General features: G+C 38.6%; 2 protein-coding genes and 2 pseudogenes across 2 annotated transcripts; 1 reads left to right on the top strand and 3 right to left on the bottom strand.

Annotated features, from left to right (window-relative positions):
* Window positions 1–30,084: 30,084 nt before the first annotated feature.
* On the top strand, window positions 30,085–31,113 carry LOC149194243 (uncharacterized). The gene is made up of 3 exons (XM_089407603.1): window positions 30,085–30,440; window positions 30,567–30,730; window positions 30,866–31,113. Exons 1-3 carry the CDS (start codon window positions 30,085–30,087, stop codon window positions 31,111–31,113), a joined length of 768 nt encoding a protein of 255 aa, XP_089263729.1.
* A 7,302-nt stretch (window positions 31,114–38,415) lies between these two features.
* On the bottom strand, window positions 38,416–39,465 carry LOC149194242 (fatty acid elongase 3-like). Its single transcript, XM_089407602.1, has one exon. The coding sequence runs from the start codon at window positions 39,463–39,465 to the stop codon at window positions 38,416–38,418; it is 1,050 nt and encodes a 349-aa protein (XP_089263728.1).
* Window positions 39,466–40,238: 773 nt separating this feature from the next.
* On the bottom strand, window positions 40,239–40,988 carry LOC149194241 (fatty acid elongase 3-like; annotated as a pseudogene).
* A 25-nt stretch (window positions 40,989–41,013) lies between these two features.
* On the bottom strand, window positions 41,014–41,873 carry LOC149194240 (fatty acid elongase 3-like pseudogene; annotated as a pseudogene).
* Between the last annotated feature and the right edge of the window lie 30,216 nt (window positions 41,874–72,089).

The raw sequence follows: 72,089 nt of genomic DNA, 5'->3' as shown, positions 1-72,089 counted from the left end.
CAACATATGCAACCTTGGAAGATTTGTAATGTTTTGAGGAATAGAGCCATGCAAATTATTATAACCAAGACTTAAAACAGGTAAGTCATGAAAAAATGTGAAGTATTGAGGAACTTTGTCTGTCAATCCATTTTTCCATAAATTCAAGTGTTGAAGTTGGGTACAATGGGCCAAAGATGTGGGTAGTGTCCCAGAAAGTTTATTGGAGTGAGCTGAGAAAATTCTCATAGAAGTACAGTTGCCAAAAACATTTGGAATTGGTCCATTCAAATTATTACATGATAAATCTAATAATTTAAGTGAAATTAAACCACTAAAACTATTGGGAATATTTCCAAAAAAACTATTATTATATATATCTAGTGTATTAAGAACCTTTAATTGACCTATATTATATGGGATATGACCACTAAATTTGTTTGAATACAAGTATAGATATGATAAAGAATAAAGGGTTCCTATGGCTTTTGGAATTGTACCCACCAAATTATTATTTGAAAGGTCAAGATATTCAAGTTTCTTTAAATTAGCCAGGGTTACATGAATGTTACCGGTAAGTTTATTATTATTCAAAGATAGGGAAATCAATTGACTCAAATGACCAAAGTCTATGGGGATGCGCCCTGTTAACATATTATTACTAATATCTAACGAAGTCAATTGACGCAAATTGAAAACGGCTTTAAATATGCTTCGAGTGAGTCCGTTTTGGACGAGACGTAGGCTGGTCAACTCGGTTAAATTGGCAATGTCTTCACCCCTCACTCCAATTCCCTCCAGGGTTAAGTCGGTCAATCTGGTCAAATTGGCAATGGTTTTAGGTAGGCGGGTTCCGGGGTTAGAATTTGAAAGCCACAGAGAGGCGAGGGGAAGCCGGAATATTTCAAAAGGAATACAAGCCGATATATTAGGAGGACAAGATAGGGATAGGTGTGTAAGATGGGTCAAATTACCCAACTGACCTGGTATACTGCCATTGAATTCGTTTCCATCTAGACTCAAGTGCTCTAGATTGAGCAGCAGGCCCAATTCTACTGGAATATAACCCGAGATGTCATTGGAGTTGAGGTGAAGTACTCGCAACGCTTTAAGTTGGCCAAACTGGACTGGAATTTTTCCAGCCAAGTTATTTGCAGAAAGATCCAAGGTGCGCAGCTTCTGCAGCAAGCCCAATTCGACGGGAATATAACCCGAGATGTCATTGGAGTTGAGGTCCAGTACTCGCAACGCTTTAAGCTGGCCAAACTGGGCTGGAATTTTTCCACTCAACCTATTTGCAGAAAGATCCAAGGTGCACAGCTTCTGCAGCAAGCCCATTTCGACAGGAATAGAACCGATGATATAATTGTCGCTCAGGTCAAGTACTTGCAATGATTTAAGGTGCCCAAACTGGGGTGGAATTGTTCCAGCTAAACCCTGACCAGAAATATTGAAACTGCGCAATAAAGACAGATTTCCAAAAGAAGGAGAAATAATACCTTCCAACAATTGGGTACCTTGCCATGCCTAACAAGAAAGGTCAATGTACACCACTCTTTTGGTGTTTTTCCTGCAGCCAACACCATACCATGAGGAGCATATGTTCTCAGAGTTCTCTACCGTCCAGTTGGAGAGGAGGCCAGATGGATCTGATGTGATAGAATTTTTAAACGATAAGAGAGCATCCAGGTCTCTTTTATCATGAGCGTTCATGGATGATAATTCACTTTCTTCGACCATGCGTTCAAAATGAGAACGGGGATGGGAATATGGGTTCAACGTTGAGCCATTGATAGACGTTGTTGCAGGTGGCAGAGAGACAGCCATGCACAGAAGCAAAAATAACAGAAGAAGACTCATTTTTCCCTTCTCCGATTAAACGATCTTTAGAGCCTCTGAGTTGTATGTTCTTGTATGCCTGCACCCCTATATATAGATAGGGCGGTGCCAGTAGAAGTGACGTGTAGAAGCCTCGTTGGAGATGCCCAGCGATCTTTGGACATTGAGTTAGTGAGGTAGAGAGATGAAAGGAAGGCGCGGTGAAATAGCTGAAAAGGTGTTTGAAAAGTAGTGGTGTGGTACCAGGACAGCGTTACCCTTGGGTGGGTTGTGGTTTTTTGTCGAGAAGGGAAATTTTACAACACTCTTTGTCGGTTGTTCACCTGAATAAAAAACAATGGGAAAAACTAGCGGGACCTTAAGAATTTTAAAAGCCGACGCAAATCTCAGTAATATCAGATTCAGCCGTCCCGTCAGGTGAGTTGTAACCTGTTGCTATGACTTGACTTTGTATTAACTCGAATAGCATACGGGAATCAGTACTATTTGATTCTGGCGAGTTGTCGGTATTGACTGACTTTAATGAAAAGCATAGGGATGTTAAGTGTATCGACTAGGGGAATAAGTGGGATCAAAATTTCTACGAAAATGTCATTAGTCAAAGTTGGCCGTCCCGTCTCGTGACTTGTCAGCATTGACTTAACTTTAAAGAAGGATAATGATGTATTGCCGTGAATTGACCGGCCCAATAACTTTAAAGAAGGATAATGATGTATTGCCGTGAATTGACCGGCCCAATAACTGACATCCCATCCATCAAATCGTGCGAGTTGTTGGTATTGACTTGACTTTACTGTTGCTCTTTAAAGAAGGATAATGATGTATTGCGGTGAATTGACCGGCCCAATAACTGACATCCCATCCATCAAATCGTGTGAGTTGTTGGTATTGACTTGACTTTACTGTTGCATATGTTAAGTACTAAGAAATTTAAATGTGGAGAAATTTCCGAGGTAAAGTTAGAAGAGCCATACACTTACAGCAATTGGAATTTGACAAACAAATTGTCCATCAGGAGGTAATCTGACTGTCTAATATCGCTAGCCCGTCATCAAACAGCGCTAAATGTATCAACGTTAATGTGGTTAAAAACAACAAATTTGAGGGGTGATATCAACTTGTAATTCCAAAGTCTTTTCAAAGGGAGTCATCCCTGGGAGCCCAGGGATTCCCTTAAAAGTGATTGGAATTTGGACAAAAAAATTTCAATTTTTTTTTGTAGAGGCAGTGTTTGAATCATATTTTTAATAATAAAAATAGATTCAGCATCATCAAAAACATTTAGAGTATCTAAAATTTTGAAATTTAATAATTGTAATTTGGATTTACAAAAATCTTTACCAAATTTTCTCAAAATATGATCAGAATTTCCATAACTTTCCTTACAAGGAAACAATCAAGCCGATTAGAAAAAAAGAATACGCAACTTTAATTAACTTTTTTTTAGTCTTTTTGTAACCAAGCACTTTGAGATCAATTGACTTCCAAAAGTAAATCATGAATGGATGTATAACGTAACAAATGTGATAGATTATATTTATGTTCCATGTTTAATATTAACATATATTTGATTTAATTAATAAATAAAAGGTTTTTTTAAGAATTTCGCGATATAATTTTGAATAAGATAATTTGATTTAATTAATAAATGAAATGGTTTTTTTAAGAATTTGACAATATAATTTTGAATAAGATTGTAATTTTTTGCTACTTAAAATACATTTTTGAATACAAGAACAAATTTAACATCCTAAAAAAACCTTTGTTGCACTTGAACTTTGTTGATTAATTATACAAAATTTTGAGCTAAATTGACTTTGGAAGAAAACTATTTCATCATTATATTCCAACATTTTAAAATATTTTATCACAATATTATTATAATAAAAATAAAAATGGTTTATGGAATGGTAAAACAAGTGTTTTGTTAAATATGATAAACTTAAAAATTATTTATGGAATGCTAAAAGATGGGTTAAAGCCAAGAAATCAAAATTTGTAATGTATCATAACAAAGTAAAATATTAGAGTAAAGGTTAGAATAAAGAATGATAGTATAAGATAACTAATTTGTTGAAAAAACCAAGTAGAATTTTATTAAAAAAAGTTTTTTTTGCTAAAGTAATTATATGTTATATTATTTCTAGACACTTATAAAGAACTTTGTTAGAGTGGTGAGGCTAAGGGATATAGGAATTTGGTCATATTCTTTTGGGACATTCTTCTTATCAATTGAAGTTAAAATGTATTTTGCTATGGCTATAAGGTTGAGGAAATTGCATTGCCTAAGTATGTCACTAATATTATTATGGGGTCTTTTTTTGCTTAGGCTTTATTCAAAGCACATTGAAGTAATATTTAGTGACAAGTCACTATAGAATATTTGTCTATAACAAGACGATGATGTAGGTTAAATATATCCCCAAAGAAGAGAGTTGGACATCTTTCATTCTTATATGCCACAAATCCTTGGAGTGAGTTAGGAGAACCCTTGAAAAAGGAAGAAGAACAACCTTTAAAGTGGTCCTTTATGTCCTTCTTTATGGATTAGGGATTACATGTGCATCTACCTAAGGAGTATGGTGATATGTCTAATTGTGGAGCTAATGGGAGTAAACTTTGATTTATGTAAGGGGAACTATCTAATTATAAGACAACTAGAGTTTTGTGTATTCAAGATATCTAATGAGCGAATCACTATAAATAAGATATATATTGTAATGAGAGTGGCACTATAGGTATAACCCATGTGCACAAAAGATAAAATTTAAAAATATCTTCTCGAATATTCCTATTTACCTCAATTTCGGAGAGCTCTAATGCATTCATCAAGAAGTTGGGTGGACGTAGCTTGTGAATATCAACATTTACTAGATGGAACAAAAAGGAGGATCTAACTTAAGTGGATCGTATTTTATGTAAATGCAAAAAAGGTCTAATTGCAAGGTATGGTACTTGAGATGACCATCTAAATGGTGCCTATTAACTTAAAACTAGAAATTATCATCACAAGCACGAAGATGACTAAAGAAATTAGTAGGCCCATGAGGAAATCTATAATAATAATGGTCTAAGAAACTAACATCTTTGTGGATGTGTTTGGGGAGCATTCAAACAAGGACTCTCTTTATCTAATGCCAATTTGCAACTTGAAGAGTCAGATTCCAAATATCATTAATAGACAAAGGTAATTGTGACCAATGAGTGAAAGAAACATACCTTTTCCTAAATATCTTGAAACTGATACTGAAAACATTATTTCTCAAGGGGAGTAATCATTGTATAACCTTAAATTAAATGAGACTCTATTGAGAATGCTACAAACAAAGTACTCCTAGATATTTATGAGATGATACCTTCTCCACCCATCTATCACTCTAAGTGAGAATAACATTAAATTTGCTTATGTCTTTAAGGTGTTGAGAGGCGTACCTTTTGTTTTTCCCAAGGTCCCTTTAAGGCCATGGGAGTCATAGGAATTTCCTAGGATGTTTATTTAATTATGGAGGGATTTCATCAAGTGTGACATCTAAATAATGCCAACTATAAAAATAAGGATAGAAATATACATTCCAAAAGGAAAGCAACGATATGTATTTCCTAATGTGTTTGTAATCAAATCCTCAAGTTCATTGAATGTAGATCCTAAAAAGTTTGAGAGAGAAAAACAACATTCTTGAACTTCTATATTGCTTTGCAATCCTTTTATATTGCTTAGATGTACTCCAACAATGATGGACTCGTAAAGTGTCATAGGTAGTGAAATTTCCAACTATTGAAAAACAAGAAGCTTTATCCTTTCATGAATACGTGTCAAATGCCTTGCTAAACTATACAAAATAGAAAAAAACTCTGCACTTGTTAGCCTTGTCTTTTTGGATGCTAGAAATTGAGGTGAAGAATCTCACGATAAATTTCAAGGATCCATACCTACATTAAATTGTAAAAACCTTGCAAACTCTTATTAATCCTTAAAATACAAACTATACTATATTTGGTGATATTTTTGTTAAAAAAAAATCAAATTGTTAATCATTCTATATAGTTTCATACAAGATTTTGGAAATTTTAGAGTAAAATACTTATTTTGTATAGAATTTGGCAAAAACAATTTAGCAAAAAATGTAATTTGAAAAATCATTTTTTTGGGGAAAAAGACGTGCAAATTTAACCTATTGCAAAATTTAACCCTTAAAATTTTCCTTGGTGAAAATGTGGTTAGTAATGTGGCATTTCTTTGGACATTTTCCTGTCTTTTAGCTCGTAATCCCTTGTTCTCTACTCATATTGAGATATAGATATGTAAATTTGTAGCAAGTATCTTCACCAAAGGTAACATAATCATAATTGTGAAAATCATTATTTTTTACACATTAGAGAAAGGTAATTGAAATATTGAGTTTAATAATAATAAGTTTGGTTATTTATTATATTTCTGTTATGAAACCAGCTCAAGAAAAGATAGAAAAGATAGATCAACGCCTTAGAATTCAGCCTCTTCGAGGGAGCAACCTCCTTTACATTACATAAATGAACAATTCTTGGATGATTCAAATGACAAAACCTCCTTTCTATATATAGGAGTCTAAGGAGTCACAATATAATCCAGCTGACCTAACAATAATAATATAAAGCCACAAAAATAACAATAGAGGGATTCTATGGGGCACAATAATAACAATATGGGGGAAATAGGGGCACAACAATATTAATAAGGGGTATAACTACAATAGTAATGGGGTAATCACTAGTATTATAGGGACCCAACATGCCCCTCTTCTTCAAAAAAGTGTTGTCCTCAACGCTTGAGTAGTTCTGGATACTTCTACATAAAATTCTCATCCTCCCATGTGGAATCTTCAGCGGATAAGTTCTTCCACTTGATAAGATACTCTGAAATTGATCGATTTCGTAGTTGTCGAGTTCTTGTTTCTGTGACTGCTTCCGGTTCCAATATAATTTTTCCTTCCTCGACAAGTTCTGGCAATATTGTTTGAACTGGGAGCTTGTCGCCTATAACCTTCTTCAAACATGAAACATGGAAAACTGGGTGCAATCGAGAAGCTGCAGGAAGCTCCAATTTGTATGCCATAGTACCAATCTTTTGCAACACCTTGTACGGACCATAATACTTTGGTGATAATTTATTATCCTTCTTAGCTTGCTTGAGGGACATTTGCTTATATGGTTGTAGCCGTAGGAATACCCAATCACCTACATCAAAACTTCTTTCACTGCGATGTTGATCTGCCTGTTGTTTCATTCTATTCTGTGCCAACATGAGGTTATCCTTTAAGAGTTGGAGGACTTGTTGTTGATGTTCGATGTGATGTTCCACTGCCTGAACCTTAAATTTTTCTCTTAAATATGATGTGATGGATGGTGGTTGATACCCATAAAGTGCCATAAATGGGGTCATTTTTATTGTTGTATGGAAGGAAGTGTTATACCACCATTCAGCCAGAGGAAACCATTTGACCCATTGTGTCTGTTTATGAGATACAAAGCAACGAAGATATCCTTCCAAACATTTGTTTACTATCTCAGTTTGCCCATCAAATTGAGGATGATAAGATGAGCTATGAGCTAACTGAGTACCAAGACAAGAAAATAATTCTGTCCAAAAATTTCCAGTGAAAATGGGATCTCTGTCACTTACAATAATCTTTGGGTTTCCATGTAGCTTTTGAATTGTTTCCATAAATGCAGTAGAAACTGTACTGGCTTTAAATGGATGTGATAATGCACAAAAGTGTGCATACTTGGTAAGTTTGTTAACTACCACCATGATGACACTCTTTCCCTTAGACTTGGGTAAACCTGTGATAAAATTCGTTGAAACCTCCTCCCAACATTGGCTTGGAATGGATAAAGGTTGTAATAGACCCGTGTCTTAATTGTTTCAACTTTATTTTGTTGGCAAACCAAACATTCCACCACAAAATTTTGAATATCTGATTTAAGGCCATCCCAAAAAAATTCCTTCTTAACCCTGTGGTAAGTTTTTAAAAATCCTGAGTGCCCTCCTAAGGGAGAAGTGTGCAATTCCATAAGAATCTTTTGTTTTAGCTGGGAATTCTTACAGAGGTATAAGCGATCTTTGTACCATAACGAATCATTTTGCCAGCTAAATGTATCAGACGTACTGGAATCTTGTTGTAACTTTCGAATAAGTGCCCACACTTCTTCGTCATTCTTCCATTCCTCCCTTGCTTCATTTATCCAATCTGGTTGGATAATAGAAATAGTGCACAACAATGCTTCCACATCCTCATCCTTTCTTGAGAGTGCATCTGCCACCACATTTTGCTTCCCTTTTTTGTAGATGATTTCAAAGTCATAACCCAACATCTTTGTGACCCACTTTTGTTGCTCTTCAGAGGATAATCTTTGTTCTAAAAAGTATTTAAGGCTATCATGATCCATTTTTACCTTGAAGTGTCTTCCCATTAGGTAGGGTCGCCATTTCTTAAGTGCATGGAGTATTGCCAACATTTCCTTCTCATAAATAGCTTTGCTTAAAAACTTTCCCTTGATTGGACGACTTTCAAAAGCAATGGGTCTTTCATCTTGCATTAGAACAGCACCAATTCCATTTCCTGAAGCATCACATTCCACAATAAAGGTTTTTGTGAAGTCCGGTGTAGCTAAGACCGGTGCTTGGCACATTGCCTCTTTAAGATGTTCAAAGGCCTTTGTTGCTTCCAGAGTCCATGAAAATGCATCTTTCTTCAATAATGTTGTTAGAGGTGCTGCTATTCTCCCATAATTCTTAACAAACTTGCGATAATACCCTGTCAACCCGAGAAATCCTTGCAGATGCTTTATGGATGTGGGGATTTTCCATTCCTTAATGGCTTTAATTTTGCTAGGGTCTACCTTAACTCCTTCATGAGATACAATATGACCCAGATATTCCACCTCTTGGACTCCAAAGAAACATTTGGATCTTTTTGCATATAATTGTTTCTCCTCCAATAGTTGTAGCACCCTGTCAACATGTTCAACATGATCCTTCCAAGACTTGTTGTAGATTAGTATATCATCAAAAAATACTAACACAAATTTTCTAAGGAATGGTTTGAAAATTGAATTCATCAAACCTTGAAATGTTGAAGGTGCATTGGTAAGGCCAAAAGGCATGACCAAAAATTCATAATGACCCTCATGAGTTCTAAATGCTATTTTCGGAATGTCTTCAGTCTTCATTCTGATTTGATGATATCCTAAACGAAGATCCAACTTGGTGAAGTAAATTGATCCATGCAATTCATCCAGTAATTCATCAATGACAGGAATGGGGAACTTATCTTTAATAGTGAGCTTGTTGAGCTCCCTATAATCCAGACACATGCGCCATGATCCATCCTTCTTGTGCACCAATACTACTGGAGCAGAGAAAGAACTTTGACTCGGTTGAATTATACCAGCCTCTAGCATTTCTGCAACCATATGTTCAATTTCACTCTTTTGGACATAGGGATATCTATACGGCCTGATGTTTGGAGGAACACTTCTTGGAATCAGATGAATATCATGATCATGATCACGCATAGGTGGGAGACCTTTGGGAGTCTCAAATACCTTGGAATGATTGTCCAGGACTTTTTGGAGATTTAGAGAAATAGATGATTCTGATGTGGAAACATCTAGCGAACATAATTGTGCAATTACACCTCTTTGCTCCTTTTTTAGAAGCTTTGTCATACCATTAGAGTTGATTATCTTTCCTGGTTTCCCTGCAATACCCCTTAATTCAACTTCCTTTCCTTCCATAGAAAATTTGATGAAAAGTTCTTGAAAATTAAAAGCTATTGTACCCAAGGATTGTAGCCATTGGACTCCTAGTACAACATCAGCACCTCCCATTGGAATGGAAATCATTGGGCTAGTCAATAAATATTCTCCCATGGATAGCTTGATATTATGGCACTTTCCAGAGTAATTTATTGTTCCTCCATTTGCAATCATCACTTGACACTCTGGTGCTGGATATAGGAAGCAATTCAATTCTTTTGCTACCTTACAATGAATAAAATTGTGGGTGCTTCCTGAATCAATCAACACTATTACCTTTTTCTTCTTGATTTGTCCTTCTATCTTGATGGTTTGAGGAGTGGTAATTCCCGCCAATGCATTACAATATATGGTCGGATTTATTTGTTCTTCATCTAGGCTTTGTTCCTGGAGTATATCCTCTTCTTTTGACCTTTCTTGCTCCTTTTCTTCTTCCTATTCACAATCTATGTAGAATAATTTCTTCTCAGCACACTTATGACCTTTAGTGTATTTTCTATCACAACTGTAACAAAGCCCTTTTGCTCTTTTTTCTTCCAATTGTTGTGGTGTCAACCTTATAGGTTGTGGAAGACTAGGGGCAACAACACTTCCGTCTTTATAGTTGTGAGTGTTATGCTTCCTGGTTGCCATAATTTTGCTTTCCATTTTTCTTGCTAACCTGAATGCCTTCTCTAATGAATCAGGTTCCCAAAGGCGAACATCATGTTGGATATTATCCTTTAAAGACCCTATGAACACATCAATCCTATGCTCCTCTGGAATATCTTTTACCTTTATGTTCAATTTTTGGAATTCCTCAATGTGCTCCATTATTGAACCCTTTTGTTTGAGACTTATCAATTGGCTAAAAAAAGTGTTGCTTTTTGTATCCTCATAATGTGCTATCAATTCTTCCGTAAAAATTGCCCAAGTGATAAATTGTTTACGAGAGCAAAGCCATTGATACCATACAAACTGATTTGGTTCCAAATATAAAGTTGCCATACGTACCTTTTGTGTGTTTTGCACATTATTGAGATCGAAGAATTGCTACATCTGTAATATCCATGTGGCGGGATCCTTGCCATCAAACTTCCTCATATCGATTTTTGGAATATGGTGGGTCTTCGATCCAATATTAGAGTCTATGGAATCATGATTAACATTTCTTTTGTTCACATCATGAGTTTCCTTTACAACCTTTTCACCATTAGTAAGTATTTCTTGTAGAAAATCTGCCATGTCTGTCTTCAAATCTGCCATGTCTCTCTTCAAATCTGTATTCGAATCATCCATCTTGGCTTCCATGCCCTTTATCTTAGATTCCATGCCATTTATCTTGGATTCCACGCCATTTATCTTAGCTTCTGATAGATTTTTTTAGCGTGACATTTGTTGCACTTCTTCTTGTAATTTTGATATATCATGTAGCATTTCTTCCTCTTCTTCATGAGTCATGCTAGAGCTTTCAGGTTCCTTACTAGGTGTTTGCATTTTCTTTCCTCGGGGCATCAGTTATTGATAATAATGCTTTACTATGCCCTTTGAATTCCTTCAAACCAAGCTTACGCAAAAATTTAAAAAAAAACTACACACCTTTTTTCACTTTGTAGAAGCCTGATATTGAATCTGATGTATCTCTGTAAATTCAGATCCTCCAGTTCTGAAATTGCGACCTGTAGTAGCCTTCTGCATCCTCTTTCCAATGCCACAAGTCTGACCCAAATTGGATTCTCCAAGGAAGAGTTATGCGAAATCTCCCACAGTGACTTGATTATAGACTAGTTCAGTAGAGCGAACTTGTACGACGTGCCACGAGTCACTGTTTCGACCTTTGGATTTGAAAAATGCATACAAGAAACTACAGTCCGTCCTCTTTCTGTACCTTCTGACAAAATTTCAATTCGATTCCCAGAGAGAAAGTTATGACAATTTTCCCCAGGTCACCTGTTTGGAATGTAATTCAGGAGTCTGTAAAAAGACCAACTTCCTCAGATCATATGTCCGCAAATATAGCGCGAAAAGCTCTAAAATTCGGACCCGAGGTTCAGCGCAATTTCTTCTCAAATGGGTCTTTTGTGCAACTTCTGAAACGTCGCAGAAAAAAGTTATAGCGAAAATTCCACGATGACCTGTTTGGAGCAGCGAAACCCTAGAATCCAAAGCTCTGATACCAAATGTTATGAAACTAGCTCAAGAAAAGATAGAAAAGATAGATCAACGCCTTAGAATTCAGCCTCTTCGAGGGGGCAACCTCCTTTACATTACATAAATGAACAATTATTGGATGATTCAAATGACAAAACCTCCTTTCTATATATAGGAGTCTAAGGAGTCACAATATAATCCATCCGACCTAACAATAATAATATAAAGCCACAAAAATAACAATAGAGGGATTCTATGGGGCACAGTAATAACAATATGGGGGCAATAGGGGCACAACAATATTAATAAGGGGTATAGCTACAATAGTAATGGGGTAATCACTAGTATTATAGGGACCCAACGATTTCTCTCAATTTAATTGCAATTGAATAAAGATAGTTTATTTTATTTTTATTTTTTATTTTTTAATACATGTTATTACAAAGTAAATGATGGAGTGTTTCAACATAAAAACATATATATATTTTTAATGTATTCTTATGTAGAAATTTCTTGTAGATTCAAACTGCTAATTGTAATTTACTAAAACAATAGACTTGAATCTACTCTACTCATCAGCAGAAACAATTAAATGATCACGAAATCAAGAAGAATAAAAGAGAAATACAACTGATGCTCTCTCAACATTCTTAACACTGTTTCTAGATGTTCTATATGCTCTTACTCATTCTTTGAATATATCACTATGTCATCAATTAGAATACTATCATAAACTTGTCCAGATAAAGACAAAAGAAACTATTCATCAAACACATGAAAGTAGATGGAGCATTAGTTAAACCAAAAGGAACCACAACAAAATCATAATTCCCATACCTGGTTAGGAAAGAAGTCTTGTATATGTCCTCTTCTTTGATGCATGCTTGATGATATCCTGATCTCAAATCAATCTTTAAGAACATTATTTCTCCCTTCAACTGATTAAACAAGTCATCAATCCGCAGTAAAGGGTGCCTGTTCTTAATCATCAACTTATTCAACTTCCTGTAATCAATGCATAACCTAAGAGTACCATCCTTCTTCTTCACAAGAAATACTAGTGCACTCCAAGGTGACACACTTGGCCTAATATATCACTTGTCAAGAATTTCCTTCATCTGCAACTTGAGTGCTCATCTTGTACGGTGCCTTCAATGCTAGTACTTCTCTCGGCATGAACTCAATAAAAAAGTCCACTTCCTTATGAGGCGGTAACTTTGAGATCTTTGCTGGAAACACATCCTGAAATTGTTGCAAAATTGGGTACCTCTTCAAGAATTCTACATCCTCAACATCCTTACCTTTATCACTGGAAATATGAACTATAAACAATACACATTCTTTCTTAATATTGCGCTTTACCGACATAGTTGTAACCATTCTCACTGATGTAGGATTCTTCTTACCCTGTAAGATTCTCTTCTCTTCATCATCATCTAAGCACTCAATAGCCTTATCATAGTAATCAACCTTAGCCCTGTGAATATACAACTAATCCATACCCAACAACATATTGTATGATCCCAATGGAAGCACTTTTAGATGCATTAATGTAGACATACTGTTCAACTCAAATGCATAATATCTTACCCAATGATGAACTATTTTCTTAGTACCTATAGCCAATTGCACCAACCAAGACTCTGCATGCACTTCTTTATTCAAACGACACTTATCCACCAGGTTAGGACTAATATAACTATAGTTAGATCCAGGGTCAACCAAATTAGGAACAACTTGATCACAAAGCTTACCTTTCGTCTCAATAATAGATGCCTTACGATCAACTTTCCTATTGTCCAATGTTGTATAAATCCGAGGAATACTTTTTCCAACATCCCCAAATATCTGTGCCTACTAAACACTATAAATTTGTGGTATGCCAACCTAATGTTGTGGAAAATATCTCCTATAATGATCCTTTCCACAAGTCTAACAATTCAAAGGCTTCCTTCCATCACCCTTGTTCTTCTCCTCAGACTGAAACCCTTGTCCTCTGTCAACAACATTGAACTACTTGTACAATGTCGCATTCTCCTTGTCATCTATATCCTATGGTTTGCCTATCTTATTAGCCCACTTTTCTTTATTCTTATCATTACCTTTCCAATCCTAGTTAGACTCACTCTTTCTCTTTGATTTCTCATAATGGTGCTTTAGCTTTCCGATGGCTTCCTCCAATGATTTAGGCTCATCAAACTCAATCCTGTCTTTGAATGACACGAGAAACCCATTGATAAATCTATAAATCTTGGTTTTCTCTTCCTTAAGATAAGGAACATATCTCAAAAAATCTAAGAATATTCTCATATACTCCTCATTAGTCATAGATGCCATCTTCAACTCATAGAACTCCTTTACCCTATCATCGTAGTATCTTTCAGATAGATACTTCTTCCTAAAAATTCTCTCGAACTCACTCCATGTCCTCTCGTCTTCTCGAATGCCTCTAACATTCTTCACACATTCCCAACAAATGTCTGCTTTTCCTTTAAGACTGAATGTAACTATGCTGGTTTTCATGTTTTCAGAACAATCCTGCAATCTGAAGAACTTATTCATCCCAAGCAACCAAGATTTTGCATCTTGTAACTTTTTGATTTCTCCATAAAATGTAGGAGGCTTTTCTTTCTTGAATTCCTCTGGAAAGTATTGTTTCTCACTCCTCCTATACGAATGGTGACTGTGATGATGATGGTTTCTTTTTTAACTAGGACTAGAATAGTCCACGATCATTACCCCTCCTATTAGGTGTATCCAAGAACCTTCCATCTCTGACTATATCATCCCTGTCAAACCTGTATCCCCACTGAGACATGTTTCCATATGCCCCATTAGTCCTTTCCTCCTGTCCATGACCGATCCTAAGCGGTCCCTGTCTCTACAAATATGGACTATAAAGGATGATTGCATTAACCTATGATTGCTTCTCTCGTACCTTGGCAAGTATTTCCTATGACTGAATGATATTGTCATTATCCACTGTACAAATTCTTATCTCTTCTTTCAAAATTCTCAATATATCTGCTATGTCAGGGGAGTACTAATCACCATGTTGTTCATATGATCTGTAGGGAGAATCACGTGAAATGTAGTCCACCATTTTTCTTGTTATCTCTGATCCTCTACTTCCTATAAACATACCATGTCAGATAACAAAATATAAACATGATCAACATACATCATTGAAGTTCCATGGAGGCTATCTCGCCTGTAAAATCATTCTGGATTAGCACAACATATATATATATATATATATATATATATATATATATATATCTATATATATATATATATATATATATATATATATATATATATATATCACAATGCATGCATGACAAACACATTCTGCCCATCTAGTCCAAGTGTTGAACTTGAGAGCTCTGATACCAATCCATAACCACCCCTCCCACATTTACCCAATTTCACCGAGTTTTCGAGGTAAATGTGAGAGGAAGATCTACTATGAGATGACCCGACCTCAAAGATCCAATTAGGGAAGTGCGACCGACTACTAGCGAACAACTGACAACTAAAAACATCCCATAGGGGTTACAGGTCACTCAAAGGCTGAAAAACCACCCCAAGTGGCCAAACCCTAAGATGGACCTATTTTTCTCAACCCTGGGCCCAAAACCACACCCAAACCAATTCCTCCATGTGGTTGGAAGCCTCCAACCACATGCACAACATTGCATCCGTGTGGTTGCAGACCAATTTCTCTAGTTTAGAGGGTGCAGTCCCGGATTCTGAGTGACCATTTCAGGCTAGCCTCCAGACCTCTGTCCATAACTCAATGAGACTTTTTGGAATGATAAATAACACCAGGAAAAATCCATTCATACAAAACTTGATCAAGTACTTGACTTGTCTAGGCCTAACCATTATAGTCTTTTCGTCAAACATATGGTGAACATGTAATCTATAGATCATGAATGAATATTTGAACATATGGGTTTGAAACTTATTTGAGATTCACCAAGAAGGTCTAATGCCCTCTCATAATAGCTGCAATAAAATTTGTGAGATCATGCATTCATTAACAATTCATCAACTAAAAAAAACATATCAAGAGACATAGCTAGAACCTATTATGGGACCATGCTTATAACCACCATTTAACTAGAATAATAACCATGATAGAACAACCATCAGAGCCACATAATAAAAAGTACAAGTACTCATAGAATACAATAGGAGAAATCTCTTATTATCATATGCACAAGCTAACCAAGTCAGGGGCTTCCACGTACCACCCGACCATAGATTGGATTGGACCAAATCTCTCTTTCAGCCAACTACCCCCACAACATATTCCAAGCAGGAATGTAAGATATCATGGAATAAACCAAAGAAAACCAAACCAGGGCTTCCAAAAGCAAAACCACCTCAACCCCTAACTAGTGATTCCACCTCACTTTCAAACATTGCTAACACCAACCATATTGATCTCTACCTAACTTGTCAAGGGCTCTAGGAACTAGTAAATAAACCATAGCCTTCCAGGTCACTAAAGCGTTTGTCCAACTTGGCTCCAGGGACTGGCAATTAAATCCACCAAGGGCTCTAAAGCCTTTGTCCCAACCTAGGCTCCAGGACTAGTAACTTAGCCCAAGTTGTTCCAGGGCTTCTAGAGCGTTTGTTCCAACCCATAACCATAATGAATTATGAGCACCAACAATAAAAAAATCAAGTGGAAAAACCCACAACACCATGGATATCTAAGAAATGGCAAGGAAAGGCTAAAATCATTCTCAATATAGGAAATCCTCCATGCCAATGATAACACATAACCAGAAAACCACATGCATCCACCATGCATCAAGGAAATCATACATGAAACCTGTTACCTGCAAAGAAATCTAGTTGTAGCTATTGATCCACCTGTTCCCTTGTGCTTTCCTTCTTTCCTTTGCCTTCTTGCTCCAAATCCAAGGTATGCCAAAGTGCTCCAAAAGTGCTCCAAGAAAGCTCTAAGCCTGCAAGAGTATGAGAGAATGAGAGAGTAGAGAGAGAGATCCAAACCTAAACTGACAAAAGTTGTGAACTGATCCTTAGAAGCCTTTTTATCATTGAGGCCTCTATTTTCTTCATTTTCCTTTGTTTTTCCTTCTATTTTCCTCACATGCAAATTTGTTACCCTTCATCTCCCTTTTCTCCTATTTTCCTTTATTTCATAAATAAAATGCCAATTATTTCCATTTTACCTTTGCCAATGTATTTTCCAATTTCCATAGCCATTAATTAATCACAAGTAATCCCCATCACTAAGTTTTTCCCAACATTCATCTTGGAATACGTTTCCCTTGACCTTCGTTATTATTATTTTTTATTTATATAGAAAATCTACTAGGGGTTATTACAGTCAAGATATACTCCATTGTCTTAATTATACTATCTAGTTGGTGATTCATTTTCTCCCGCCCTTTGACAAGGGGAGTCTGAGGATCAAGCTCCATTTTCCTACCTATTCTATGGATTGAAATTAAACCTGTTGTTCCATGCTTCCCTCCAAAGTCCTATGTCAAGTTGTGCAATTTTAAAATAGTTGTGGAAATTGTATATATCAATCTATGTTGAGTTTTCACTCCCCTCATTCGAGGCGACCATTCAATGGTGATAAGGAATTGTCTTACTGTATTCATGTTGTCATCCAGATATTCCCCATAAATTAGTTCCCTGATAGCACATATAGTTATCACCATTAAATCACCACAATACGAGTGCGCTATCCCAAGTTTAGCATTGAAGTTAATATCCTGCAATCTTCATTCACAATCACAATAGGGGTCGCATGTCCACCAGATGTATGGTTTGTTGGAGATGTGTAGAAACCATGACCAAGTGTTATTGTGATGTAAGTGATCCATTCTAAAATTGTCATTAATAAAGGGTCGTGGGTCTGGTATCTATTTGATAGAGTATTTCAATGCCACAAAAAAATTAGATCATAAGAATTCATATTTCCAAGCAACCTTCCAACAAAATATCATGACGTCATTTTCTCCATTGAGCTTTTTAGAGCTTGTGTAAAATGTGTTTTTCTTTTTCATGGTAGAGGTTTGAAATTTTCGTTATTGTGGTCTTGAACCATCATTCCTTGATCCATGCTAGCTCCTTTATTAGCCAACTACTTCTAAGTTCAACATGGTGGAACTCAATTATCTCAAAATTCCTCAATTGAATTGTTATCCTTTGCAATATTGGGGGGATGTGAGGGCTACAATTTTCTTTGAGTTTAATCACCTATTAAATAACTATCATGGAATGCCCAAAGACCATCAATTGATGAACTCTTCTTTCAATAACTAGTTCAGGCCCCTACCATAGGGCCAAGTATTTTGCTTGGTTATAGGTAGCGATACCCAAGCCCCATGCATATTGAGAGTCTATTTGCTTATCGGGGTGATATATAACCCCTGCTGCTTGTACTTCCCCCGAGTTACCTTTCAAATGAATCATTAAAAAAATAGAGAGAAGTGTTCCTTACTTATCTTCCATTTTAGAAATTCGTAAACTTCCATTCTTATACGAAAGGACATGTTAACAAGTGGTTTAGGATTGAAGTTGATAGCATGATACAAGACATTCCCTAATTTTATCTAACATCTTTCACCCAAATATAAGTCCTCTAGATTAGAGGATTTGTATCCTCGAGTCGCGATGGATTCAAAGAGTAGATTTAGAGCTTTGATAACATTCATGGATGAGTTAGAACTTTCACCTTTGAATACGACGTTATTGTTAGGTAACAACACTGACTAACATAGATATTTAGGGAGAGACATATAACATTGTATCGATAATGAAGAGGCTTTCCTCAACCATGGGATTTTATTTGTCCACAATTCAAACATCTCTATCTAGCTATCTAGGATGCTTACAATATCGTTAATTTTTTCTAGGTATTTTTTCCAAAATTCCAAAGTGAATGTGCACTTCATAAATACATGGGAGATTATCCTCTTGCTCCATTTGGTAATGGGAACACCTCGACACAACCATTGTATATTTCATTTCCTTAGATTTCTATTGTAAAAATTCTATGATGAACCATTAACCAACATAATATGTTTATTTTAGGTAGGTCATCCTGATGCCAATTCTACATCTTACATGAAGCTATATGCAGAAACCTTTTTACTATCAATGTGTAACTTGCTTTGACTGGCCAATTTTTCCTTGAGCTTCCCATCCAGGTTTTCTGGTTAGTTTTTGAAACTTCAATTAGAACTAAACCTTTCAATGAGTTTATTAAAGTCTCTCATTTAGGTTGGATATTGGGAGGTAGTCCTAGACATATATAACCTGACCATTTTGCTTGCTCATTCCATTGTGATGTATCTGTAAATCCTAGTATATCCTACTCTCCTCATCTATTTCACTATTTCCCTTATTCTGTGGTATTTTCCATTAACATAGCCGACGAGGTGCGATATTTCCATACATTTATGAGAGCATCATTTCCAATTTCCATCCTAAATTATTCAATAGTATGGGGTATGCAAGCTTACACAACTTTCATATTTTTGAACCTTACCCTATCCAATTCACATTCTCCACTATGAGAAGACTACTTTTATGGAAATATTTCTACAAAAAATCTTATTTCAACTATTACTTTGAATAAGAGAGGAGATGTCATACTATTTTTACTCCTAATGCAAGATTTATAAATTGGGGATCCTTTACTACTAGACAACTATAACTTTTAGGAAGACAAACTATATTCTAATTAACCAAATGAAACACTTTTTCATTATATTTACCTTCTTGCCAAAGAAAATTTTGTATGAGACTGTTGATCTAGTTGATCCTCCTTTTGGAGCAAGGAAACCAGAACCCATGTATATAGGAAGAGATGACAATATTGATTTTATCAATATAACGTTCCTGGATGCATTTAGCCATTGTACTCCCCATGACTATATTTTTTTTCTTGAGTTTTTGCGTAGCCTCATCATAGTCTTATGTGTTTAATGCTCCCATATAAATTACGCTCCTAAATCTTTAAATGTTTTCCATCCAATTCCCATTGGAACTTCTAGTGTTGTGGAAATCTCTCTTAAAACCATTTCTGAACATTTCCATCCATTTAGCTAACTTTTTCTTTTATTCACCAACCCACCTGAGAGAGAGATATATACATTAAGTGTAAAATTATAAAGATTCATAATAATTTTGAATGCCCTACCCAATAGAAGGTTGTCATTTCCAAATTTAGAGTGATTTACCCTCTTTAAATTCCGAGCAATACTTATACCTAATAACCTACCTTCTAGCGTTTCTCTCTCTAACTTATTGCTCAATATTTTGACAACAATGATATATATAAGGAGTGAGAGTGGGAAACCCTGTTTCAATCTCTTTGAAGCCACAAAGAAGTGTTGGCATTATGGTTCGGGAATTGTCCTTGATGGCAACTCACTTAGATGATAGATCACAGTGCAGAAGGTCAATAGCAAAGAATTAATGATCAGACTACAAAGAATGAAGAAAGAGAGGTATACGTAGGTTCAACTTGACAAAGAAGCATATACATGCGGGTTAACAGAACAAAAGGTACATATAACGTACACACGCACTTTCACAAGAGGGAAAGCATGTACATGTTGGAAAACTAAGTTTTGGTCCATGGTATTCTGATCCATGGTATTGGTCCAAGGTATCTGGTCCGAGGTATTGACCCTAGATATTTGGTCCAAGGTATTGGTCCTAAGTGGTTTGGTCCATGGTATTGAGAAAGGTCTAAGAGTATATAAGGAGGAGAAGATCATTAGGCCAGGGGTGCAAGTACTGAATATATGATGAAGTGTGAGATCTAGTATGAAGGTTATGGGTTTGTGATGCTTTGCTAAGGATGCACGTATGTGGCGAATGAAGGTTGATGGACCGAGATCATGAAGACTAAAATGCATTATCATTATATGGTATGAATAGTTTAGATCTGAAAACTGACATATGTTTTATCCTTTATATATGATGATCTGGGTATGTCTGAAGTAGAAAATTGCAGTGAAGGTATAAGTAATTATTTTCAGATATGTATGCTGGTTGGCTTTGGTAAAAGTGCATATACACGCTGGTTTGGTTCATCAGAGTAGTGTATACATTATGAGATTTGCTATTTGATGTCACAGCTGGTTCTGAATGATGATGCAGTATTTTGGGTTTAGATCTGTGTACTGGTTATAGTGATCTATCTGTTCTAGTAGATTTGTTGAAGTATGAATGAATGGTTGATTCAATTATGTCAGAGGTTCAGAGGTTGTCAATGATTGATTGAGTTTGGTTGATTCATAAAGTAATGATTAATTTTCAGTGATTGGTTGACACAAATATAGTTGATGCTTGTATTGTAGTAGTGATTGATTTTGAGCTTCAATGTTGTTGATGGGTCCAGTATGAAAATTAGATGAAATGTGGCCTTCAGATTATGGTGTTGTGTTTCAGGAGTATAAAGTATGAAAATTTATGAAACGTGGTCCCTGGAGGAAGAGAGAAGGTCGTAGCCTTCTGTAGGCCGGCGCCTACGTACTGGTAAACATATCGGCCAGTATAAGAGCTAGGGGGTTGGAGCTCCCTTCCAGTAGTAGCTGGAAAACGAGTGAAGGTTGGAGCCTTCAGTAGGTCGGTTCCTACGTACTAGTAAGCATATTGGCTAGTACAAGAGCTGGGGGGTTGTAGCTCCCTTCCAGTAGCAGCTGGAGAATGCGAGAAGGTTGTAGCCTTTTGCAGGGGGGTGCCTCCGTACTAGTATGAATCTGCACCAGTACAAGATTGTAAACATGTTTTTCTTATATTAAAGGAAGACAACAGCAGGTGGTTTTTGTCCGGCATTGGGTTTCCAACTTATATCTTGGTGTTTCTTATGTGTGATGGTTTGTTTGTTTTTACTGCACTTGGTTATTGTTTATGTGGTTAATGAAGTACTGATGCACTGATTAAAGATCAACATATGATGAATTAACTGAATCATAAGTTTGCAGATATACGTTAGTTGCCTTAAACACAGTTGCGTGTACACACAAGTTCCCTTAACTGAAGCAGCGTATATGAATTTGAGTGTGGAAATGAAAAGTTATTGACTTGCTAATACTGATTCACCCCCCTGTTCTCAGTATTATTTCCAACAAGAAGGGATTAGGATGACATTTATTAAGGGTGCGATCTAAGGGGATCCAATGAGGCTTTAATCCAATGAATGAATTCACAATTGAAACCCAATTTTTCAAGTATTAAATATAAGAAAGAGTGTCTTACCTGGTCAAAAGCGTTATACATATCCAGCTTCGTGACCAAACAAATTTCCCCCACTTCCTTGCTTGAGTGTATAGCTTCCCAAATAAGAATTATATTATTCAATATTTTTCTATGCTACATAAAGGCCCCTTGATTTTCAGATATAATCTCATGCAAGAGTTTCTTTATCCTAGTGGCTATGAATTTTGTGAGGATTTTATACACAACATTACAAAGGGAAATAGTTTTGATTTGAGAGAAGTTCAAAGGATTTTTTTCTTTAGAAATTGATGCAAGAAAATAAGAGTTTGTATTTCCCCTAATCTTGTCTTTCTTTCTCATCCTATTTAGCATTCTCAACAAATCCTTTTTATCAAAGGCCATAAGTATGATAAAAAATAATAGTGAAACCATCTAGTCCAGGGGGATTTTCTGGTTCCAAAGTCCAACTTTCTTCCACAACCTCCAATTCCTCTATCTCTTTGACTAATTGATGATTGGAAGATTTTGTGACAATTGATGTTATACATGCTAGAAACTCTTGAGCTTGCTCCAATTCTACATCTTTCTCTTTGATGTAACTAGCCTGAAAATGAAGAAATTCCTCTTTCTTTATATCAGCAAAGGTAGTCAGTCTTGGCTTATCTTTAGGCACGATTTCTCTTACTATGTTTCACATTTCCTTGGCCTTGGCCTACTTAAGGAAGAAGGAAGTGTTTTGGTCGCTCATTTGGAGCCAAAAGCTTTTTGATTTCAATCTCATGTACTCTTGTTCTTATCGACTTGTTGAGAAGATTTGCCTAGTAAGCTCCTTTTCTTTTCCTATATACCAATTTTTCACATAACAATTTTCAATCAAGCTTTGATGATTTTGAAGTTGTTTTACCACTGCAAGCCTCTTTTTGCTCGAGGTTTATAATGTTCTTTCACCATATTATTAGTTCTTGCTTCACCACTTTCAGTTTTGACTTTTGCATAAAAGAAGGAGATTCGATAACAAGAGTCATCTAGGCTTGTTTTGTTATATCTGTGACCTCGTCCTCCTTTAACTAGCCCAGATTAAATCTAAATGGGATTGGGCCTAAATTTTCTAAATGATCAATCGATAGAGAAATTTGATGATGATCAGATTCAACTTGCACCAAAATTGAAGTAGTACAATCCATCCCTTAAAGGAGCTAGTTGTTATGCATTAGAAAGTAGTCTAGTCATGTTGCTATATGACTTTCCCCACTTCTTTTGTTTTTCCATGTTTATTTACCTTTCTTTGGAGGTATATCTACCAATTCCCAATCACTCATTGGATCCTCCATTATTTCTCTGAAGGGGTGACAAATGAGGCTACCCCCATGCTTCTCATAGGAGTAGAGAATGGCATTAAAATCCCCTCCTACAATGATGCTATTATTATGCCACCGTCTTTCTTTTAAGGGGATACGTGATTCTGAGAAGTCCAATGTTTCTCCATATATTATTGGAACATAAACATTGATGATAGAGATATGTTCCCTCGTATCCTTTCTTTCCAATAACGATGCTATCTAGAATTTATATTTCATCAATCAAAGTGAAAAAGGAGTCTAGCAAAAAAGTACCTAATCCACAAGATCCTCGATGTTAGCTTTGTGCCATTTTGGTACTATCTCACTAGAAATATTTTCCTATATTAACTACTTCTATTTCTTCGAGCTTAGTTTCTTGAAGAATAAGAATCAAAGGTTGTTCCTTCTTTACTAAGTCTTTAATCGATAGGAATTTTCAGGGGCTTTGCAAACCCCTTATGTCCCATGATAGAATTTTCATCAGTTTTTTGGGGTGTTTTATGTTTTACCTCCTCCCTCTTCTATTTCTTCCTAATCTTTTGTGATTAATGGCTTGAGAATCTCAGTGATTACGGGTTGATTTCTCATCTTCTTGTTTTGTTTTGCTTCGAATTCTTGTGTCATCCTCTTTTGGGGTCTTCCTTTCTTTTTATTATTACTCTTTATTTCTTGACTATTGATCTCATCAACTGAATTAAGGGTTTGAGCCTTGTTTCTAGTCATTATTCTTAGTAAGGACTTTGGCGATGGATCCATCCTCCCACGTAAGATTTATTTATGAGGGAAACCCTTTCTTAAGATCTACTTCAATGCATATCTTTATGCATGCAAAGTGGAAGCCTTTGGGTTTGACCTTATCCAAATATTCCCCCAACCCATTGCCTATCGCACACAAACAATCATCAATCAAGCATGAGAGCAATAGCCTTGGAAGCTTCACCCACTAGGACTGCATTTCCTATGTCTTCATTTGGATCAAAATCTAGTGACCATTTGTTCAAATACATGCCTCTTGGCTCCAAATAAATTGGTCAATTTCCGAAGATTACATCTTTGTCTTCCTTGTATTTGAACAGAAAAGTAAAAATCTTGTTCCCACATGTGTACATTCCAATATTTCTTTTCATCTATGGCTTCTACGTCTTATCCAACCATAATTCTATGGATCTTGGGGACGACTACATTTTTATAATAATATTAATAATTAATATATAATTAAAGTAATAATTAGTATGTTTTTGATAAAGTAATATTAATAATTAATGTATTATTAACATTATTGATCTTAAGTAATATTAATAATTAATATATTATTAACATTATTGATCTTTCCCCTTAATGGAAGTGATTTTGTAATTAGAATTTGAAAGACAAGAGAGTTTCATAATAACGTATGAGTTTGAGAAAATCGGTGAAAATTTCTTTGATAAAGAGAAAATTGCATATTGGCTTGACTTGAGTGGGTATTCTAATGGGTGAAATTTTTTTAATGATGGGCGATTCTAATAAAAAATGATGATCAAGATGCAGAAGTGATTAGGAAAATGTCGTTATGGACTTGACTTGATGAGAGAATGTCCGTATTCACTTCACTTGAGTGTACACATAAATATGGATTAATAAATTGGATGAAAATTTCTTTAATAGAGATAAAATTGCAGTGTTATCAAAATTCTAATATTATTTTTTGGAAAAGTGGCAAAAGAAATGTCCATATTGACTTGAATTGAGTCTCAGACACCATAGTATTACCAGATTTTGCTGTAACGTGAGTTGTGGGTAACGACTTGACTTTAATGAAGCGTAAGGATAGAATCGAGTGGCGGACACCATAGTATTACCAGATTCTGCTGTAACGTGTGTTGTGGGTAGCGACTTGACTTTAATGAAGCGTAAGGATAGAATCGAGAGGCCGACAAACTCCGATGAACATTCAAAGAAACCTCAGTATTATAAGATTCATTGTGCGGGACTGTCCTGCAAATCTTGTGAGTTGTCGGTAATGACTTGGGAGTGGGGGCGAATACTGACATTTGCCTAGAAATGCTCATCCTCGCCAATCATTCGTCAACTCAAGTCAATACCGGCGGGACTTGGGAATGGAATTTGATTGCCCGATTTTCCATTAAAAAAAATACAAAATCGTCAATTTTTTTTTTTTGAAGTGGGAAGAAAGGCTGGGAGGTGTGAAAACCATCGAGTGAGTCTGTTCTGAAATTCTACCCATGCTTGGGACGGCAGACTTTCAGATTTTGTATGAATTTTCATTCCACATTTTCTAGAAATTCTAATGCGAGTTATTCGTCCACTCTCAAGTCAATACACAAATACAGTCAAGTCATTAGCGATAACTCGGAAAATCTCGGTATTATCAGATTCAGTTGTCAGTTGTCCCGTCCGTCTCGGCATTGACTGACTTTACTTTAATTAAAGTGGATAGACTACGGCATTGACTTGGCTTTAATGAAAAACATTAGAGTATTACGTGTATCTTCTTGAATTGAGAAGGCGAATAAGTGGGATCAAAATTTCTACTAAATTCTGAGTATTGTCAAATGGAGTGGAAGCCGGGGCGAATACTCACATTTTCCTAGAAATGTTCATCCCAATTATTCGTCAAATCAAAAGCCAATATCGACAACTCAAAAGTTTTGAAGGACGGGAGTCGGACGGCAGAATCTAGAAATTATAATCCGAATCATTCGCCCACTCAATTGGAGTCAATACACCATTAAAGCCAAAGAACTCGGATGAACAGTGAACATCTATAGGAAAATGTGAGTATTCTCCAATTGCGTGTCCCGCCCTCTGAATCTTGTGAGTTGTCGGCGTTGACACTTCACTTTAATGAAAAATATAGAGATGTTGCGTGTATGATCGTATCGACTTGAATTGAGTAGGCGAATCAGCGGATCAAAATTTCTACGAAAATCTCATAAGTGTTAAATTCGGCCATCTTGACCAGGGCTGGAATTCCGAAACAAATTCTAAAGTTAAATCTGACGGTTTTCACATTTCTGACCTGTTTTTATAGTTTCAAAAATGATTTTATAATTTTTTAAAATAACGAGTTAGGGGTAATTTGCACATCAACTTCCATCCCTAGTCTTAAGGGGTGATCAAATTTCAAGCACTAGTTTTAATTTCAATGAGAAAAACATATATTCAAATTTCAAGAGCTAGTTTTAATTTCATTTGAAAAACATATATTCATGCAACCATAATGTATTATTTCTACATTTTATTTTCAATCAAATTTATACCAACCTTTGTATACGATCAAACAAAAAGTTTTCCTTTTAATTGTATCTTAAAGCATAACCAAAATCTACATTAAATAATTGCATGCTTTGGAATTTCCACATAAGAAACTCCCCATGATATATGCTATGTGATCAAAACTTTTGCATACACGTTGGAAACTGAATGCTTATGCTTACAAGTAGGCATGCAGAAAAAACCAAAAACTAATGCTAAAATTCATATTATGATTAAAGCAAAAAAATGTATGCACACTAAAAATTAAACCATTTGAAGTTAAGTTGGGCATTTACAATGAGATGTATATACAATTGTGATAGTAGATTCCAATGTTCATGCATAATTTTTTTTTTTAAAAAGAAGAAAACTAATTGATATTTTTATTGAAAAATATAAAACCAGTTACATATATCTAGATATACCAAAATCACATTCCCAGTTATTTCACTGTTACCAAGAGTGTATAGCTATATTGGTTAATGAAATAAGGCACGCATGCCTATCGAAGCACCCTGAATAGCTATATTGGCTAATGAAATAGGGCATGCATGCCTATCAAAGCACCTTGAATAGCTATATTGGCTAATGAAATAGGGCACGCATACCCATCGAAGCACCAATTAAAACACAAATAACAGACAATGAATCTTTACAATGCGGGTCAACAAGCCCTGACATAACTCTACATAAATAGCCTAAGACAAACCTACATGCCAGTGAACCTAATTATTTCTACTCGAAGATACTCTGATAGGCAAGGATACGCTTGGAGATGCTCTAACCGGCCTCATTACATAAATATTGCCAGAAGATACTATGACCGATGAGGATGTGCATGGAGATGTTCTGACAAGGCTCATCACACGTTAGAGAAACATAATACCTAAATCTCGCAAACTTAAGCTACAAAACTGAGAAAACAACAAAAAAGAAGGCATACAAGCCCACCAAAAAAGACCAATGGATGCAAAACTATACAAGGGCTAGAAAACTCCAAAAAGGCTACGTCCTAAAAATCACAATTTTAGCACCTTTTCTGTATATTTTTCCATAACACCATTTTGTACTCTATTTTGTACCCTGGCAGATTTAGGGAAAATTGTCCTTAAGTGACAAAGTTATCATGTTGGATTCGTGAAAAAATGATTTATCCAATTGCATATGAGTTTGACACTTTTGAATTCATGTGATATTTTTCATCAAATTTCTTTTAAACATAATGTTTGAATTTTTTTTGGATAATTTTCGAAGGGGTTGAATAAGAAATCAATAACATAAAGTATATACAACAAAAAAGTTTCAAAAAATACCACTAACTTCGTTTACAAGTCCTCTTCAAAAGGATACTCTAGGTTTTTCAATTTATTTAAGTTGATTTTTTTATTTTTTTTATGTGAACATGTCTTGCAAAATGCAATTGAAATATTACTTCACCAACTTCGAAAAATAATAAAAAAATATAATATTTCATTAAAAAAATTAATATGCATAACTTGCATACTCAGCTCCTGTTGCAGCTGCTACTGTCGTTTTCTTGATCTACCCTATTGGTCAAGGAAGCTTCTCTGACGGTATGCCTCTAGGAATCTCTGGTACTTTCAATTTCATGATTGTATTCCAGGCTGAGCACAATATCCTTATGCATCCATTCCACATGTTGGGTGTAGCTGGCGTATCTCTCCATGTAGATCATGCTCACATATATATCTTTCAAAAGTTACACATTTTAGACTAAGTTACGCTAAGCGAAAATACACATACCTATTAACATGTGGGAAAATTTGCAAAGACAGGCATTTCATTTAATGTATATCACACTGATTTTTTTTGCAAGAAATATCACTAAGGCAACAACACAATTCTCCACAATTTGTCTTTTTACTAATCAAAATTTATAACACTTATATGAATTTTGAAAGCTTCAATTCTATTAAAGAATAAAATTTTAAAATTTCATCATCACATGACCCAAAAATATAACTCATCTTCATACATTCACCCAAAATATATTCCTCCACATTTTATAGTAAAAATAAAACCTTACTCTCACTTTTATGTTTACATTTACATTTTAAATTTGTCTTTACCTCTACTCTAAAGAAAAAATGATTGTAAACATATTCTCAAATTTACTAACTATATTTCACTGAAAAGATTACGGATTAGCAGAAAATGAGAAACTAGTTTGAAATAAAAAGACTTTCATTTAATTTTGTATATGAACTTTTTCTCTCCCACTTTATAGAATATAGAAAAAGGAAAAGAAGTGACATGTTTTTAGTGTTAACTTTTTTTTTGGTGTGTGGTGATGAACTTGCTTTATATTTAAAGTGACTCTATAACTAGCATTTGCATCACATGTTGCAAAGAAAACGCCGTAAGGCAATGATGAGAAACAATAGCATAGAAGAAAGAAGTCAAAAGTTTATGCAATTTTGTTTCTTTATTGATGTTTTTTTTATCATATGTTATGTTTTAGGGAGATTCCAACGGGGATATCTTCAAAGTGAAGGATTTATGAAATTTTTTGAAATTTTTTTGCCCGGATTCCGACCACTTTTGGCGGTCCAGGCAATTCCTCCACCTCGATAAACACCTCCGGAAATATCACGGGCGGCTCTGCTAGCTCCTGCTCATTCGGAAACAACCTTTGATTCTGGCAGTCACTTAAAGCGCCTTTTGACTATTTCACTTACTCTACAAATCTAGTCAACAGCTTTAAAACTTTTGACTATTTAATTGACTTTCGAAATTTAATCAACCCTGGCATGCTGGATCTACATAAACTCAAGGGTTTGAGGCAATTGGAGATCATTGAATGTCCTAGAGTAAGTTTGTTTCCAACAGAATTTGGTCACAAAGGAGAATTTCCTCTTCTGGAAACATTTTCTCTTGCTTGGCTACCTACATTAAAGGAGTTGCCTGTAATAGAGAAAGGTGCAATGGCTTCACTTAAAATATTTAATATAATGGCACGTACAACATTAAATATATTACCAGAGAGTTATATGGATCTGAAGACACTTCAGAAAGTAAGAATTTTTGGTTGTCCAATAAGAAATATAGGAACTAGAGAGAACACTAATGTAGAAGTGATGGCAATGTCTATGGTAGACATGGAAGAAATTACAAAGAGATATTCCCAATTGTGAGATAAAAGGGAAAGTTGGTTGTATGGTGAATTTTGGTGCAATGAGCTCTTCTTATTCAAGTACTTCCCATGGCCCTGTTGTTCCAATAGGCTCTGCAAAGATGAAATTGATCGAAGAGCCCCTTATAGTGGGACAGGATAAAGCATTTTCGATTCTCGAAAAGCTGGTGTTGTTGGCAAGGGTGGATCCAGAAAAACTCTTCTTTTGAAGACGCTCTTCAATAGCCAAAAGGTACGCAGTAATTCTAAGGATGGTTTATTACTTTGGCTCACTGTTTCCCAAAGCCCCTCTTTTACAAGTCTTAGAAATGCACTCCGTACCCAAATAGCCACACAAAAAATGTAAATTTGGGCGAAAATATGAACGAAGAAGAGGTAAAGCGATGGTTGAATCAGACAGTGCACCAGAGCACCGGGTTTATTCTGTTCTTAGATGATGTATGGGGATGCAATGCTGCAGAATTGTTAGAGGAATTAGGTGTACTGTGCCCTGTAAGGAACCACTCCACCTCCAAAGTCATTGTCAGTTCCAGGGTTTGCGCTGCACTCTTAAAAACAGGTGTCCAAAGGTTGCCAAACGTGGACAGTGTGTACAATTGTGTTAGGTTGAGTTATGATGCACTCGGCTATGAGGATGCTGACCTGCAATTGTGCTATTTATATGGAAATCTGCCAGCAAACATAGAAGATGGAAAAGCCAAGCTTGTGTGTAAAAGGTGCAGAGGGCTTCCCCTCGCTATGAAAGTGGTTGGCAGGGCAATGGCCGGGAGTACTCATCCACAACAGTGAGAATGGGCTGTCCAAAGGCTGCCAAACGTGGACAGTGTGTACAATTCTGTTAGGTTGAGTTATGATGCACTCGGCTATGAGGATGCTGACCTGCAATTGTGCTATTTATATGGAAATCTGCCAGCAAACATAGAAGAGGGAAAAGCCAAGCTTGTGTGTAAAAGGTGCAGAGGGCTTCCCCTCGCTATCAAAGTGGTTGGCAGGGCAATGGCCGGGAGTACTCATCCACAATAGTGAGAATGGGTTGTCCAAAGGCTGCCAAACGTGGACAGTGTGTACAATTCTGTTAGGTTGAGTTATGATGCACTCGGCTATGAGGATGCTGACCTGCAATTGTGCTTTTTATGTGTAGCTGCAAACATCTTGGAAGACGCAATTGTTCATGTCCAGTTGGCGATTCAGGTATGGATAGGGGAAGGCTTACTTGCCAAGAAGACGTTGGAACATGAGCATCGACCCGCTTATGATCCATTCGAGCTGGGAAGATATTATCTCAACATTTTAGCAGATCGTTGTTTGATCGAGCCAATGATGAGAGACTTTGATGGGCAAGTACTCTGTTTCAGGGTGCATGACTCCCTGCGTGATATGGCAATCTGAATCGCAGAGGAGGAAGAAAATTTCTACTGCCGTGTGGGTAATGGTTTGACAGCTGTGAATGAAAATGAGTGTTTGGGCCGCATTCGGCTTTCGTTGAGCGAGAACAGATTGACTTCTTTCCCCTAATCACATCGTCTACACAAATATGCTCATTGCTTCTCAGTGGAAATCCATATTTAACAAAGATCCCAACAAGGGTGATCAGGAGTATGATCTCCCTTAAGGCGTTCTCTTTAAGTGGGACGTCATTGAAATCATTGCCAAAGAGTATTGGGTGTTTGGAGCAGTTAATATATTTGGGTTTAAGACACATGCCCATCAATACGTTACCTGCATCTTTTACCAGTCTTGTAAATCTGGAGATCCTTGATCTTTCCTATTCTGCCATCCAAGAATTACCGTCCGCCATCCATATGCTGTGATCTTTAAGGAAATTAATCTTGGAGGGATGTAGAGATCTGCAATTTCTACCTCCCTGTATCTCAGGGCTTACCTCTTTGGAGCATTTGGAAACTTATGGTTGCAAGGCTTTTTTGGAAGAAAGATAAGGATACCAGATGGAAAAAAAAACAAATTCTATCAACAAATTGGCAAGTTTAACACAACTTAAAACATTACAACTACAAAATAATGAGGAAATTATTAGTGATGGCACACTGGGAAAGATGACTCAAATGAACTCCCTCACATTGTCACTCATAAAGCTGGAAATTCTACCCAACGATATAAGAAACATGTCAAAATTGAGAAGACTGGTATTATTAGAATACTTTCACTTGGTTAAAATGGATTATAATTTTTATGACTTTCAATATTTGGGCTATCTTAAATTTGCTGGTTTTCATTTCTTGGAAGAACTTCCACATCTACATAAACTCAAGGGTTTGAGGCAATTGGAGATCATTGAATGTCCTAGAATAAGTTTGTTTCCAACAAAATTTGGTCGCAAAGGAGCATTTCCTCTTATGGAAACATTTTCTCTTGCTTGGCTACCTACATTAAAGGAGTTGCCTGTAATAGAGAAAGGTGCAATGGTTTCACTTAAAATATTTACTATAATGGCATGTACAACATTAAATATATTACCAGAGAGTTATATGGATCTGAAGACACTTCAGAAGGTAAGAATTTTTGGTTGTCCAATAAGAAATATAGGAACTAGAGAGAACACTAATGTAGAAGTGATGGCAATGTCTATGGTAGACATGGCAGAAATTACAAAGAGATATTCCCAATTGTGGGATAAAAGGGAAAGTTGGTTGTATGGTGAATATTGGTGCAATGAGCTCTTCTTCTTCAAGTACTTCCCATGGCCCTGTTGTTCCAACAGGCTCTGCAAAGATGAAATTGATCGAAGAGCCCCTTATAGCGGGACAGGATAAAGCATTTTCGATTCTCGAAAAGTTCCGGAAAAACTCTTCTTTTGAAGACGCTCTTCAATAGCCAAAAGGTACGCAGTAATTCTAAGGATGGTTTATTACTTTGGCTCACTGTTTCCCAAAGTCCCTCTTTTAAAAGTCTTAGAAATGCACTCCGTACCCAAATAGTCACACAAAAAAATGTAAATTTGGGCGAAAATATGAACGAAGAAGAGGTAAAGCGATGGTTGAATCAGACAGTGCACTAGAGCACCGGGCTTATTCTGTTCTTAGATGATGTATGGGGATGGAATGCTGCAGAATTGTTAGAGGAATTAGGTGTTTAGTGCCCTGTAAGGAACCACTCCACCTCCAAAGTCATTGTCAGTTCCAGGGATCGCGTTGCACTCTTAAAAACAGGTGTCGCAGATAAATACACAATAACAATGGAGGATTTGTCGGAAGATGACAGTTGGATGTTGTTTGCTTGTCACACTTTTCCATATAATAATGGAAATCTGCCAGCAAACATAGAAGAGGGAAAAGCCAGGCTTGTGTGTAAAAGGTGCAGAGGGCTTCCCCTCGCTATCAAAGTGGTTGGCAGGGCAATGGCCGGAAATACTCATCCACAACAGTGGGAATGGGTTGTCCAAAGGCTGCCAAACGTGAACACTATGTACAATTGTGTTAGGTTGAGTTATGAGGCACTCGGCTATGAGGATGCTGACCTGCAATTGTGTTTTTTATATGGAAATCTGCCAGCAAACATAGAAGAGGGAAAATCCAAGCTTGTGTGTAAAAGGTGCAGAGGGCTTCCCCTCGCTATCAAAGTGGTTGGCAGGGCAATGGCCAGGAGTACTCATCCACAACAGTGGGAATGGGCTGTCCAAAGGCTGCCAAACGTGGACAGTGTGTACAATTGTGTTAGGTTGAGTTATGATGCACTCGGCTATGAGGATGCTGACTTGCAATTGTGCTTTTTATGTGTAGCTGCAAACATCTTGGAAGACGCAGTCGTTCATGTCCAGTTGGCGATTCAGGTATGGATAGGGGAAGGCTTACTTGCCAAGAAGACGTTGGAACATGAGCATCAACCCGCTTATGATCCATTCAAGCTGGGAAGATATTATCTCAACATTTTAGCAGATCATTGTTTGATCGAGCCAATGATGAGAGACTTTGATGGGCAAGTACTCTGTTTCAGGGTGCATGACTCCCTGCGTGATATGGCAATCCGAATCGCAGAGGAGGAAGAAAATTTCTACTGCCGTGTGGGTAAGGGTTTGACAGCTATGAATGAAAATGAGTGTTTGGGCCGCATTCGGCTTAATCACATCGTCTACACAAATATGCTCATTGCTTCTCAGTGGAAATCCATATTTAACAAAGATCCCAACAAGGGTGTCAGGAGTATGATATCCCTTAAGGCGTTCTCTTTAAGTGTAACGTCATTGAAATCATTGCCAAAGAGTTTTGGGTGTTTGGAGCAGCTAATATATTTGGGTTTAAGACACATACCCATCAATAGGTTACCTACATCTTTTACCAGTCTTGTAAATCTGGAGATCCTTGATCTTTCCTATTCTGCCATCCAAGAATTACCGTCCGCCATCCATATGCTGAGATCTTTAAGGAAATTAAGCTTGGAGGGATGTAGAGATCTGCAATTTCTACCTCCCTGTATCTCAGGGCTTACCTCTTTGGAGCATTTGGAAACTTATGGTTGCAAGGTTCTTTGGAAGAAAGATAAGGATACCAGATGGAAAAAAAACAGCTTCTATCAACAATTTGGCAAGTTTAACATAACTTAAAACATTACAACTACAAAATAATGGGGAAATTATTAGTGAGGGCACATTGGGAAAGATGACTCAAATGAACTCCCTCACATTGAAGCTGGAAATTCTACCCAACGATATAAGAAACATGTCAAAATTGAGAAGACTGGTATTATTAGAATACTTTCACTTGGTTAAAATGGATTATAATTTTTATGACTTTCAATATTTGGGCTATCTTAAATTTGTTGGTTGTCATTTCTTGGAAGAACTTCCACATCTACATAAACTCAAGGGTTTGAGGCAATTGGAGATCATTGAATGTCCTAGAGTAAGTAAGTTTCCAACAGAATTTGGTCACAAAGGAGCATTTCCTCTTCTGGAAACATTTTCTCTTGCTTGGCTACCTACATTAAAGGAGTTGCTTGTAATAGAGAAAGGTGCAATGGCTTCACTTAAAATATTTACTATAATGGCATGTACAACATTAAATATATTACCAGAGAGTTATATGGATCTGAAGACATTTCAGAAAGTAAGAATTTTTGGTTGTCCAATAAGAAATATAGGAACTAGAGAGAACACTAATGTAGAAGTGATGGCAATGTCTATGGTAGACATGGAAGAAATTACAAAGAGGTATTCCCAACTGTGGGATAAAAGGGAAAGTTGGTTGTATGGTGAATTTTGGTGCAATGAGCTCTTCTTATTCAGAAAGCTTAATACCATTATATGATTTATGATTTATGTTTTGGCCATTATCTTTATTTATTATCAAATTTTAGACAAAAATGTTTGACATTATAGAAATGAGCTTGATAAATAGTTCATAATTCTTTATAATCCTCTAGATTTTTATGACAATTTCATTTTTTTTTTATCTCGAACTTTAAAAAAAACAATTTCAATTTCTTAATCTCTAACTTTAAAAAAAAAAACAAGAAGACGGAAATTCACTTGTACATGGCTATGAAAAAGGATGAGAAATAGCGGAGAAAAAGAGTGAATGTAGGGAAAAAGAAAAAAAAAACAGAGGGGTCCATCTCAACAGCTTTTAAAATGACACTTCCTTGCAAGAAATAAATGTTTATTTGCAATGTCATAATGTATTAATCTTGTTATAGAAAAATATTCAATTGGATGACCAACCTCAAGGCCTTGGCCCAGTGAAATGGTATTCACGTCTCCATAGAGTAGAGCAGCTTCACATAGTTTTATCTCTTTGTGCAACTCTTTCAGATGCCCCCACTTCGGTTGCCTTATATTGCCTATAAGGATTACAGAGTACCACGATTATATAGAGGTATATATTTTATTTGTTTTTAGTTTGGAGAATGATTTTTATAGATTATTTTTAGCTAAGATACAAGGCTGTGAGGGGCACATCTACAGTAAAAGTCACTCAGAATTTACACTCAGCATCATCTAACTTAATAGAAGACCAATCACTTTACTACTTGGGCTAGACCACAATCCGGTAGGCACAGAGTACAACAAATTAAGCAAATATGGAACAAAGTACCAAAATTTCCAAATATGGACTCACAATGGTTCCTAGCTTTTCTCATTGTGAAAGGATAATTGAACCAGACTAAATTTTCAGTGCTATACAATCATGGTGCATATAATCCCCCTCCTTACCCCCGCCCCAAAAAAACAGCACTCACACAGTTTCAGTGCAGACATCCAAGCCTTTTTAAGTGAAAACTTATGCAAGAATCTCTCATCAAATTTACAATACTTTGGATGACTATTTGAATTTGAAATCTGCTATACTTCAGATTGTAGCAGAGGCTTCTCATAGAAAACTATACCGTCCACGCCCAATTGGATGCATCAACGAAAAACACACTCACTAATGTCCTCATAGATGAAATCACACATTCCTGTGGACGTTGCTGAGAAAGGAAACACATACATCAGAATTCTTTGTAGAATATACTGTTGCCTGCATATTCAACATAAGTTTGATGCCTACAGTCAGTGATTAGTTTCCATCTCAAAAACTTTTAAAACGACACTCCCTTGCAAGAAATAAACGTTTATTTGCAATGTAATGATATAACAAATATTTAGATTTCAATCACTTTCCTGAATATAATTGATTGGCAACTTGTGATAAGGAATCACCAACTTACTAATAACTACATGTGAATTATGTCATTGGAACTTACTTTTGAATGTAGGGAGATGCTAGTCATTACTTGAAGAAGAAGTAGTGTCCATGTGATGAAAAATATGTTCGGGACGCATGATGCTTTTGGAGCATACCAAATGTACATCAGTATGATTCCAGCCAGGGAAGCAGCATAGGCCATCGTTGACATTGTAATCACTAGGATCCGACTGTGTGAAATTAAATTTTCTTTGTTCATCAGTTTTATGCCATATACGAAAACTGAGCGATAAAATAAATGTCATGATAAGGAGAAAATGGATCTCAATTAAAGAACAAAAATCTCTTAGATTAATAGCTTTTAAACAGGGGAGGTGGAAATTTGAATATGTTTTTGGATGCATTATAATCGATGTTTCCATGACCCATCCCCAGTGAAATGTAGCCACAGAAACACAATGGAAACCAAGAAACTGAACAAGAACTGCACAATCTGGCAATTCGTGACAAGTTTCTTCCATGGAGGCTGGAACCCAATGCTACACAGAAGATAGTATGCATACATTAGAGTATGCACTGATGCATTCGTAATCAATGCAATCACCTGTAGGGACTGTGAATACTCCAACCACAGAAAGCACATTACAACCACTACTGCGTGATGATAAACATGAAGAAAGGTCACGGGCCTCTTTTTGAGAACAAGGATAATGGTGTCCATGAATTCATAAAATTTGCTTAGATAAAACACATACGACCAGAAGAAGACTCTTCCCTTTGGGCGCGTACCTATTGGGAAACAGAATATCCACTGTTTAGAGGCATATGGCCTTCCCCACAACCACCGTGTTTCTTCCGTCTCAAGGCTTGTAGCTTCCCAGGAACCCACCACCATAAGAGCCGAAAGAGAGAGTATTATCATGTTGTGAATTGCGGGAATAGGACCAAGGCGAATTGGGTATGTTTTTTTCTTCATTATGTGCCATAAAGTTGCAGTTAGGAGCAAATAACTTACCATTGCACAGAGCATTAAAAATCCAAGCTCCCATTCATGCACACCCATCCCCAGTGAAATGTAGCCACAGAAACACAATGGAAACCAAGAAACTGAACAGGAACTGCACAATCTGGTAATTCGTGACAAGTTTCTTCCATGGAGGCTGGAACCCAATGCTACACAGAAGATAGTATGCATACATCAGAGTATGCACTGATGCATTCGTAATCAATGCAATCACCTGTAGGGACTGTGAATACTCCAACCACAGAAAGCACATTACAACCACTACTGCGTGATGATACACGTGAAGAAAGGTCAAGGGCCTCTTTTTGAGAACAAGGATAATGGTGTCCATGAATTCATAAAATTTGCTTAGATAAAACACATACGACCAGAAGAAGACTCTTCCCTTTGGGCGCGTACCTATTGGGAAACAAAATATCCACTGTTTAGAGGCATATGGCCCTCCCCACAACCACCGTGTTTCTTCCATCTCAAGGCTTGTAGCTTCCCAGGAACCCACCACCATAAGAACCGAAAGAGAGAGTATTATCATGTTGTGAATTGCGGGAATAGGACCAAGGCGAATTGGGTATGTTTTTTTCTTCATTATGTGCCATAAAGTTGCAGTTAGGAGCAAATAACTTACCATTGTACAGAGCATTAAAAATCCAAGCTCCCATTCCAGCACACCCATCCCCAGTGAAATGTAGCCACAGAAACACAATGGAAACCAAGAAACTGAACAAAAACTGCACAATCTGGCAATTCGTGACAAGTTTCTTCCATGGAGGCTGGAACCCAATGCTACACAGAAGATAGTATGCATACATCAGACTATGCACTGATGCATTCGTAATCAATGCAATCACCTGTAGGGACTGTGAATACTCCAACCACAGAAAGCACATTACAACCACTACTGCGTGATGATAAAATACATACGACCAGAAGAAGACTCTTCCCTTTGGGCGCGTACCTATTGGGAAACAGAATATCCACTGTTTAGAGGCATATGGCCTTCCCCACAACCATCGTGTTTCTTCCATCTCAAGGCTTGTAGCTTCCCAGGAACCCACCACCATAAGAGCCGAAAGAGAGAGTATTATCATGTTGTGAATTGCGGGAATAGGACCAAGGCGAATTGGGTATGTTTTTTTCTTCATTATGTGCCATAAAGTTGCAGTTAGGAGCAAATAACTTACCATTGCACAGAGCATTAAAAATCCAAGCTCCCATTCCAGCACACCCATCCCCAGTGAAATGTAGCCACAGAAACACAATGGAAACCAAGAAACTGGACAGGAACTGCACAATCTGGCAATTCGTGACAAGTTTCTTCCATGGAAGCTGGAACCCAATGCTACACAGAAGATAGTATGCATACATCAGAGTATGCACTGATGCATTCGTAATCAATGCAATCACCTGTAGGGAATGTGAATACTCCAACCACAGAAAGCACATTACAACCACTACTGCGTGATGATAAACATGAAGAAAGGTCAAGGGCCTATTTTTGAGAACAAGGATAATGGTGTCCATGAATTCATAAAATTTGCTTAGATAAAACACATACGACCAGAAGAAGACTCTTCCCTTTGGGCGCGTACCTATTGGGAAACAGAATATCCACTGTTTAGAGGCATATGGCCTTCCCCACAACCACCGTGTTTCTTCCATCTCAAGGCTTGTAGCTTCCCAGGAACCCACCACCATAAGAGCCGAAAGAGAGAGTATTATCATGTTGTGAATTGCGGGAATAGGACCAAGGCGAATTGGGTATGTATTTTTCTTCATTATGTGCCATAAAGTTGCAGTTAGGAGCAAATAACTTACCATTGCACAGAGCATTAAAAATCCAAGCTCCCATTCAGCACACCCATCCCCAGTGAAATGTAGCCACAGAAACACAATGGAAACCAAGAAACTGAACAAAAACTGCACAATCTGGCAATTCGTGACAAGTTTCTTCCATGGAGGCTGGAACCCAATGCTACACAGAAGATAGTATGCATACATCAGACTATGCACTGATGCATTCGTAATCAATGCAATCACCTGTAGGGACTGTGAATACTCCAACCACAGAAAGCACATTACAACCACTACTGCGTGATGATAAAATACATACGACCAGAAGAAGACTCTTCCCTTTGGGCGCGTACCTATTGGGAAACAGAATATCCACTGTTTAGAGGCATATGGCCTTCCCCACAACCATCGTGTTTCTTCCATCTCAAGGCTTGTAGCTTCCCAGGAACCCACCACCATAAGAGCCGAAAGAGAGAGTATTATCATGTTGTGAATTGCGGGAATAGGACCAAGGCGAATTGGGTATGTTTTTTTCTTCATTATGTGCCATAAAGTTGCAGTTAGGAGAAAATAACTTACCATTGCACAGAGCATTAAAAATCCAAGCTCCCATTCCAGCACACCCATCCCCAGTGAAATGTAGCCACAGAAACACAATGGAAACCAAGAAACTGGACAGGAACTGCACAATCTGGCAATTCGTGACAAGTTTCTTCCATGGAAGCTGGAACCCAATGCTACACAGAAGATAGTATGCATACATCAGAGTATGCACTGATGCATTCGTAATCAATGCAATCACCTGTAGGGAATGTGAATACTCCAACCACAGAAAGCACATTACAACCACTACTGCGTGATGATAAACATGAAGAAAGGTCAAGGGCCTATTTTTGAGAACAAGGATAATGGTGTCCATGAATTCATAAAATTTGCTTAGATAAAACACATACGACCAGAAGAAGACTCTTCCCTTTGGGCGCGTACCGATTGGGAAACAGAATATCCACTGTTTAGAGGCATATGGCCTTCCCCACAACCACCGTGTTTCTTCCATCTCAAGGCTTGTAGCTTCCCAGGAACCCACCACCATAAGAGCCGAAAGAGAGAGTATTATCATGTTGTGAATTGCGGGAATAGGACCAAGGCGAATTGGGTATGTTTTTTTCTTCATTATGTGCCATAAAGTTGCAGTTAGGAGCAAATAACTTACCATTGCACAGAGCATTAAAAATCCAAGCTCCCATTCATGCACACCCATCCCCAGTGAAATGTAGCCACAGAAACACAATGGAAACCAAGAAACTGAACAAGAACTGCACAATCTGGCAATTCGTGACAAGTTTCTTCCATGGAGGCTGGAACCCAATGCTACACAGAAGATAGTATGCATACATCAGAGTATGCACTGATGCATTCGTAATCAATGCAATCACCTGTAGGGACTGTGAATACTCCAACCACAGAAAGCACATTACAACCACTACTGCGTGATGATAAACATGAAGAAAGGTCAAGGGCCTCTTTTTGAGAACAAGGATAATGGTGTCCATGAATTCATAAAATTTGCTTAGATAAAACACATACGACCAGAAGAAGACTCTTCCCTTTGGGCACGTACCTATTGGGAAACAAAATATCCACTGTTTAGAGGCATATGGCCTTCCCCACAACCACCGTGTTTCTTCCATCTCAAGGCTTGTAGCTTCCCAGGAACCCACCACCATAAGAGCCGAAAGAGAGAGTATTATCATGTTGTGAATTGCGGGAATAGGACGAAGGCGAATTGGGTATGTTTTTTTCTTCATTATGTGCCATAAAGTTGCAGTTAGGAGCAAATAACTTACCATTGCACAGAGCATTAAAAATCCAAGCTCCCATTCCAGCACACCCATCCCCAGTGAAATGTAGCCACAGAAACACAATGGAAACCAAGAAACTGAACAGGAACTGCACAATCTGGCAATTCGTGACAAGTTTCTTCCATGGAGGCTGGAACCCAATGCTACACAGAAGATAGTATGCATACATCAGAGTATGCACTGATGCATTCGTAATCAATGCAATCACCTGTAGGGACTCTGAATACTCCAACCACAGAAAGCACATTACAACCACTACTGCGTGATGATAAACATGAAGAAAGGTCAAGGGCCTCTTTTTGAGAACAAGGATAATGGTGTCCATGAATTCATAAAATTTGCTTAGATAAAACACATACGACCAGAAGAAGACTCTTCCCTTTGGGCGCGTACCTATTGGGAATCAGAATATCCACTATTTAGAGGCATATGGCCTTCCCCACAACCACCGTGTTTCTTCCATCTCAAGGCTTGTAGCTTCCCAGGAACCCACCACCATAAGAGCCGAAAGAGAGTATTATCATGTTGTGAATTGCGGGAATAGGACCAAGGCGAATTGGGTATGTTTTTTTCTTCATTATGTGCCATAAAGTTGCAGTTAGGAGCAAATAACTTACCATTGCAGCGATCAAAAACTGCAGGAGGCCCCCCAGGTGCTTGTGCTGCTCCATTGAAAGTGGGTGATTGTGGGATATTGTGCTGTCCAGTACCTGATATCCCGAGCCAGGTTTGAGAATGAAACCATTCCGAAATCAGGCGCTGAGTCTATCAATCCTAAACTTTTGGTGGATAGATCAGGAAAACCAGGCGCTATACCCAAGGAATGGTGGCCACGGGCTCTGCAGGATACAGAGCAGAAGGAGCATCCATGTAACTATATCGATCTTCGCCGGAGTTAGTAACCACGTGGAGGTATGTATAATTGCTGGTTAATCTAATGGTAGAAGATGCTTCTATCGTCTAACATAGATAATCGATGGTCCATAATCGTCCACGGTAGCAGCTGGGGGTGTTGATTCCAGAGGGAACGCCTTACGGCGTAATAATATTGAAAATTATTATTTTTATTATTTTTAAAAATAATATTATAATTTTTATATTTAAAGTGATTCTATAATAACATTGAATTTTTTTTTTTTTTTTTTAAATAATATTAATATATAATTATAATTTGATTTTCAAAATAAATAATCTTGGTTAATTATGCACATTGTAATTATTCTTTTATTTTAATTATTCCTGAATAAGTTAAAAAATATCTAATCAATTTGTAATTTGAAATATTAAGTTTTTGTATAATTTTGTTTATAAATTATTTTCTCGGAAAATGTCATATTCCTAGACTATTGTAAATATTTTATTTACAATAAGATATTTTATTTTATTTACCTCAGTTAAAAAAAAAAAAAAAACAAACAAACTAAAGGATAATGATTATTACCTGTTGCATAAATTAATATTTTTTTTTTTTTTTTCTGTAAATGAAAATGAGAAACGATTTCCTAGTAATATGGATATCATGTAACTTCTGAGGAGAGAAGTTAATATATTTAAAAAAGAAAAAGTTGCAAAAACCCTAACTGCCCTTCCCCCTAACCGTGGAATGGTTTCCAGGAAAAGGAGGGGGGAGAGGGAAAAGACTGTGCTGTAGAGGACAGGCAGTAGGAAAAAGGAAAAGGGAGAGGGCTTACCACGTCTGGTGATGATCAGATGGTAAGGGCGCAGAGCGCGTGCAACTAGCAAAGACTGTAGTCTTTGAGCAAGCTAGGGGGGAGATTAGTCTCGAAAGACAATCTCATGGTTGGGTGGATGACTAGCTGTAGTGAGCAGAGGTGACCTTATCTCGAAAAAGAAAAAGAAAGTACACTTACAGGAAGCGACATAGGTATGAGGCACTGACTTGAAACTAGAAAATGCTTAATTTCTGTGGGTTGCAGGTTCTTTTAGAATTTATGTAAGTATATTAAAAAAAAATGGTGAGGTCAGGTAGTTCTCTTATAAATTGTTTTCCAGGTAATAGTAGCAGTAAGCTGCCAAGAAGATGGTGGAACTCAGTTAGAGAACTTTACAGTTAACCGTCTCTGTTAGACAATTTTTCCTCAGGCTGGAAACCAAAACTTGTATGGTAATTTGGGCATAACAGTATTTGGTAAGGGTTGCCAGAGTGAGTTTATCGAGAGGTACCATACCAAATGTAATAACCAGTTTCATGCATCAGCGGATGAAAGAAAATGAAACCCTTAGGAAGACATTGAAAATTATTTGAACCACTCTCGGAATTATTAATAAACCAATTGAGGAGTACTGTGCAATGCATAGTCAAACCCGAGTTTATGAAGTGTACATAACTGGTTAAATTCTAGAGATATTCTCTAGTTGGCTTGAGACGCTTGGACTGAGCCTTTTTCTAAAAAAGGAAATAAAGGTAGAAAATTCTATCGTTTGCTTTACTGCGAGAACGCAGCAACCATGAAACATCACAAATCAATTGTAGAGTTTAATGCAAGTTTGTAAGGTGTCGCAAGAATGTTTCCCCTGTAATAAGGTAGGGCGATTCACAGCATGGGCGCGGCAGGAGGTTCGCTCCACAAGTATTCTCTAAACGGTGAAAGAACCCCAAAAGAAAACTGGGTATTGAGCATTGATGGGTAAATAGGTTGGGTAGGGTCACTACCCTTCAACGTTTAACACTTCCACAATTGAACAAAGACAAGGACCTAGTAGCATGCAAAAGCTAGTGGGAAAGAAATTTAAGAATGTTGTTGGGGAGCAGGGTTCTGACCCTCTCAGCGGAGAGATGCACGCATATGGAACAAACCAACCCAAAGTCAAATACAGAAAACACCGTAAAACTATACATTTATTGTGCATACTGAACCAAAATGCTTGACATCATTTAACGCTGGCAAGACCAAGAATTATAGGAAAGAAACCACATCTCCTGTACAGACAAGCCGTGATGCGGTAATCCTTTTAACCAATATAAACAAGGAGATCACTCTGTCTATAAAGAAACAATACTTCTTCACACTAAATACAACCCAACATATAAGAGAATAAACATGCCACAAGCAAAATATGCACAGCTACGCATTAAAGTTTATACAATCACAATGTCCGAGCAGTGAAAACTGTAGTCGGTCACCCAACTCTCGAAATTAAATTACATATGTCATTTCAATGGAAACCTTGAGCCTTGAGAGGACATAAACACCCTCCGCTCCATCATTTATCAAAATATGAAAGAAACTAGAAGGGCCACCCTCCATTGGACACAAGAAAACCTCTGAGACAATCAGACAAGGCCACGACCGGAAGGCTTTTCCTTACATGGAACTCTGGACTTGCTAAAGGAGGGTTTCCCTTAGTCGAGTCTAGGCCACCGTATGAGGGACGAGCACCCAGCCTACATGAGAGCAACCCATGCAAAACAAAGTTAGATAATTGTGGAAGGAATGCGAACTGCTATAGAAATTCAAAGGAAATTGTCCTCGCTCTTTGTCAAAAACTTACCCACTAAAGGAAACTCCAACCAACGTATGATAGCTCTCGTCTCAGTGCTGTAGATCTCATCTCGGTGCTATAGAATGCCCTCCAATATCAACCAACCTGTAGTTTGTATGAACCGGGTGCAAAACAAGAAATCTTTCAGTAAATCGAAGGGCGCATAACCAAATGTAAGCAGAACAAAATGGGACTCTATTACATTAGATTACATGAAGGGTTTGGTGAAAAATCCGCCGTTATTCGAGCAAGGTCTATGGGTTTGGCTCTCTGGAGCTGAATGCATGGGATGAACCAGAGCAGGCCCGCGGTGAGCTCCCAAACCAAATGAGCCCGTCACCCAAAGAAACCAATAGACTATGTTGAAAGCCCGCGAAAGGCTACCACCGTTGGATGGCAAGGGAAGATCTCCACTATGGATGAGACGAGGTATACCACGCATGTCGAGTGATAGGACAGCCCACCGACCTCGTACAGAATGGAGCTGGGCAGCAATTAATTACACGTGGAAGCAGATAATGTAGCCATGTGATGGCGAGGGGAGAAAGTAAAGTTACCTCTTGACTAGATGCCGTGTGGACAACATGCGCGATACCCAACAGAGATTTCAATAAAAATCTAAAACTCGTACATCAGCATATAAATGAAAACCAATGCCGCATGTTAAAATGGTAACTAGTTGGTGTCATTAGGTGATTTATCATAGGTGTACAGAACTATAACCCAAAAGGGTATCCACAGTTACGTTAATACCTTGAATTAAAGAAAAAAAAACTTTACTTAGCAATGGAGGTATGACAAGTGGTATCAAAGCCAAGTTACAAAAACTGTGGCCTCTGGGAATTGAAAACTGTCAAACAGATTGTGTACATACAACTTATTTCATCTCTATCGAGTAATTAAAGAAACAGATATTGTGTTGACCTTTCCACTATTACTTGTCGTATGTTAAGCACAGGAAAACAAAGGACTGACATTATGAGGAGAATAGAAAGTGCGTCATGCAGGTTTGTGGCGGGTCAGGGACCTGCAAAGGGTCCTAAAAATAGTCCCGAATTATGGGTACAGCTGGGAGAGGAGGTGCACAATACTAATCTGGCAATTTTGGAGACAGTACAAGAGCTGAAAAATGAAATGGCCCGATTACCAGAAGATAATGCAAGGTTAACTATGGAACAGGAGAGGATTATAAAAAGCCTATCTAACAGACAGAATCAGTAGCCACCGAATCCCAGTGTTGAGAACCAAAGAATGTCAGAAGAACAAAATCACCACACAGAACCCGAAGAGTCAGAAGGAAGGGAGGAGGAACACTCTGATAATGCTTCCAAACAATAAACATCCAAAAGGCAACGGATAGAGTTGCAAGGGGAGTTCCGTAAAATCAAACCACAACACTGATGGAGAACAGGAGGAAGCAACTGAGGTATGGTTGATTAATATTAACAAATACTTCCATCTATATGAATACGATCACAACCTCAAGGCACAGTTGGCCATTTTCCAATTACAGGGAAAGGCCACCTTGTGGTGGGAAGAGGTTAAGATAGTAAGAGGAGTAAGCGAACATAATATCACTTAGGAGAAATTTCAAAGATACTTTAAGGAAAGGTACTTGACCTAGCGCTTCCATGACGAGAAGACAAGGGAATTTCATGACCTGCGTTTGGGGCAACAAACTATGGACGAATTTATCACTCGTTTTACTTCTTTACTCCACTATGTGCCCTATATTCGGGAAGAAAAAGCTAAAGTACAGAGGTTTGTCAGTAGTTTACCCTTGAGTATGAGGGAAATAATCGAATTTGACAACCCAAAGACGATGGATGAGGCTATACGCAAAGCCCGGATTTGCTACCAGCAGAGCAAGCAGAAGGGAGAAATCCTGGGTAAGAGATGGGTCGATAAGAAAAGCAACAAGCTGGCTAGAAGTATTAAAGGTAATCGCGATGGTGGTAACTGTTGGTGAGGTAAATCCCCTCTACGGACAGAGGCGATCCCACTAGCCTAACACAGAACTAGCCACAAACAATCCACGCTGCTACGCAAGTTCCTACTTGTGCATTAAAAGTGAATTAAGGAGACCAACCTGGAATCCCACGCTATAGTTGAAGCAGAGTTGGTATTCCCGCTCCCTCGCTCTGGCAGGTCACAATCCTTGCGATCCTTGCAAATGGACACCTGCACATGCAAACGAAGAAACAGATACAAGCATAAAATCCACCAATAATGACAACTATATTTCAGTCAGAAAGGAAATAAATCAACATCACTATAATAGACAATGAGATTGGAACTATAATAGCAGTCGTTCATTAATTAATCATAGACAGGAAAAGTTACAACCAAGGTTCTGACGTTGAACCTTCCCTCTGGCTGGGCGAGCAGCTATATGCCTTGCAGTAGCATTCCTCTCTCTCGGATTCCCGGCAGCATAACCCCTCTAGCATTACTCCAACAACTCAATAACTCAAAACTACAGCACTTCGGAACTCATAAACTTGGAACTCTCACTCTAGAACTAGCTTGTTTAATGAATAATGACAGGTTTTTATAGTTGAAGAAGGGAGAAAGATTCAATGTACAAGGACACCCATTGTGAATTGGAAACATCCATGAAAAGCTACTGCGGATAGATATCGAGGATGAATCATGACTCTCGAGCTTTATCAGTTAGATTTTTTCCTTAAAGGATTACGTGACTTTGGGAGGAAAAATCATACAGTCGTGCTTTTAGCAAAAAACATTACTAAACTCGACTGGCGCGGGCAGTGTTCTAAGACAGAGCGCCAATGGACGCGCCCCTTTTTGAGGACCTGAGTGATTGGCGTGGGTCAGACATTGGGTACCTGCGCCAATGGAAAAAGGGCACTTTTCAGGGATAATTTGCAGAAGGTGTCTTTATGGAACATGGAGTACATACTCAGGGGAACATAGTGCAAGTATTTTTAGGCTATGTCACTGCTCACAGGTCCCGGAATGCATCCTCCAATGTATTGAAATCAGGGCGATAGGGACGGTGACCAACGGTGACAAATTACTGTGTAACAGATGCCCCCCAAAGCATGAGGCCCGAGCGAGAGAGAGGGGTGAAAAGCTTTGCAAGAACACATATAGCCGCTGCCGAGAACTTGTATTGAGAGATGCTATTGATAGCTCAAATACATGATGTACGTGGGATGGTCGCAGCCATCCATAAGAGAGTACATGATAATTTAGATCCATAGTATGGACGCAGCCATCTAGGTAGGATCAATAAATTGACTCGGGTATGGTCGCAGCCATCCGTTGAATGAGTCATGTATCAAGAATCACGTCTGGATTACAACAGACACAATCCAGGGTCTTGCGCTCCATCTCGACCCGAATAGAAGTACAAGTTCAAGCATGCGAATATGTGAGTTGAAGTCGAACATGCATGAACATCGTCTGATTACCAGTCAATATTTGGAACTGTTAACAGACGCGAGAGGTACCACCAATAATGACAATGGCCCTCAAGGTACTATAGGTACAATCTACGGCATGCGAATTAGTGATCTGAAGTCGAACACCCGTAGAATCATTCGATCGGAGGCCAATGATGAAAACCTCACGTCGAACACGAAGAACCTGCCATTGAGGCATGCAGGCTCCAAGGCACCAGAAAGGAGTCTCTAGATCATCTTCCGGGATAATGAGCTGAAGTCGACAGGAAGTGACCTTGATCGAAGGTGGGCCATAATGTTTCCCACATCATCGACACGAGACAGAGAGATAATGTTGTGAATCAAGATTGTATGAGCTATCAGAGGGAGGTTGTTTCTTTACAGAGGTCAACTTCTCTTGAACATACCGGCGGCACTAGAGTGGAGTTGGCAGTATTTGACATCGACGGATCAGAGGTCATAGTGACGAGGCAATGAGCAGATGAGAGGTCAAATAGGATTACCCAATCCCACGGAGGAAAGTGAAAAAGGAGATGAGATGTCCCCACCCAGACACGAAAGTAAAAAGGTGCCATGTTCAAGAGCGACATACTGCCGACACAACAATAATTATGGTTCCAAAAATTTTCTTTTCCCCCACCATTTCTGGCGAGTACCCCAATTATTTTTAACAAGCTTGATGGGGATAGCATATGCTTGTGGTGCGTCATTTCGACAAAATCCGATGTCATCAGGTTTTAATGAGTCTGACAAAGGAGGAACTCGGCGTCTTTTCACGTTTAGAGAGTTTGAAAAGACAACAAAAAGGAAACTCCAGAGGTGTCCTTTTTCGTAAAGTTGTGTCTCTCGGGTCCGAAAAAGTATAAAATAATACCCGAAAGAACCGCCCGATCATTACAATCGAGGAGTACTTTTCGTAAGTAGTGATTTTGACCCGAAAAAGTAAAAAGCGGTCAAGGCCACGTCGTTTCATAACCATTAACGAGTTCGAAACGACAAAACCCGGTAATCTTTTTAAGTTTTAACGGTCGACAAAAAGAACTTAAAACGACCGCCCCTTATTAACGTTTAACGAGTCAAGAGGAATAGCTCGGCAATCTTTTTCTCTTTAAACGGTTGGAAAAGAGCTGAAAGAAGACCTTCCATTTTATTCTCTTTAACGAGTCAAGAAGGAGAAATACTCGGCAATCTTTTCATATTTTACGAGTTAGAAAAGAGCTTAAAGGTGACTCGTCCTAGAGGAACGAGTGGTATAAAGGGTAGCAACTGGTTCCGATAACGGTGGAACTGCTCAAAACATGTAATGGTCAAGAGGCTGGCTAATAAAACCACTCATCGCTGCGGTTCCTCAGGAAAGGAAAACAACCAAGTGAAACTATATGATCGGCCAAAGAGATGGTGGCGATGGAAAGAAACAACCAAGGCTCATCTAGCAGAATTTAGCAGATAAAAGGCAATCACGAGATGTAAATCAGATATGGGTTCATTTTTACACAAGCTTGAACCATAGAGAACTCTGCTTGAATTCGGTTTCATGTTTACACAAGCTTGAAACGAAAAACTATGCTTGTTATAAATTTGCATGCCCCTAGCATGATAATGCAAATCGAGATACATGCCCCCCAAGCTTCATGGCATTCACGGAAGTGGATAGAATGAAGGTTCCCTTGGAAAGACTCGATTTTGAAAAGGAGGATGCATGCCTCCCGGGCTTCAGTCGCGCGCCCGGGTCAGCTGCCGTCATCAGGACGACGGACTGGGTGTTGAGGCATTTCCTGTGGAAATAAGACCATTTAGGAATGGTAGATGACTATATGTGAAGTGTGAACCGGGGAACGAAAGTTGGTCTACGATCTTGATCGTTCTTCCTTCGTGTGGAAAACACATCACTCTAAAGAGTGAGGAGACAATCGCGCATATGCGATAAATATAGTCTCGCCCAAGGAGTAAATTATAGTCTAATGGGCCTTGGACTACCATGACGCCCATTTGAATGGTCTTTCCTTCTAATGTGATAGGTACATTGGGAAGAATTCCTAAAGGTCGACTGGTTTCTCGATGAAAACCTGTAAGGTTTCTTATCTCGGGTAGAAGCAGTGGCAAACCAAGTGCTTCCCAAGCTGTTGAAGAAAGGATGCTCACAGGAGATCCCTCATCAATAATTGTACCGGCCATAACCATTCGGTAGACTTGGACGATAATTCGAAATGGTCTGGAAGGTGGCAACCGGGGGCTGCCTAGTTGATCCCAATTGAAGGAAACAACGAGGTTACTCGGAGGTGGGACCGGATAAACGGCCGGGTATGACTATGATGGACTTTCTTCCTGCTGCGAAGGGATGAGAGGGACGCTCACTGGATCATTAGAGTCTATGTTTATGTATAGAATTTGGACGGTGTGGTCTTCATTCTTTACAGTGATAATATCATCTGAGGATGGAACTTCTGAAGGCAAAACCGGGTCTACTGTTATCTGGACCTTTGGAAAGACCTAGTCACTTGTCATCTGGACCTTTGGACTTTCTAGTTTGGATTCAGGTGGTTCATCATCTGAAGGCACAACCGAGTCGACTGTTATCTGGACGTTTGGAAAGACCAGGTCAACTGTAATCTGGACCTTTGGACTTTCGTCTGGTTTGGATTCAGATGGTTCATCTTTGATGATAAACTTTTCCGGAACAAAGTGGGGTGTAGATGATGAAGGTAAATGAACAGCGTTTCCGACCAGGGGCTGGTCTGGAACAGGTTGTACATCGACACCTTTTCCAACCAGGGACTGGTCTGGAACATGTTTTACATCAACACTTTTTCCGACCAGGGACTGGTCTGGAACAGGTTTTACATCGACACTTTTTCCGACCAGGGACTGGTCTGGAACAGGCTTTACATCGACACTTTTTCCGACCAGGGACTGGTCTGGAACAGGCTGAGCATAGCTAGGTTCAAGAAGAGAAGGCTGGACCAAAGAGGAATCATGCTTGAGTTCGTGGTCAGCCGGGAAACGTTCTATAGTTGCAGAGAGACGTTGATAACCAGTAGGAAGTTGAGTTGAGGGAGCTGTAAGATTTTCCAATGTAATAGAAGCTCTATCCATGAATGGACAAAGGTGAAGGGGATGATTTCCTTCACAAAGTTTACAGGGGATTCGAATCTTCCCCTTTCCCTTACCATTTCCAGGTCGTAGGGCAGCATCATCATGATCTCCAGAGGACGATGCAGGGCGGTCCGGAGCGTGAGCCCATGCTCCTAAGACCCTGGGAATGCCAGGACAATTGCGAATAAGATGGTCCTCTTTACACAATCGACAAGGATATCTAGCCTTCCGCGGGGGAGCAGAAGGTAGCTTTACTTCAGGTATATCCGGGGTAGATGTGACCTTTCTTTTGGGAGAGCTCTTCTTTTTGGTCTTCTTCCACTTCTTCTTAGCCACCTGGTTACTTAAATCCAAAGTGTCACCAGGCGAAGTAGACGATGAGGACGCAGCGGTAGGCGAAGAAGGGGAGGGGTCCACCTTGGAACCAACATGATGTTGTTCGGGCGGAGGAGGTGGCGGCGGAACAGGAGTTATCACACTCGAGACTGCCGTGTTTGGAAATAACCATACAGGCAAACCGATGGTGAACCCAGGCAAAGACAAAGTTGCCATGTACTGAACACCAACATTTCCGACAGTAGGAATCGGACCAGCCGGGGGACCACCTTGGCCGGTAGGCCCAGAGAAGGATGCCATTGAGCGAGAAAGAATCCTACTCAAGCTAACGCAAGTAGATCTTAACCGGGTTATATGTGATCGTGGTCAAATAAATTTTAAGACACTGACTTGAACTTGGCCTTTTCACTTTTTAAGAGTCGAGAAAAGGATGAAAAGATGACTCTAGTCTCCTTCGAATATTTAATGAGCACGAAGTGACAAGACGCTCACAGGCACCTTTTCGTTTAAGGAGTCCGAAAAGGATCAAAAGTGACTGCTCTGGAACTCTAGGTAGAGGGTGTGCCAAACTTTTCGCAAAACCGCAGAATACTTTTTAGGGTACGGGCGGTCAATCTTCCCGAATGCTGTGTTCAGTGCATTGCGAATCGTAGGGCGGTTGACACGGCTTCCTATGGATAAAGGCTTTATTCCTATAGGGGTCTCCCAATATATACTCGACGGTACGTGGGAGCACAGTCCGTATTGGCACTTATCGTTTCACCGTGGAGGAATCACCCAACCACTCGACGGTAAGCTACTAGGTTTAACGACGCCGGAACACGTCTCTAGCCTAGACCTCTAGAATGTTTGCGTTATGTTCCAATGCGTTGTTATGTTCATTGAGTTCATTTTATAGTTTATCTTCAATTATGTCTCTGTTTTTGGTCCTACCGTATGTGGTCTCTCCAAACTTCCTAGATGCAATCTATATGCCAAAATGATATCGTTTCATTCGATGAATCCTACCTATAGGAGAGTAGAGATTTTTTCACAAACAAAATGATTACCAAACAAGTACCACAGATCCTAATGCAGCTAATAACGAGAAATAAAAGTTTTTCTTTTTCTTTTTAAAAGCGACAAATAACAAGAAATGCTAACTAGTAATGCAAAAAGCTCTTTTGTTTTTTGATTTTTAAAATGGCATAATGCATGTAAACAAACTTTAAGAGATATCCACGAATACAAACACAATTCACTCAATGGACATAGAACCAATTCAGAAACATGAAGATGAACTGTCAAAGCAAAGGAAAACACGAAGACGTTCAATGAAGTCAAGCAAGATCCAAGCAAGCTAGAAGTAACTCACTCGAAAATATAGAATACCAAATTTCAACAACCACTAGATGAGTGTGGAAAACAACCGACCAACTGACTAGATGATCAAATCACAACGTCCCACAGAAGGCTCGACATGCAAAGCCACTAGAAACTCTAGGGCTGTGATACAAAATCGATAGAAATAAGAAAACAACTGAAGGATGAAGGTAACAACCAGTCACACAGAGGTCCAACACATTCCCAGAAGCAGGAAAAGATATGGAAAGCAAAAAATTCGAGTTTAAGGAGCTGTCAAGTACCAAACTGGCAAAATTCACAGGGCTGGCGTGACTGTGAACCTGCAACTCGCGCTAACAGTAAATTGGCGCGGGTTTCTATGGAGCAACATGCGCCAACTGGCGCAACTGTCAAAAGAAAAATCGCGCTAGACGAGTTTACTGACACAGAAAATAAATATAACAGCCCAGGGTCTGACTGACAGTGCCCATAAGACTCAAATAGCAAGCAGCAATTTCAGAACTGACCCAGAAAGTTCATGATCTCAAACAAGCGAGAAAGACTGACATGCAAGACAAACAACCGTCCCCAGTGGAGTCGCCAATTTGTTGGTGAGGTAAATCCCCTCTGCGGACAGAGGCGATCCCACTAGCCTAACACAGAACTAGCCACAAACAATCCACGCTGCTACGCAAGTTCCTACTTGTGCATTAAAAGTGAATTAAGGAGACCAACCTGGAATCCCACGCTATAGTTGAAGCAGAGTTGGTATTCCTGCTCCCTCGCTCTGGCAGGTCACAATCCTTGCGATCCTTGCAAACAGACACCTGCACATGCAAACGAAGAAACAGATACAAGCATAAAATCCACCAATAATGACAACTATATTTCAGTCAGAAAGGAAATAAATCAACATCACTATAATAGACAATGAGATTGGAACTATAATAGCAGTCGTTCATTAATTAATCATAGAAAGGAAAAGTTACAACCAAGGTTCTGATGTTGAACCTTCCCTCTGGCTGGGCGAGCAGCTATATGCCTTGCAGTAGCATTCCTCTCTCTCGGATTCCCGGCAGCATAACCCCTCTAGCATTACTCCAACAACTCAATAACTCAAAACTACAGCACTTCGGAACTCATAAACTTGGAACTCTCACTCTAGAACTAGCTTGTTTAATGAATAATGACAGGCTTTTATAGTTGAAGAAGGGAGAAAGATTCAATGTACAAGGACACCCATTGTGAATTGGAAACATCCATGAAAAGCTACTGCGGATAGATATCGAGGATGAATCATGACTCTCAAGCTTTATCAGTTAGATTTTTTCCTTAAAGGATTACGTGACTTTGGGAGGAAAAATCATACAGTCGTGCTTTTAGCAAAAAACATTACTAAACTCGACTGCCGCGGGCAGTGTTCTAAGACAGAGCGCCAATGGGCGCGCCCCTTTTTGAGGACCTGAGTGATTGGCGCGGGTCAGACATTGGGTACCTGCGCCAATGGAAAAAGGGCACTTTTCAGGGATAATTTGCAGAAGGTGTCTTGATGGAACATGGAGTACATACTCAGGGGAACATAGTGCAAGTATTTTTAGGCTATGTCACTGCTCACAGGTCCCGGAATGCATCCTCCAATGTACTGAAATCAGGGCGATAGGGACGGTGACCAACGGTGACAAATTACTGTGTAACAGTAACAAAGGATTCGCTAAGGGGCAAATCAACAGAAACTCACAGAAGAATTAGCTCCGATTAAAGCCCCACATCGAGTCCAGAACCAATGAACAACCCAGAAAAATAGACAACGAAGGGATAGCAAGGCCTCTAGTGCAATGTTGGGGCTGTGGTGGACCCCATTACGTGAAAAACTGTCCCCAGCGAAAAGGAGCCGAACAGGTTTCCCAAGTCTACGAAGCCTCTACAGTTGGCGATGTAGGACGGAGTCTGCCAAAGATTAATGCCACTTTGGAAGATCGCCAGGCGGAGTACCAGCCGACCATGGTGGAATTTGAAGGTAAACTCTTAGACCTTGCTGTAACTATTTTAATTGACCCTAGTGCAACATTAAGTTATATTAGTCCTAGAATTGTGGAGCATTGTAAGTTGCAACCTGTTAAGTTTAAGGACCCTTGGCTAGTTCAGTTGGCAACAGGGGCAAAAAGACGAGTAATTGCTAAGGTCAAAAACTGCCCTTTAAAAATAGCAAGATAGTCAGTTACAACAGATTTAAATGTGCTTCCCCTTGGCTCGTACGATATATTGATTGGTATGGACTGGTTAGAAAAATATTGGTCCATAATTAATTATAAAACCAAGACTATCAGTTATAAGGATGAGCTTGGAATAAAACAAGAGATGCATGGAATCAAGCGGCCAGTGCAAATTCGGCCCATAACTGCGTCACAGTTAGCCAAATGCATTAGGAAAGGATGTCAGATATATGCCGTCCAAGTGGGCTATGCCAATTCGAAAGATAAAAAAGCCACAATGGAGAATATTCCTGTGATACAAGAATTTGCCGATGTGTTTCCGGAAGAGATTCACGGACTGCCACCCAAAAGAGACATCGAATGTACCATCGAATTGGTGCCAGGAGCAGCCCCAGTCTCCCGAGCAACCTACAGAATGAGCGTACCAGATTTGACAGAGTTGAAAATGAAATTACAGGAGCTGTTGGACAAAAATTACATTCGCCCCAGTGTGTACCTTTGGGGAGCCCCGGTATTGTTCGTTAAGAAAAAGGACGAGACCCTTCGCATGTGTATGGACTATCGTCAATTAAACAAATTGACAATAAAAAACAAGTACCCTCTACCCTGTATTGATGAACTGTTTGACTAGGTGAAAGGAGAAACAGTTTTCTCAAAGATTGATTTGCGATCAGGGTATCAACAAATCCGGATTAAAGAGGAAGACATAGCTAAGACAGCTTTTAGAACTCGGTATGGCCACTATGAGTTTGTGGTGTTACCCTTTGGGTTGACCAACGCCCCCGCCACCTTTATGTGTCTGATGGATGGTGTATTTCATTAGTATTTGGATAAATTTGTGCTGATCTTTATTGATGATATATTGATTTACTCTCGGACTATGGAGGAGCATTAGGAGCACCTCAGGTTAGTATTGCAAACCCTCTGAGAACACCAATTATATGCTAAGTTCAGTAAATGTGAATTCTTTAAAGAGCAGATACAATATTTGGGGCATATCATCACTAAAGAAGGGATCGCAATGGATCCTTAAAAGATAAGGATCATAATGGAATGGCTGGTACCCAAAGATGTGGCGAACATACGATCTTTCATGGGACTAGCAGGCTATTACAGACAGTTTGTCGAAGGATTTTCAAAAGTAGCCTATCCAATCACATCCTTACAGAAAAAAGGAAGAACCTTTAGGTGGACCCCTGAATGTCAAAAAAGTTTCGAACAACTCAAATACTTACTCACCACGACACCCATTTTAAGCATAGCTGATCCTAGTAAAGATTATGTGGTCTGCACTGATGCCAGTAAGGAAGGGGTAGGAGGTGTGTTAATGCAGGAAGGGAAAGAGATAGCATACGAATCAAGAAAGTTAAAAGAGCATGAGTAGAAATATTCTGCTTACGATTTAGAGTTGGTCGGTGTGATTCATGCCCTGAAAATGTGGCGACATCACCTTATGGGAAGAAAATTTCTATTATTGACAAACCACCACAGTCTAACCAATTATTTTAGCCAGCCCACTCTAAATGCAAGGCAGGCACGGTGGGTGGATTTCCTAAGTGGTTTTGATTTTGAGATCAAGCATTTAAAAGGGAAGGAGAATTGGGTGGCGGACGCTTTGAGTCGGAAATTGCAATGCCTATACGAAATTTCTTGCAGTGAAGGGAAAATCCCCTTCGAGGAAATGATTAAAAAAGCAACCGAATAAGATGTTGTTTATCAGCAAATTTAGCAACCGACCAGCAAAGAAAAATAGTCAGATTATGCTTTGGATGCTGTTGGAATGTTGTATTACAAAGGAAGGTTGTACGTGCCCAATCAGAACAATATTAAAAATCTGATATTGGATGAGTATCATAAGAGTCATTACGTTGGACACCCAGGATATCAAAAGATGATCACTGCACTCCGGAAAGAATATTATTGGCTGGGTATGAAGAAAGATGTGGCTGGTTATTTGGCACGATGTCTAGAATGTCAGCAAATTAAAGCAGAACACCAACATCCTGTGGGATTATTACAACTATTACCCATCCCAGAATGGAAGTGGGAAACCATCTCTATGGATTTTATAACATGTTTTCCTAAGTCAAAGAAAAATAATGACTCCATCATGGTGGTGGTGGACAAGCTAAGTAAGTTAGCACATTTTATACCAGTGCAATCTACCTACAGAGTTGTGCAGATCGCCCATGTTTTCATGAAAAATATATTTAAGCTGCTTGGGTTACCAAAGACAATAATTTCAGACCATGATGTGAAATTTACATCGGTTTTTCAGAAAACATTGTTTGAGGAATTGGGGACTCAACTGAACTTTAGCAGGGCTTATCACCCTCAAACTGACGGGCAAACCAAACAGGTGAACCAGGTGGTGGAAGATCTGTTAAGAACATATGTGATGCAGCAACCAACCAAGTGGGAGGACTATCTACACTTAGTTGAGTTCGCATACAATAATGGCTACCACACATCATTGCTAATGAGCCTTCTGAAGTATTGTATGGGCGGAAGTGTCGCACCCCCTCGAGCTGGAGTGGACCGAAAGACATATTGATGTTAGGTCCTGAAATGCTTAAGGAGATTGAAGAACTGCTTAAGAAGGTATGATCTAATCTGAAGGCAACTCAGGATAGGAAAAAGAACTTCGTTGACCGGAAAAGAAGGTTTAAGGAGTATCAAGTCGATGATCATGTGTATGTGAGAATTCGAGCAAAAAATAGCATATTACAGTGGAGCGGGTGCGCTAAGTTGGCACCTCGTTACTGTGGACCATTCCAGATCTTAGCAAGAATTGGGCCGATAGCTTACCAGCTCACTCTACCAAGTCACATACGTGTCCACAATGTCTTTCATGTCTCCGTGTTAAAAACATATGTTTATGATCGTAAACATGTGATTAAATGGCAGGATATTCAGGTGAGAATTATCTCCGAAAGATCAGTCTAAATGTTTTCTTTTAAAAGAAAACTGACTTAGGATGTTGCATGTTGCCTGTAGAACTGGAAGGAGAAATCCGGGTCGAACCGCTGAGCATCCTCGACTGGAGAGAAGTAACGTTGCGGAAGCGGGATATTACCCAAGTTAAAGTGCAGTGGCAGCACTTTGGGCCTGATGAGGCCACTTGGGAGGATGAAGAACTCATGAAACAGGCGTACCCAGGGCTGTTTATAACTGAAGGACATCGGGACAATGTCATATTTCAGGAGGGGGAGATGTCATATCCCCAGGCTATTGTAAATATTTTATTTACATCAGTTTAAAAAAAAAATAAACAAACTAAAGGATGATGATTATTACCTGTTGCATAAATTAATATTTTATTTTTATTTATTTATTTATTTATTTTTTATTTTTATTTTTTAATTTTTAATTTTTAATTTTTTTTTAATTTAATTTAATTTAATTTAATTTATTTTTCTTCAGTAAATGAAAATGAGAAACGATTTCCTAGTAACAGGGATATCATGTAACTTCTGAGGAGAGAAGTTAATATATTTATAAAAAAAAAACAGTTGCAAAACCCTAACCGCCCTTCCCCCTAACCGTGGAATGGTTTCTAGGAAAAAAGGGGGGGAGAGGGAAAAGACTGTGCTGTAGAGGACAGGCAGTAGGAAAAAGGAAAAGGAAGAGGGCTTACCACATCTGGTGATGATTAGATGGTAAGGGCGCAGAGCACGTGCAACTAGCAAAGACTGTAGTCTTTGAGCAAGCTAGGGGGAGATTGGTCTCGAAAGACAATCTCATGGTCGGGTGGATGACTAGCTGCAGTGAGCAGAGGTGACCTTATCTTGGAAAAGAAAAAGAAAGTACACTTACAGGAAGCGACACAGGTATGAGGCACTGACTTAAAACTAGAAAATGTTTAATTTATGTGGGTTGCAGGTTCTTTTAGAATTTATGTAAGTATATTAAAAAAAAATAAAAATTGGTGAGGTCAGGTAGTTCTCTTATAAATTGTTTTCCGGGTAATAGTAGCAGTAAGCTGCCAAGAAGAGGGTGGAACTCAGTTAGAGAACTTTACAGTTAACCGTCTCTGTTAGACAATTTTTCCTCAGGCTGGAAACCAAAACTTGTATGGTAATTTAGGCATAACAGTATTTGGTAAGGGTTGCCAGAGTGAGTTTATTGAGAGGTACCATACCAAATGTAATAACCAGTTTCATGCATCAGCGGATGAAAGAAAATGAAACCCTTAGGAAGACATTGAAAATTAGTTGAACTGCTCTCGGGATTATTAATAAACCAATTGAGGAGTACTGTGCAATGCATAGTGAGACCCGAGTTTATAAAGTGTACAGAACTGGTTAAATTCCAAAGATATTCTTTAGTTGGCTTGAGATGCTTGGACTGAGCTTTTTTTCTAAAAAAGGAAAGAAAGGTAGAAAATGCCATCATTTGCTTTACTACGAGCAGCAACAACCATGAAACATCACCAATCAATTGCAGAGTTTAATGCAAGTTTGCAAGGTGCCGCAAGAATGTTTCCCCTGTAATAAGGTAGGGCGAGTCACATCATGGGCGTAGCAGGAGGTCCGCTCCACAAGTATTCTCTAAACGGTGAAAGAACCCCAAAAGAAGATTGGGTATTGAGCATGGATGGGTAAATAGGTTGGGTAGGGTCGCTACCCTTCAACGTTTAACACTTCCACAATTGAACAAAGATAAGGACCTAGTAGCATGCAAAAGCTAGTGGGAAAGAAATTTAAGAATGTGGTTGGGGAGTAGGGTTCAGACCCTCTCAGCGGAAAGATGCACACATATGGAACAAACCAACCCAAAGTCAAATATAGAAAACACCATAAAACTGTACATTTATTGTGCATATTGAACCAAAATTCTTGACATCATTGAACGCTGGAAAGACCAAGAATTATAGTAAAGAAACTAAATCTCCTATATAGACAAGCAGCAGTGCGGTAATCCTTTTAACAAATTTAAACAAGGAGATCACTCTATCTATAAAGAAACAATACTTCTTCACACTAAATACAGCCCAACAGATAAGAGAATAAACATGCCGAATGCAAAATATGCACAGCTACGCATTAAAGTTTATACAATCACAATGTCCGAGCAGTGAAAACTGTAGTCGATCGCCCAACTCTCAAAATTAAATTACATATGTCATTTCAATGGAAACCTGGAGCCTTGAGGGGATGTAAACACCCTCTGATCCATCATTTATCAAAATATGAAAGAAACTGGAAGGGCCACCCTCCATTGGACATAAGAAAACCTCCAAGACAATCAGACAAGGCCATGGTAGGAAGGCTTTTCCATAGAATTGTTGAAGGAGGGTTTCCCTTAGTCGAGTCTAGGCCACCGTATGAGGGACGAGCGCCCAGCCTGCATGAGAGCAACCCACGCAAAACAAAGTTGGATAATTGTGGAAGGAATGCGAACTGCTGTAGAAATTCAAAGGAAATTGTCCTCACTCTTTATCAAAAACTTACCCACTAAAGGAAACTCCAACCAACGTATGATAGCTCTCATCTCAGTGCTGTAACTCTCGTCTCGGTGCTGTAGAACTCCCTCCAATATCAACCAACCTGTAGTTTGTATGAACCGGGTGCAAAACAAGAAATCTTTCAGTAAATTGAAGGGCGCATAACCAAATGTAAGCAGAACAAAATGGGACTCTGTTACATTAGATTACCTGAAGGGTTTGGTGACAAATCCACTGAAATTCGAGCAAGGTCTATGGGTTTGGCTCTTTGGAGCTGAATGCATGGGCTGAACTAGAGCAGGCCCGTGGTGGGCTGCCAAACCAAATGAGCCCGTCACCGAAAGCAACCGATAGACTAGGTTGAAAGCCCATGAAAGGCTACCACCGTTGGATGGCAAGGGATGATCTCCACTGTGGATGAGACGAGGTATACCATGCATGTCGAGTGATAGGACAACTCGCCGGCCTCGTACAGAATAGAGCTGGGTAGCAATTAATTACACGTGGAAGCAGATAAGGTAGCCATGTGATGGCAAGGGGAGAAAGGAAAGTTACCACCTGACTGGATGCCGCGTGGACAACATGTGTGATACCCAACAGAGGTTTCAATAAAAATCTAAAACTCGTACATTAGCATATAAATGAAAACCAATGCCGCATGTTAAAATGGTAACTAGTTGGTGTCATTAGGTGATTTATCATAGGTGTACAGAACTATAACCCAAAAGGGTATCCACGGTTACGTTAATACCTTGAATTAAAAAAAATAAAAATTTACTTAGCAATGGAGGTATGACAAGTGGTATCAGAGCCAAGTTACAAAAACTCTGGCCTCTGGGAATTGAAAACTGTCAAATAGATTGTGTACATACAACTTATTTCATTTCTATTGAGTAATTAAAGAAACAGATATTGTGTTGACCTTTCCGCTGTTACTTGTCGTATGTTAAGCACAAGAAAGCAGAGGACTGACATTATGAGGAGAACAGACAGTGTGTCACGCAGGTTTGTGGCGGGTCAGGGACCTGCAATGGGTCCTGGAAATAGTCCTGAATTATGGGTACAGCTGGGAGAGGAGGCGCGCAATACCAATCTGGCAATTTTGGAGACAGTACAAGAGCTGAAAAATGAAATGGCCCGATTACGGGAAGATAATGCAAGGTTAACTATGGAGCAGGAGAGGATTATAGAAAGCCTATCTGACAAACAGAATCAACAGCCACCAAATCCCAGTGCTGAGCAAAAAAGAATGCTAGAAGAACAGAGTCACCACACAGAACCCGAAGAGTCAGAAGGAAGGGAGGAGGAACGCTCTGATAATGCTTCCGAACAGTAGACATCCAAAAGGCAACGGATAGAGTTGCAAGGGGAGTTCCATAAAATCAAACCACCACACTTTGATGGAGAACAGGAGGAAGCAGCTAAGGCCCGGTTGATTAGTATGAACAAATACTTCCAGCTATATGAATACGATCACAACCTCAAGACACAGTTGGCCATTTTCCAATTACAGGGAAAGACCACCTTGTGGTGGGAGGAGGTTAAGATGGTAAGAGGAGTAAGCGAACAGAATATCACTTGGGAGAAATTTCAAAGATACTTTAAGGAAAGGTACCTGACTGAGCACTTCTATGACGAGAAGGCAAGGGAATTTCATGACCTGCGTTTTGGACTATGGACGAATTTATCACTCGTTTTACTTCTTTACTCTGTTATGTGCCCTATATTCGGGAAGAAAAAGCTAAAGTACAGAGGTTTGTCAGTAGTTTACCCTTGAGTATGAGGGAAAGAATCAAATTTGACAACCCAAAGACGATGGACGAGGCTATACGCAAAGCCCGAATTTGCTACCAGCAAAGCAAGCAGAAGGGAGAAATCCTGGGTAAGAGATGGGTCGATAAGAAAAGCAGCAAGTTGGCTGGAAGTACTAAAGGTAATCGCGGTGGTGGTAACAAAGGATTCGCCAAGGGGAAAATCAGCAGAAACTCACAGAAGAATTCACTCCGATTAAAGCCCCCCATTGAGTCCAGAACCAATGAACAACCCGGAAAAATAGACAACGAAGGGACAACAAGGCCTCCAGTGCAATGTTGGGGCTGTGGTGGACCCCATTACGTGAAAAACTGTCCCCAGCGAAAAGGAGCTGAACAGGTTTCCCAAGTCTACGAAGCCTCTACAGTTGGCGATGTAGGACGGAGTCTGCCAAAGATTAATGCCGCTTTGGAAGATTGCCAGGCAGAGTACCAGCCGACCATGGTGGAATTTGAAGGTAAACTCTTAGACCTTGCTATAACTGTTTTAATAGACCCTGGTGCAACATTAAGTTATATTAGTCCTAGAATTGTGGAGCATTGTAAGTTGCAACCTGTTAAGTTTAAGAACCCTTGGCTAGTTCAGTTGGCAACAGGGGCAAAAAGACGGATAATTGCTAATGTCAAAAACTGCCCTTTAAAAATAGCAGGATAGTTAGTTACAATAGATTTAAATGTGCTTCCCCTTGGCTCATACAATATATTGATTGGTATGGACTGATTAGAAAAACACAGGTCCATAATTAATTTTAAAACCAAGACTATCAGTTATAAGGATGAGCTTGGAATAAAACAAGAGATGCAGGGAATCAAGCGGTCAGTGCAAATTCAGCCCATAACCGCCTCACAGTTAGCCAAACGCATTAGGAAAGGATGTCAGATCTATGTCCTCCAAGTGGGCTATGCCAATTCGAAAGATAAAAAAAGCCACAATGAAGAATATTCTTGTGATACAAGAATTTGCCGATGTGTTTCCGGAAGAGATTCCCGGACTGCCACCCGAAAGAGACATCGACTTTACCATCAAATTGGTGCCAGGAGCAGTCCCAGTCTCACGAGCACCCTACAGAATGAGCGTACCAGAGTTGACAGAGCTGAAAATGCAGTTACAGGAGCTGTTGGACAAAAAGTACATTCGCCCCAGTGTGTCCCCTTAGGGAGCCCCGATATTGTTCGTTAAGAAAAATGACAGGACCCTCTGCATGTGTATGGACTACCGTCAATTAAACAAATTGACAATAAAAAACAAGTACCCTCTACCCCGTATTGATGAACTATTTGACTAGGTGAAAGGAGCAACAATTTTCTCAAAGATTGATTTGTGATCAAGGTATCACCAAATCTGGATTAAAGAGGAAGACATAGCTAAGACAACTTTTAGAACTCAGTATGGTCACTATGAGTTTGTGGTGTTATCATTTGGGTTGACCAATGCCCCCGCCACCTTTATGTGTCTGATGAACAGTGTATTTCATCAGTATTTGGATAAATTTGTGCTGATCTATATTGATGATATTTTGATTTACTCTCGGACTATGGAGGAGCATCAGGAGCACCTCAGGTTAGTATTGCAAACCCTCAAAGAACACTAGTTATACGCTGAGTTCCATAAATGTGAATTCTTTAAAGAGCAGATACAATATTTGGGGCATATCATCACTAAAGAAGGGACCGCAGTGGATCCTAAAAAGATAAGGACCATAATGGAATGGTTGGTACCCAAAGATGTGGTGGACATCCGATCTTTCATGGGACTAGCAGGCTATTACAGACGGTTTGTCGAAGGATTTTCAAAAGTAGCCTATCCAATCACATCCTTATAGAAAAAGGGAAGAACCTTCAGGTGGACCCCTGAATGTCAAAAAAGTTTCGAACAACTCAAATAATTACTCACCACGACACCCATTTTAAGCATAGCCGATCCTAGTAAAGATTATGTGGTGTGCACTGATGCCAGTAAGGAAGGGGTAGGAGGTGTGTTAATGCAGGAAGGGAAAGTGATAGGATACGAATCAAGAAAGTTAAAAGAGCGTGAGCAGAAATATTCTGCTTACAATTTAAAGTTGGCAGCTGTGATTCAAGCCCTGAAAATGTAGTGACATTACCTTATGGGAAGAAACTTTCTGTTATTGACAGACCACCACAGTCTGACCAATTATTTTAGCCAGCCCACTCTAAATGCAAGGCAGGCACAGTGGGTGGATTTCCTAAGTGGTTTTGATTTTGAGATCAAGCATTTAAAAGGGAAGGAGAATCGAGTGGTGGATGTTTTGAGTCGGAAATTGCAATGCCTATACAAAATTTCTTGCAGTGAAGGGAAAAGCCCCTTCGGGGAAATGATTAAAAAAGCAGCCGAATAAGACGCTGTTTATCAGCAAATAAAACAAAAAATTTAGCAACTGACCAACAAAGAAAAATAGTCAGATTATGCTTCGGATGCTGTTGGAATGTTGTATTACAAAGGAAGGCTGTACGTGCCCAATTAGAACAATATTAAAAATCTGATATTGGATGAGTATCATAAGAGTCATTACGCTGGACACCCAGGATATCAAAAGATGATCACTGCACTTCGGAAAGAATATTATTGGCCGGGTATGAAGAAAGATGTGGCTGGTTATTTGGCACGATGTCTAGAATGTCAGCAAATTAAAGTAGAACACCAACATCCTGTGGGATTATTACAACCATTACCCATCCCGGAATGGAAGTGGGAAACCATCTCTATGGATTTTATAATAGGTTTGCCTAAGTCAAAGAAAAATAATGACTCCATCATGGTGGTGGTGGAAAAGCTAAGTAAGTCAACACATTTTATACCGGTGCAATCTACCTACAGAGCTGTGCAGATCGCCCATTTTTTCATGCAAAATATATTTAAGCTGCATGGGTTACCAAAGACAATAATTTCAGACTGTGATGTGAAATTTACATCAGTCTTTTGGAAAACATTGTTTGAGGAATTGGGGACTCAGCTGAACTTTAGCACGGCTTATCACCCTCAAACTGATGGGCAAACCGAATGGGTGAACTAGGTGGTGGAAGATATGTTAAGAGCATATGTGATGCAGCAACCAACCAAGTGGGAGGACTATCTACACTTGGTTGAGTTCACATACAATAATGGCTACCACACATCATTGCTAATGAGCCCTTTTGAAGTATTGTATGGGCGGAAGTGCCACACCCCCTCGAGTTGGAGTGGACCGGAAGACAGATTGATGTTAGGTCCTGAAATTCTTAAGGAGATGGAGGAACTGGTTAAGAAGGTACGATCTAATTTGAAGGCAGCTCAGGATAGGCAAAAGAACTTCGCTGACTAGAAAAGAAGTTTTAAGGAGTATCAAGTCGGTGATCATGTGTATGTGAGAATTCGAGCAAAAAAGAGCACATTACAGTGGAGCGGGTGCGTTAAGTTGGCACCTCGATACTATGGACCATTCCAGATCTTAGCAAGAATTGGGCCGGTAGCTTACCAGCTCGCTCTGCCAAGTCACATACGAGTCCACAATGTCTTTCATGTCTCCGTGTTAAAAAAATATGTTTATGATCATAAACATGTGATTAAATGACATGATATTCAGGTGAGAATTATCTCTGATTGATCAGTCTAAATGTTTTCTTTTAAAAGAAAACTGACCTAGGATGTTGCATGTTGCAGGTAGAACCGGAAGGAGAATTCCGGGTCGAACCACTGAGCATCTTCGACCAGAGAGAAGTAATGCTATGGAAGTGGGATATTACCCAAGTTAAAGTGCAGTGGCAACACTTTGGGCCTAATGAGGCCACTTGGGAGGATGAAGAACTCATGAAACAGGCTTACCTAGGGCTGTTTATAACCGAAGGACATCGGGACGATGTCTAATTTTAGGAGGGGGAGATGTCATATCCCCAGACTATTGTAAATATTTTATTTACCTCAGTTTAAAAAAAAAGAAACAAATTAAAGGATGATGATTATTACTTGTTGCATAAATTAATATATTTATTTATTTATTTATTTTTTAATATATATATATCTTCTTCTTCTTTTTCTTTTTTCCTTTTTTTCTTTTTCAGTAAATGAAAATGAGAAATGATTTCCTAGTAACAGGGATATCATGTAACTTCTGAGGAGAGAAGTTAATATATTAAAAAAAAAACAGTTGCAAAAACTCTAACCGCCCTTCCCTCTAACCGTGGAATGGTTTCCAGGAAAAAGGGGGGGAGAGGGAAAGGACTATGTTGTAGAGGACAGGAAGTAGGAAAAAGGAAAAGGGAGAGGGATTACCACGTCTGGTGAGGATCAGATGGTAAGGGCGCAGAGTGCGTGCAACTAGCAAAGATTGTAGTCTTTGAGCAAGCTAGGGGGGAGATTGGTCTCGAAAGACAATCTCATGGTCGGGTGGATGACTAGCTGCAGTGAGCAGAGGTGACCTTATCTCGGAAAAGAAAAAGAAAGTACACTTACAGGAAGCGACATAGGTATGAGGCTCTGACTTGAAACTAGAAAATGTTTAATTTCTGTGGGTTGCAGTTTCTTTTAGAATTTATGTAAGTATATTCAAAAAAAGAAAATGGTGAGGTTAGGTAGTTCTCTTTATAAATTGTTTTCCGGGTAATAGTAGCAGTAAGCTGCCAAGAAGAGGGTGGAACTTAGTTAGAGAACTTTACAGTTAACCGTCTCTGTTAGACAATTTTTCCTCAGGCTGGAAACCAAAACTTGTATGGTAATTTAGGCATAACAGTATTTGGTAAGGGTTGCCAGAGTGAGTTTATCAAGAGGTACCATACCAATTGTAATAACCAGTTTCATGCATCAGCGGATGAAAGAAAATGAAACCTTTAGGAAGACATTGAAAATTAGTTGAACTGCTCTCGGAATTATTAATAAACCAATTGAGGAGTACTGTGCAATGCATAGTCAGACTCGAGTTTATGAAGTGTACAAAATTGGTTAAATTCTAGAGATATTCTTTAGTTGGCTTGAGACGCTTGGACTGAGCTTTTTTCTAAAAAAAGAAATAAAGGTAGAAACGCCATCGTTTGCTTTACTGAGAGCACGCAGCAACCATGAAACATCACCAATCAATTGCAGAGTTTAATGCAAGTTTACAAGGTGCCGCAAGAATGTTTCCCCTGTAATAAGGTAGGGTGAGTCACAACGTGGGCACGGCAGGAGGTCTGCTCCACACGTATTCTCTAAACGGTGAAAGAACCCCAAAAGAAAATTGGGTATTGAGCATGGATGGGTAAACAGGTTGGGTAGGGTCGCTACCCTTCAGCGTTTAACACTTCCACAATTGAACAAAGACAAGGACCTAGTAGCATGTAGAATCTAGTGGGAAAGAAATTTAAGAATGTGGTTGGGGAGCAAGGTTCGGACCCTCTCAGCGGAAAGATGCACGCATATGGAACAAACCAACCCAAAGTCAAATACAGAAAACACCATAAAACTGTACATTTATTGTGCATACTGAACCAAAATTCTTGACATCATTGAACGCTGGCAAGACCAAGAATTATAGGAAAGAAACTACATCTCCTGTACAGACAAGCCGTGGTGCTGTAATCCTTTTAACCAATATAAACAAGGAGATCACTCTGTCTATAAAGAAACAATACTTCTTCACAGTAAATACAGTGCAGCATGTAAGAGAATAAACATGCCGCAAGCAAAATATGCAAAGCTACGCATTAAAGTTTATACAATCACAATGTCCGAGCAGTGAAAACTATAGTCGGTCGCCCAACTCTCGAAATTAAATTACATATGTCATTTCAATGGAAACCTGAAGCCTTGAGGGGATGTAAACACCCTCCGCTCCATCATTTATCAAAATATGAAAGAAACTAGAAGGGCCACCCTCCATTGGACACAAGAAAACCTCCGAGACAATCAGACAAGGCCACGGCCAGAAGGCTTTTCCATACCTGGAACTCTAGACTTGCTGAAGGAGGGTTTCCCTTAGTTGAGTCTAGGCCACCGTATGAGGGACGAGCGCCCAACCTGCATGAGAGCAACCCATGCAAAACAAAGTTATATAATTGTGGAAGGAATGTGAACTGTTGTAGAATTTCAAAGGAAATTGTCCTCGCTCTTTGTCAAAAACTTACCGACTAAAGGAAACTCCAACCAACGTATGATAGCTCTCATCTCGGTGTTGTAGAATGCTCTCCAATATCAACCAACCTACAGTTTGTATGAGTCCTGGGCAAAACAAGAAAACTTTCAGTAAATCGAAGGGCGCATAACCAAATGGAAGCAGAACAAAACGAGACTCTGTAACATTAGATTACCTGAAGGGTTTGGTGACAAATCCGCTGGCATTCAAGTAAGGTCTATGGGTTTGGCTCTCTGGAGCTAAATGCATGGGCTGAACCAGAGCAGGCCCACGGTGAGTTGCCAAACCAAATGAGCCCGTCACCCAAAGCAACCGATAGACTAGGTTGAAAGCCCGCGAAAAGCTGCCACCGTTGGATGGCAAGGGAAGATCTCCACTGTGGATGAGACAAGGTATACCACGCATGTCGAGTGATAGGACAGCCCGCCGACCTCGTACAGGACGGAGCTGGGCAGCAATTAATTACACGCGGAAGCAAATAAAGGTAGCCATGTGATGGCGAGGGGAGAAAGGAAAGTTACCTCCTGACTGGATGCCGCGTGGACAACATGTGTGATACCCAACAGAGGTTTCAATAAAAATCTAAAACTCGTACATTAGCATATAAATGAAAAGCAATGCTGCATGTTAAAATGGTAACTAGTTGGTGTCATTAGTTGACTTATCATAGGTGTATGGAACTATAACCCAAAAGGGTATCCACGGTTACGTTAATACGTTGAATTTAAAAAAAAATAAAAAAATAAAAATAAAAATTACTTAGCAATGGAGGTATGACAGAAAAAAAACATAAATATGATTTTAATGTAAATTTTTCTAAATATGAATTTGGTATATATTTATTGTCATTTAAAATACTATAGAATAATTTATTTTTCAAATTTTTATATAATTGTAATTTTATTTTGTAAACCAACCACATTTATTAATTATATATATTATAAATATATTTTTCACTCATTTTAATATAAATATAAATATAAATATATTTTATTATTAAAAGCACAATTTATAACTTTCATCCCCTTAAATCGAAATGGGAGACGGGTTTAATAACCTTTAATGTCAAATAAGAAGTTTTATAGAGTGGGATTTAGGTTTAAAATAAGAAGTTTTATATGGAGAAATTAGAAATTATCGTATTGCGAATACATGAATTATTTTTGTAGGGAAATGGATTTTAATAAATCTTAAATGGCACACAAGTATTTTTATAAAGTGGATTTATGTTTCTCGAATTCAGAAAGATATGGAAAAATTGTTATAGAGAATACACGAAATTACTTTAAAAATATTTTTATTTATAGAAAAATATTATTGTAATAGTAAATTTCATATTTATATATAATAATTATTTTGAAATATATTTAATAAATTTAGTATAGTTTTTAAAGTATAATGTATAATTAAATATATTGATATTTGTTAATTAGAGTTATCTTAAGTAAATGGTTGGAATGGTTTCATTTTTTTTTTTTTTTTTTTTTTTTAAATTCAAATTTTTAAAAGTGATATGATTAGGTATAATGTTTTGATAAATATTGTTGTGTTCGCTTTGTGTTTATGATTATTGTTTTATTGACTTGGAGCCTTGTGAACTTCTAAGTGAATATACCTACCAACAACTTCGCTCTAGTCATAAGACTAGGAAAGAAATTGATTTCAATAATAATAATAATAATAATAGTATGTTAATGTATACATATCAATTTTATTTAGAAAAATTAATAAATGTTCAATTTTATATATACATATAAACTAAAATTTAGGATTTAGTATATTTAACTATAAAAAATCAATATATTTAGAACTATAGTCATTGCATGAATGAGGAATAACCTAATGTTTAACTATATATGAAATCATTGAGGAAATCGATATACCCTAAAATAGGGTTGTGGTACATTTGGAGGAATCACCCATTGTCTAGTTCTCTCCCATAACATGAATAAACCCATTCTTCCCACAAATCCAATTCCAATTCCCATCCCAAATGCTATCAATGTCCTATGTTTATGCACATGATATAGCCATCCCATTCTAAGAGTACTACTCTTGGTAGCACTATCACCATTTCTAATGGGTTTTTCATAACATGGATCTAAAGGACAACCCCATAAACATTTATTCTTTTGAAATGAACTTACATTGAAAGTAGAAAATTGTGTACCTTTAGGGATAGGCCCACATAGGTTATTTGATGAAATATCAAGTATGGCTAACATACTTAAACTAGAGAATTCTTTAGGAATCTGTCCACTTAAATTATTTTTTGACAGGTCCAATAGCTCCAAAGTAGATATCCCACTAAGAGATATAGGTATTCGCCCTTCCAATTGATTGCCAGATAAATTCAACAACCGCAACTCGCTCATAGTTCCTATGCTGGTAGGGATTTTTCCTGTAAGATTATTGCAAGACAAATCAATTACAGTGTTTCCTTGAAGTATATATGAAAGAATATACTCCCTTCTTTGGATATCAATTTCCATTTCCCCATACAATTCATCATCATTTGTTACATTTGCAAATCCAAAGAGTCTCTCGAGGTGAACTGATATTGTTCCAGTGAACTTGTTGTTGGATAAGTCCAACACATGCAACCTTCGCAGATTTGTAATGTCTTGAGGAATAGAGCCATGCAAATTATTATAACCAAGACTTAAAACACCTAAGTCATGAAAAAATGTGAAGTATTGTGGAAGTTTGCATGTCAATCCATTTTTCCTTAAATACAACAATTGAAGTTGAGTACAATGTGCCAAAGCTGTGGGTAGTGTCCCAGAAAAATTATTGGAATGAGCTGAGAAATTGTCATAGAAGTATAGTTGCCAAAAACATTTGGAATTGGTCCATTAAAATTATTTTGTGATAAAATTATTTTGTGATAAACATGACGAGGCAAAACGAGAAGTGTTTGTTTATGAACGAAGGTGCGACAGATATGTGAAGGTGCCCGCGTTGGGTGGCACGGTGACACAGGTAGCGGCGCTCGAGTTGGGCAAACGACACGACGAGCTGAACAAACGCTTTCAGGGGCAAACGACGAGTTGGGCAAGTCGTGCGGCGACCGTGTGGGCACACTGACGAGCTGACCGAGTTGTGCCGGGTGTGTAAAATTATTCTAAGTGTAAATTTGGGGTTTCCTCAAGATTGTAACTTACATATATATTGATATTTCGGGCAGACTCATTATAGGGAATTGCCCCTCCCTTTATAATGTTGTGCATTTATGGTGAATGTTAATGGTTTTCACTGTGTTATAATGAAAACACATACTTGTTAAAAAAAAAAAAAATAAGTATCGAAAGTAGGCGTATTCCATGATCGCAAGTATTGGTGAATGGAAAGTGGTCGGTGGTGCCGCACCTTCCATAGTGCGGTTGGAAGAGTACCGCTAGTGTAGGGGCGTGATACAGGTGCTCTAGATTGCGCAGCAGGCCCAATTCTACTGGAATATAACCTGAGATGTCATTGGAGTTGAGGTCAAGTACTCACAACGCTTTAAGCTGGCCAAACTACGCTGGAATTTTTCCAACCAAGTTATTTGCAGAAAGATCCAAGGTGCGCAGCTTCTACAGCGAGCCCAATTCGATGGGAATATAACCCGAGATGTCATTGGAGTTGAGGTCAAGTACTCGCAATGCTTTAAGCTGCCCAAACTGGGCTGGAATTTTTCCACACAACCTATTTGCAGAAAGATCCAAGGTGCACAGCTTCTGCAGTGAGCCCAATTCGACGGGAATAGAACTAATGATATAATTGTCGATTAGGTCAAGTACTTGCAAT

Source organism: Pinus tabuliformis, chromosome 2_2 (assembly GCF_031772625.1).
Source record: "Pinus tabuliformis cultivar Carrire ecotype Pingquan chromosome 2_2, CPIR1, whole genome shotgun sequence".
Classification (NCBI taxonomy): domain Eukaryota; kingdom Viridiplantae; phylum Streptophyta; class Pinopsida; order Pinales; family Pinaceae; genus Pinus; species Pinus tabuliformis.
This window is presented reverse-complemented; position numbering and strand designations above follow the sequence as displayed.

Excerpts from the sequence above, each read along its gene's own strand:
- LOC149194242 (XM_089407602.1), bottom strand. The coding sequence starts at position 39,465 with ATGTGCTTTCTGTGGTTGGAGTATTCACAGTCCCTACAGGTGATTGCA.
- LOC149194243 (XM_089407603.1), top strand. The coding sequence starts at position 30,085 with ATGAACGAAGAAGAGGTAAAGCGATGGTTGAATCAGACAGTGCACCAG. Across the intron at positions 30,441-30,566 it reads GCCAAGCTTGTGTGTAAAAG|GTTGAGTTATGATGCACTCG; the intron begins GTGCAGAGGGCT and ends CAATTCTGTTAG. Across the intron at positions 30,731-30,865 it reads TGGCAGGGCAATGGCCGGGA|CTGCAAACATCTTGGAAGAC; the intron begins GTACTCATCCAC and ends TTTTATGTGTAG.